Genomic DNA, 60,948 nt, shown 5'->3' on the forward strand with positions numbered 1-60,948 from the left:
TTTTAACAATTTACTCTAAAATCTTATGTGGTTGACCAGGCATGTGTCAAAATTTAACATTAGTCGGGTACCAAAAACCATTATTGAATTAACATATTTTTTACTCTGTAGACGGAGAACGCTCGTCTTTTTCTCTTTGTTTGTTTTCATGCTCCAGGAAGGTCTCTGAACTTGCATCTAGGAATGAATATATATAGATCATATCCGATTAAGAATGTCTCTAGCGCGTGCGCGTCTAAAACAATATATACTAACTGAAATGATAAACAAAACGATTGTATCCAAACTGCACTTAACATACGTAATTAGAATGATGTTGCACATCATAAGGAAGCAAAGAAGACACGAATAGCACATATTTAGGAAAATTGATATGGCCAAAATCTCTGTATCGGTGTAAAAGACGCTCACCATTTTCGAAATTATTTTCAGAGAAAAACAAGTGCATATTATGCGTCAATAAATAAATATTGTAATTATTTTCTCATGCTATATTATACCTACATACCTTTAATATGGCTCTATAAGACACTACGTGATGTAAATATCGAGCGAAGGAACATGGTTTCGAAGGGAAAAAATTACAGACAGATTGCTTGTTTGTTCATTAGATCCTTCCTGGATATTGTTTACCCGAATTCAGCTAGCAAACACAGCTATGTTGACGTATAATGTTATCTATAACAAGATAGAAAACACTTTTTTTTTCTTTTTTTTTTTTTGGCAAATATCTAAAGCGAGACAATTACATTATACGCAGCAAGTTATACTGAGTTGACGTAGGGTGGTAGGTGGGTAACTCGACCGACAAGCTTTATGAGGCGATTCCTTATACAAAATGAAAGAAATAAGTTCTAATAAACATGGGCCGAAAAATGCCTCCTTTCAGATTTATGATCCATTGAAAATTCGAAAAATCATTTAAACTCTCTAACTTAGGAACTATAGGACCTATCCCACCGGTTTAAGGCATTACACAGGAACTAGTATGTTCACCACCATATCCATGTTTTACCATCTTCCGTTATCGGTGAAAGGAACTGTGAAAAGGAAGTTGAAGTATAGGGGTACTCCTTTAAGTACTAATGGTGCGTCCGTTTCGCTGGTACCGGTGAATTCTGAAACATGGATATTTAGATAGAGCTTATACCAGTTCCTGTGTAATTCCTTAAACCGCTTGGGATAGGCACTATAGTTTCTAAGCCAGGATGTTTTGAAACGTGATATTTCGAATTTTCGGTAGTTCATAACTCTGAAAGGAGACGTTTTTCGACCCATGTTTATTAGAACTTTTTTCTTTCATTTCGTATAAGGAACAGCCTCCAAAAGTTTTTCGGTGCAGTTACCTACCACCCTATATATATAGTTTACTGTACTAGGACACTGCATAATGTTTTTCAGATGTCTGGATGTTACATTCCATGCCAATATAACTGAGACAAATAGCCTCCAGTAGTACCAGTAAGTAATTTCGACGAATTAAAACATTATTGCTAAAGATTTAAAAAAAAAAAAAGTCCATCTGTGACGCACATTATCGCTACGTCGAAAATGTACCGAAGTTACAATTATCATACAATTACGTTATCAAAATCCAATCACATGTGCATACTTATGTGAAAAAGACACTCCATTTATTTACAGTGATGTACACCCGTGAGCAATAAATAAATAAATAAATAAAAAGTCGCGTATGCTGAAAATCACGTTTTATTGAAAAACCTAATTTTTTATTCTTTTCTTTATATACTATAAATTTTTTGCACATTTCACCAGCAGGGTAGGTTGTTGGATATTTTCAATATTTTTGTTCAATATTAGCGTAAAATAACTAAATTAGAAGCAAAAAAACTTAAGTATGGGCAAACTTCCTTCCACTGTCAAAGCTATAAAAGGGGCATTCTACAGTGCAATTTTAGTACTCTACGCTGAATATTGAAATTTCAGTCCGAAGAACAAGTTTATCGTGGCATATACAGAGACAAAATATTTATCAACTTTTTTTTGTCATAAAAGTATGACGAATATTACTGTAGTATCCCAATACTTCCATCTTAAAATTGATATACATTTATGGTCGGCTCGGGGTGAGATAATGGCAAGCGGTACTTCCGGTGAAAATGAGTTATTGGGTAGAATGGGTTTAGATCAGTCTAGAGAACAATATGTAGTTTGTAGCAGTTCTGAAATGGGAGATAAAGCTTGTTTGATATATGTCATTGTATTGCATTGCATGAAAATGTTGAACCTTTTTTTTCAGTTCACTCTAAAGTTAAAAAATATCGCTTACCATTACCTTCCCTTAAAATAAACAATGAAAATTATGTAGCGAAATGTGCGAATACTAAACTTATCTTGCTGTCTTTCTACACAAATCAACAAGTAAACCTCACCAGTCAATAAGTAATAGCCAAGTGAATTAAAAATTGGGTAAACGAAGCTGATAAAACCAAATATTGGTGGTTCGAGATCGACTTATGAACTGACGACTTTTCTTAATTGAAATTATGAGTAAGAAAAGAAAATTAAAGGTTGGTAGCAAAATCCAGACAAGTCAATATATATATATATATATATATATATATATATTGAGATAGTGATGTCATCGACAGCGAGAAACACCTGGTCTTACACCAAAAGCACTATTTGGACGAAACACAAGTGCAGTCTGTCTATGCCTGCAGTTGAAATATGGGCGATTCTATGCATGGGCGTCTCTGCCATGTAAAAGTTGAGGGGGATGACTAGGACAAAGAATGATTCTACCAACGCCTAATCAACTCTGAGGGTGATTACAGAGCAGATGAGAGATAGTGAGATTAATGTGTGGAGTGGAGAGGGTCTGAAAGAATTGTGGAAAAATAGTTATAGCATCATAGGTGATACGTTGGTTAAAATTAAGGAGGGTCTGAGCATAGGTTCAGAGTTGAATCCGGCGTTGGCAGAAATTGACATGAATGATTGGGAGAAGCAAGTAAGATTAAGGAGGTGATAAACTATCGTTTTTAAATAGATATATCTATGGTTATGTAGGGATATGGAAGGGGACACGAAGACAACCGAAGAAATTTGTAAAACAGATTGAAGATAAAGAAAGAGGCATAGAACTGGAATTGGAAGTGGAAAATAAAGAGGTATGAGAATAAAGAGAAGGAAGACTGGAAGGAGATGAAGAGGAAAGGAAAATGTGATGAGGGATTGAGAGTTTAGGGAAGAGACGGAGGTCATCAAAAGGATGCTTAAGAAAATTGGAGGTATTTCCACGTACAGAAAACGAAGCAAGAGGTTACTTCATGTAATAAGGAAGAAGCAAAGAAAGAGCGGAAAAGAAGAGAAGGAGCAATGATCGAGAAAGAATCAGTAATATATAAAATACAGTGCGGTGAGTGTGATACATGCTATATTGGGGAAACGAGAAAGATTAAAAGAGTAAAAAAAAAAATAAAAAATAAAAACGCAAAACGACGTTAAGTTGGAGAGAGACAAAAATGCAGTCTTCAAGCACACAAGAGATATTGAATATTCAGTTAATTGGAGTGAAGTGGAAGTGCTGGATCAAGAAGAGACAAAGTAAGTCACAAAATATAAAGATACATGTTTTATTGAAATAGAAGGTAATAGAGTTATGAACTGAAACTAGACTTAAAATTGATGAAGAGTGGAATAAGTTGTTAAGGAGTCTTAAAGATTCATTAAGTTAATTGCAAGGTTTATTTTTGTAAATTTAGATTTATTTATTTATTTATCTATTATATAAAAGAGAACGCACAAATCCTTTGTTAGCTCATCACGCTAATACGGCTGAACCAATTTCTTTCATTTTTGGGGGGTTATTAGGATTTGGACCCTAGATGGTTTTTATCATATCACTTTAATTTTTAATTACCAGTGTCTTGAGATAATTGACCATTCAAGTGTCCATAACGTACAAATCCTTTGTTAGTTCATCATAGGTATAAAAATAAACGTATTTATATGCAACCCGCATGACCGTGTCACTCGGCGGGTTAACATAAATGACAGGCGCTATAATGTTAACATTTACTGCAATTTGAAAGCGAAAAAGTAAAAATTATCTAAGTAACAAAGTTTATTGCGTTCCGGGGTGACCGCAGCGAAGCGGGGTGAACGCTGCTAGTTATTTATATTATATTATTAATATTTGTATTTAAGAAATTAATTGAGAAGCTTATTTTATAAATTAGATTAGGCCTAATTTTTAGAAATGAAATGAAATCTTTAAGTTTCACGTCCCATGGTGGTGCCGGCTAGTTTTTTTTAGAAATGAATGTATATGGTTGGCAACTGGAGAGAAGGGGAATAACGACTTCTATTTCTGTTTTTATTTTTTGGTGTATGGTGTAAGGGGATTGGGTGTTTTAGATTTGAGTAACCAATCAGGAGTCGTGGATTTTTTCCCTGTCTCTTATATATTAATTCTGACACTACCTGTGTATTCATAGTGTCTGATGAAGTCAAAGTGAATAGTTGGCGAAACTGTTACACGTTATTTTTTTAAAAAATAAACGTATTGTTTTGCTCAGCGAGTAGTTTAAATCAGATTTAGGAAGACTAAAGATACGACGTATCATTAGATACGTCTACAAATTCAGCGACGGCGGTACTTAAACGCAGGTATAGACATTTTACATTAATGATCATCAAAATCACATAAATAAACATCTGCTAAACTCCAATTATTAGGAAGCATTTATGCATTATATATTAATTCAGGGATGCAAATAATCAACAAAATTTTACTAGCCCAAGAAAAAAGCTACTAGCCCACATGCCAGAATAGAAATCATTTATTCACCTTTGAAATACGCTATTAAAAACTCGCCCACACCGATGAACACTCGCCCCGAGTGAATCTTCTTCTTCTTGTTGACCTCAACCATAGGTTGGTGGGCAACTTGGAAATTTTAAAACTTTTTTCCCTTGGGAGAACTGTTTTATACTTTAATAAGGCCTCTTCTTCGTAATCGCATCTAGATATTCTATCCTTGTTCTTCCTCTTCCTAGTTTTCCTTCTGCCTTTCCCTCTATCAGCACGGTGATCCAATCGAGATTGCGGAATAAGATGGCCAAACAGGCTGTTTCTTCTTTTTCCTATTATGTTCATGATCTGTAGTCCTTTATTACCTTCCTTTAGTACGTCTTCATTCCTTTTCCTTTCGGTCTACGATATGCGCTGCATTCTGCGCCAACATCACATTTCAAATGCTTCCAGCTTGGTTATTTCAGCTTTTCTCAGTGTCCCGACTCTGATCCGTAAAGCGCCACGCTCCATACCAGAGTCTTAATAAGTCGTTTACAACGTCCAACGACACATTTTCTGATGTCAGTAGTCATCTTTTCCTATTGAATGCTAGTTTAGCCTGCGCTATTCTGGAACTTACGTCTTTTTCACTTCTTCCGTCCGAGGATATTAGACTTCCTAAATAGGCAAACGTCTTAACGTCTTCGATTTTCTCTCCATCTAGCCATACCTTTGGCTCTTCCTGCCCTACTCTTGTGTACTTTATCACTTTGGTTTTCTACTTATTTATCTTCATTTTGCATGTTTTTTCCAGTTGGTCGTTCAAGTTTGAAAGTGTTTCCTCCAAGTCCTTTTCGTTCTCTACTATCAATGCTATGTCATCAGCAAACCTTATCGTGCTGAAACACTGACCATTTACTTTTGCATCTTTCTCGTTTTTATCAAAGAATTATATCATAGCCCCTTCTATATAAACGTTAAACAGGAGAGGTTAAAGTCAAGGGCGCCGATTTCTCTGTAAATTTCGGAGGACCCATTTAGATGCAAACGGCATATATATGAGGAGTTTAAGACATGCAAATTATGCCAAGTATTGTATATTCACAAATACAATGAGGGGACCTACATGAGCTTTGGGGGAGCCTTGTCCTCCCAGGATCGGCGCCCTTGGTGAAAGTCCACATCCTTGCCTCACTCCTTTACTTATTCTTGCTTCCTTCTGATCTCTTTTCTTATAACAGCTGTCTGATTCCTATAAAGTTGGTATATTATTCTTCTGTCTCTGTAATCCACTTTCAGATTCTTCAACGCTCTGAACATGACATTCCAATCTACGTTGTCAAAAGCTTTCTCTATATTTACAAATACTATTACAATTGGTTTGCTCATTCTGATGTGCTGTTTCATGATCAACCGTAGACTTAGTATTGCTTCCCTTGTTCCTCTTTTCCTCCTGAATCCAAACTGATCTTCCGATAGCCGTTCTTCGATTTTCTCTTCTATTCGTTGTGCGATAATTTTGCGCAATATTTTTGATGCATGGGAAAGCAAACTTAACCTTCTGTGTTCTTCGCATTTCCGTGCGCCTTTTCTCTCCGGAATAGGGGCCAATATGCTTTTCTCGAAGTCTTTTGGTATTTTTCCCGAGATGTACATTTCATTAATAAGATTAAATAGTTTCTTCTTTGTTGCTATTCCGAGATTCTTAATCACTTCCGTTCGTATTTGATCTATTTCCGGGGCTTTACATTGTTTCATTTTCTCCAAAGCATTGTGAAATTCTCACTTTAAAATTGATGGTCCTAATTCATTTTCAACGACGTCTTCTTTCTTCTCTGTCTCTTCTTCGTTTACTCTGTCTCCTTTGTAGAGTTCTTCAATGTATTCCTTCCGTCTTCTTGTTATCTGCTCCTCTTCTATTAGCGTTGTCCCGTCCTTGTTTATGACAATGTCTGTATGTTTTTTTCTCTCTCCGAACTGTTTTCTAACCTTTCTATACGCCGTTTCTGTATTGTCTTTGGCTATATTTTTCTCAATTTCTTTGCACAAGTCGTTTATCCAGTTTTCTCTCTTCTTCTTTACTTCTCTGTTGATGTGATTTCTGCACCTTTTGTATTCCTCTTCTTTGTTTGTTATCTTGAACTGTTATCTTTGCTCAATCATTTCCAATATTTCTGCTGTCGTCCAGGATTTATATTGGGTTCTTGCTTCTCTTCCTGTGTGCTCGTCGACTGCTTTTATAATCCCTGCTTTCATGGCTTCTCATTTCGAGTCGATATCTTCACCTGCTAAAGCTACCTTAGACGTCTCTTCGTCTGTCGCATTTGCAAATTCGGTTTTCATGTTTTCATCTCTTTTTAGCTTGATTGTGTTCCATCTTTTGTTTGGTGCTACCACTCTTTTCTTCTTTAGTCGGAGTTCGCTCTTAATCAAAACTAAATTATGGTCTGAGTCAACGTCTGCTCCTGGGTAACTCACTGTTCTTGACTTGATTTCTAAATGCTTATCGGACCAGTATATAGTCTTTTTGGTATCTTTCTTTGTCTACTGGTCTTGTCCATGTGTACCTTCTTCTTAGTGGTTGTTCGAAGACAGTGTTTGTAACAATCAGATTATGGCTTTTGCAGAACTCAACTAATCGTGCACCTCTCGCATTCCTTTCTCCTAGGCCGAAATTCCCAGTTACATTTTCTTCTTTGCCTTCGCCGACTACTGCGTTCCAGTCACCCGTGATGATTAAATTGTCCTGGTCTTGAATTTTCATCAATATTTCCAATATTTTCTCATAGGTTTCTTCTACTTTCTCATCTGTGTAGCTTGATGTAGGCATATATACTTGGATTAAAGTCATATTCTAGGTTGGGTTGCTATCTTCAACATTACTATCCTTTCCTTGTATCTCCAGCTGCCTATAACTTTCTGTCCTGCTGTACCGTTTACAGCTCCTCAGTAAATCATTCTAAAGTCCCCGCTCCACATGTCTCCTCCATCAGACAACCTAACTTGGCTGATTTACAAAATATCTTCATGCGTTCCATTTCTTTCTTCAGGTTCTCCAGTTTTCCACACTGTAACAGCGATCGCACATTCCAGGTTTTATCCTGCAGGGGTTTCGTTTGATGACGACCGAGGAGGCCCTGATTTGTTTCCCTCCACTGCCAGGAACGACCCTCTGTGAAACAGTAGTGTCGTATTCCCTAATATTACATTTTCTTATTTCTCTTTTCATGTTGTTTTCTAGGGACTGAGAAAGATGGTGGTGTCCCAAGTTCTTCCACCTCACAGTAAAACAGCCATAGAGGACATTCTGTCCCTGCCTGTTTTTGTCCACATCTGAGCCTTGCCGATGTCAATCATCTTCAGACTCAGTATGTTAATGGTAGAGCTACTGCCCACTACCATAATATCTCTCTTCGTCTGGCTCCTACTCCTAAAGACTTGTCCGGCATGGAAAGCCCTCAGATAGTGAAGCTATCTCCGACATAGCTCTTGGGATCATTAGAGCACGCAAGCTCTCCCTACCGCCAAGGGGGAGATATTGAGGGAGGGCCCGGGCGAGTAGGCGAGTGGTTATTTGCCTCCCTGTATTAATACTATTAAATATTTATACCTAGAATACTATGTACGACGCTTGTGTTACATAGATTACTTTGGCTGACTCTCTTTATTAAACTAATAAGAACACATATTTTGCATACTTGGCATCAGAAGGATGAAAATCTTTTCACTGCAGCTACAACGTATTGTGACTAAATCGTGAATTTAGATATGCGTTCATTACGATGGATTCAAGGAACTGCGGAAGAATTTATTTACTCTTCCATATTTGATACTAACTGAAATACTCATTCTTCGCATGGGTCAGATAAGGAAAAAATATCGGTCATATCCGATACACTACATTCACATATCCCGGTAAACGCCCCCTGACATCCCCTAGTTCGAAACTTTAAAAAAAAAATCCTCTGGCCCCTGGGCGAAGGGGTTCCATTTGGAAGTCAATACCTGTGGGAGTATCCCGTTTATCTCAGCGACCGCAAAAACTATGGACTTGGCACTAATATCGGTCATTTGGATCATTTTTACATGTTTAGGTATCCCCCTCTCCGGTGACCCCCGGCCCGTAGTCGAATGGGGTGAATTTGGAAGTTAATGCGATCGGAGTTTTACCATTGATCTCAGCGACCGCGAAAACTATGAATTTGACACTAATATCGGTCATTTTCTATTACTTTTACATGTTCAGGTAACCCCCCCCCCTGGTTCGAATTTTAAAAAAACGCTTCGTCTTGGTCTGGGGCCTGGACCAAGGTATCAGTGACTACTTACAACTCTCGGTTCACTCGTCTGGTCCCCAGCCCGCACACAGACATACAAACATACTCTTTATTAGATTATGTACAGCATGAACAAAAACTAAATATGCTCCACTAACAAATAATAAAGATAGTATTTACAAGTAGTCACTTGCTAGAATAACTTCTTAAAATGAATAATAATTGCGAAAATATTAGATATGTTTTATTTCGCTTATTGACTTCCTAAGGTACAATCAATCCCAGTCAAAATTTGTATGTATATATATATATATATATATATATATATATATATATATATATATATATATATATATATATATATATATATATATAAACGATAATCATGCCTGTTGTTCTGTGTGGTTGTGAAACATGATCACTTATTCTGAGGGAAGAACATAGACTGAAAGTATTTGAGAACAGGATCCTGAGAATAATATTCGGACCCAAGAGGAACGAGAATGGGGAATGGCGGAAACTTCATAACGAGGAACTACATAGTTTATACGGTTTACCCAACATTGTTAGGGTCGTCAAGTCTAGGAGGCTTAGGTGGGCAGGTCATGTTGCTAGAATGGAAGAAAGTAGAAACGCTTTCAAAGTCTTGACTGGAAGACCCATAGGAAAACGACCATTAGGAAGACCTAGGCGCAGATGGGAGGATAATGTTAAGATGGATCTCGCAGAGATAGGAATACAAAGTAGAGTGTGGATGCAATTAGCTAAGGATATAAGTCAGTGGAGAGCTTTTGTGAACGCGGCACTGAACCTCCGGGTTCCATAGGCCATAGAGTTATATATATATGCGTGTGTGTGCGTGTGTGTGTGTGTGTGTGTGTGTGTGTGTGTGTGTGTGTGTGTGTGTGTGTGTGTGTGTCTGGCTTGAAAAATCCACTCCCTGCTTGCCAGTGGCGAGCATATTTTAACATTTGGCAAGCTAATTTGTAAGAGAAAATAACACTAGATCGTTAGATTAATAAATAAATATGAATATTCAACACATAATCAGCACACATAATATCTGCAATTTTAAGAATATATGTAAGTAACCCAAATTACCTTTATATTCGACATCTAATTAACATGAATTTCATATGGCTAAATAAAATTACATGAACGGAATTTTCAAAAGAAATAATTTCGCTATGGTCAATACATGACACAGGTTAGCTTCATCATAGCTGATATATAGTGCAAGTCGACTTCGTATAATTAACTTTGTCGAATGTAATACAATTAACAAACTAGAAATAGTTAGGGAAAATATTACTAGGAAACAAAATAAGAACTGTAGCGGAACTCTGGGTCACCTTCCTCCTGCGTAAATCGATATTATGTACGGTAATTATAAGAATTACATATTTTTTCATTCATTTTTTACAAAAGTTATGGCTTTACCATTTCAAAATGTATAACAACAAGCAAATGAACTATTTCATTTGTTAAGAAGACCTTGCAGAATGCTTTTATGTTATGAATCAGAGGATAATAGTTGATTAACGAGTTAAACGTTCTTTTCATCAGCGTTTCTATGTGAGATGTGGATCCACAGCTCAACGTTGGATCCGAAACATATCAGTTCCTACCAAAAATTGAACCCTGGTCTCCCGTACTCCAGAGGATAATAATAGGGGAGTGATTATTTAATACTTTGTTTTCAGCTATGTAATTTTACATTTGCAATTCGCGTAATATTGTTTACTAATCGATTTTGAAAGGAAAGAAGTTGCCAAACGAAATAATTATTCTCAGTCTTCGGATTAAATCAAGACCACGAAAAGAGAAAATTGACCTACTCCAGGACCTGAATATTCGAATACATGATTAACAAGCTACTCTCTCGGACCGCGCTACTATTTCTTATTACTTTAAATTTGTTTTATGTAAAGTGGTTTTATGTTCCACACTAGGTTTTCTGTTTCACAATCAGATACGACTGAGTTTACGGCGAATAATTAGAATATACGTCGCTTGGAATGTAATTACTAACGCATTTTTTGCACAAGTCAATTTACATTTACGTCACAATAATTAGTGTAAAACAGGTTAAATCTGTGAAATTATGGAGTAGCAATGATCATTAATAACAATAAAACAATAATAAAATTAGAATAATAATAATTATCTAACAACAAAATTTTATCAAGAAAATTAACTGAACCATTGACCGCCTCTTCACATAGGTCTCTAAACTTATCTGAAAGCTTTATAATTAGACTAGCCTTTGGCTCCCTGAGTCTACTCGGCCTATGGCCTTGCATTTATCTATCGGCCTTTGCATCAACAGTGAATTTCGTGAACTTGCTCTTCATATTTCCTGAATCTGTCAATCCGGGGGCTTCGCCCCCACACACTGTATTTGCTCAGCCTACGGCTTCGCACCTCTTGAACCCACAATTCTATCGTTTCTTTCCCTGTTCCAACTATATATCTGAAAGATAAAATTTTGTATCCCAAGAAAACACCCATTTAAATAGTGGGAAATTCTTCATTCCCCCCTTTAGACCCCTTAAAAATTAAAAATATTCACTTTTGGCAACTTTCCTGTCGGTTAGTCCTGAAAGGCTACAATAATGCCAAATTTCATCATTCTAATCATGCCGGAAGTGCCTAAACATTTTGGGGTGTAGAAGACGTCCTATATAAATAATATGGGAAAGGTCTTTCAGTTCTCCATAAAACCACTCTATGTTTGGAAATTTTTATATCTGATGATTCACTTAGGTAGTGCTAACGAAAACGTACAAGCATGCCGAATTTCAAGTTTCTATTCCAATTCTAAGTACCTAAAACATGAGATTATAGGTCGAAAAAAAAGGCCCAATTAAATAACATGGGGGAAATTCTTCATCCCCTCTTTATATTCCAAAAAAAATTAAAAATATTCACTTTTGGCAATTTTCCTGTGGGTTTGTCCCGAAAAACTATAATCATGTCAAATTTAACCATTGTAGCTTATATGAAGTGCTCAATAATTCGGGGGTGTAAAAGGTTTTCCATATAAATAACATGGAAAAGATTTTTCAGTTCCCTATAAAACCACTCTAAAGTTGGATTTTATTTTTATTTTTACTGATTTAATTAGGTAGTGCTAACGAAAACGTACAAGCATACCGAATTTCAAGTTTTTATTCCAATTCTAAGTACCTAAAACATGAGATTATAGGTCCAAAAAAAGGCCCATTTAAATAACATGGGAAAATTCTTCATCCCTTCTTTAGGTACTCCAAAAATTAAAAATATTCACTTTTGGAAATTTTCCTGTCGGTTAGTTCCGGAAAGCTACAATCATGTCAAATTTAATCATTGTAGCCCTACAGGAAGTGCTCAATAATTTATGTCAGCTCATGTAGTTTTATGTATAGTTAGGATTAGGATAGCAGTATTTATGCAAACATCAAGTAAGTGATGAGCATAGATAAGTGGTTAACACATTGGATTTCTATCAAGGTGGCCCGGGTTTGAATCCCATATGTCTGAAGTTTTAAACATGATTCAAGTGTAATTTCAATCCAGTATTGCCACAGTCCTAGCTCTGGAGTGGGCTGAAAAATAGCACCAAATTGAAACAAAAAGGGCTGAATTCGTTGTTTTATACCAGTGTAATACATGGCTCTATAACACGAAACTAAAAGAGGTAATGTTCTAGAACACCTCTTCCCCTTCTAAGAGTCCAAATCAAGAAAGTGCTCTTTTTAAAAATATCCAAATAGGTGGACCCGAACAACCGTGGAAGAAGATGAGATTAACTACTGTCGCACGTAAGAGGTGTAACAGAGGCCGCAAATTAAAGAGGAAAATACAATTATAATGTTTGGTATGTATTGTAAGGAAACCAAACGCACCTCTATTTCAAAGTAAGCAATAAACCAAATCGGTATGATGACCATATATGAAAAAAATATATATAAAACGAGGAACTAATTAATCATCTCCGAGTTCGTGTGTAAACAGTACATTACAATAAAATATTAAAATATATTATTGCATCTTATTCTTGCTCATTTCACGACCGAAAAAGCATAATAGACTGTAAGAAGAATATAAGGTAAGTAAACTGACATTTGTAAAAATATGTAAAACCGGTCCAGGGTCCTAGAACCTTCCATGAAAGACACCACAACACATTATTAATAATTTGACAAGTATTTGTTAAATGGTGCCGAATTGGGTAGAATTGTACCAACATTTTCACAAAAGGGGCTGAAAATGACAGTGTGGTACCAGCGGGTCGATTAGTGACAAAAGGGGCTGAATTTGGTACAACTGTACCAAGTGTGGCAATACTGTTTCAATCTATACTCAGTGTGATAAGAAAGATCTGCTGTGAAGCAAGAAAGAGATGTTCGAATGACAAGAATGACGAAGAATGAGAGTAGGTCCACAAATAGAGACAAAAATTTACAAACTTATCTGCTTCAATTGTTGCTGGATTTATATTTTCAGTTAACTTCAACCATTTTTGTAACACATGTATGATGCTTTCTTTTGTCTTCTCACATCCAATATGTAGTTAAATGATACATTTTTACACACACGGAATTATAATATCATTGATAGATAGTACTCATTGGACAACACCTTCAAACAACAGACATAAATCTTGAAATGGAGAAATTTCTTCGTGCATCAACTCCACAGCATAAGTCTGTTTCAGTGCTCCACAAGAGTACCAACTATCGTGTTCTGTTTAAAATATTACGTGTAAGTTTGGTTGCATCTGTCCAGGTATTCGCTATATAAGCAAGCTATAGTAATCGGGGGAGATACCTTTGCCGATGACTAGACATCAGATCTTTATGCAAATGCATATTTTGTTTGCTTATATGCATATCTGTTAAACTTGGTAGGAATTTCTAACAACAATAATACATCTCGAATTTGAAGTTTTATACTGCATATAAATGCATATTTCAAAGGTTAAAGCAGTGGCGGCGATTGGACGTTAAAAGTGGGGGCAAGGCATTATATGTTCCTGTAGCTTTCTTAACTCTACGGGAAGACAAATAACCAATGTGTACTCACGTAACGACAAATATTATATGGCACCATTTTTTCTATGAACCAGTAAACAAAAACTTTACTTTTCCAAATGAAAGTATATACATTACGGAGTCACTTCAAAAAAGTGGAGGGGCAACTGCCCCCTCTTGCCCCCCCCGAATCGCCGCCCCTGGGTTAAAGCATATGTTAATCCTTAAGAGCATATTCAGATATTCTATAAGATGCATATTCTATAAGTTTTCATTTCATAGATATGCTTATGGCATGGAATAAATCCAGTTTCAGTTTGTATTTTCAATGCATTTAAATGCGTATGGAGGAGAATGACTTTTTAATGGCAAGGTGGAAGAACGTTTAATTTATGGAGGACCAATATGTTAACAACCAATCAGCAGAGACTCTTACAATTACCAAGATGTTAAGAGAAATCTGATAATGATAAAGACATTGTAATATCGTGTTAACATCCATTCATGAACAAGAGATGCGATTGGTGCTGTTCAAAGAATGCTTAGCTATAACATAAAGTTCAGCACGAGCTCCAGTCAGGTGCAGGTAAATTCGGACGTTCTGTGGAAAAGAAATTGACGGATGTTATTGCCAGAAACTTCGACTACAAAACAATTAAAGCTATGGGAAAATACCTTCAATTATTGTTTTTCAACTTGCCAGAAAAAACAGATACTAAACTTTGCTTCTCTCTATAAATATTTCCCAGTAACATCTATTGATGTTAATACATTATTTTCTGGCTACAAATGTCACAAACTGACACCAAAATAAATATTTAAAAAATGAATATAAGCATCTTGTGATATACTGTAAGGGTAACTACAGGAGGGACTAAACCTTTCAAAACGAGAACTTTTTTTCTACAGTGCAAACGTGTAGAAAAGTGAGGTTCGTATTATTTCTTGTAAAGTAAACACACTCTAAAACATAAATGTGAAGAAAAAATATCACTGCGTGTATTTTAATCTCATTGTTCTCATATCACTGTGTGTATTTTAACTTCATAATTTGCGTGTGTTTTAAAAAGTTACGAGTATATAAACTGTAAAGTACGCTTTCGATGTTATATTTCACCTAATAATTTTGTCGCAACTTGCTACATGTTTGAAAATGTTCTCTTTTATCGGATTGTTAGTGCATATTAAGTGCATATTTTAACATATTTAACAGCATAGCTGCATGCATATTCCATAAATTTTAAGTGCATAAAAATCCGATGTTTACTAATGACTGTACAGCATGTGTCAAAATTCAAAATTCCTCTGCAACCTACTGAGCATAGAAATTCTTGTAAACTAACACAAGTAAAACATTTTATGAAAAGTAAAACATTAGTTGCGTCATAAGTCTAGAGCAATTCTACATTTTTCTACATAAATTAGTGAATATACGACATATCTAAACAAAACATCTAATGGAGATACTAGAAAAATCAGCACTACATAAATTTTCGAAAGTTTTCTCTCTTACTTTTCTTCAAGTGCGACACTCTTCTGTTTCCATTTCTCTTTTACAACTTTTTTCTTATTTTCCACACCAGACTATAATTCTATCAAATTATATTCTCCGTCATAAATAAATTTGCAGAAAAATCTGGTAGGGAGAGAGTGAAGGAAAAACGTATGAATTTAGAACAGACCTCGGGTATACTTTATTGTAAATCATATGGACCTGGCAGCTCAGAAACACGCTTTTTCGCAGTTCATGTGTTATTTTCAATGTTCATTTGTTTCTATTGATTAAAAAAAATGATACGCTTTTAACATGTGACGGAATATAAGCGAAGTGGAATGACTAGGATATTGCATCCAATTTTTTGAAATTTGTAAGGACCTTATAACAAGGTTAAAAGAGCACGGTAAGTTAACAGAAAATAAGTTTTAGACATAATTTAATTTGGGTAATGTTTCCATTTCGGGAAGACGTGTATTTTAGTCCTGTATAAAAACGTTTAAAATGTACTAAATATCTAACTTACTTACATTTTGTTAGTTTAATGGATGATCCAGGTCAGTTTTAAACACATTTTTCAATATGTACAAGTAAAATTCAGTACGTCTGAAGAGAGCAGGCGCGTCACCGACGGTGAATACGTGTATGTACGAGGGTAGTGAAGACAGATGGTTTTGGCAATTATACGAGTTTCGGTAATAGTATACATAAGAACCCCCTGATCTGCGTTTCTTCTGTTCTATTACCACTTCTACATGAAATACCATAAATTTTCTACGTAGTGCAATAGTAAGAAGTATCCATGTGCACAAGACATGCGATATGCGTTAAATTCCCCCCCCCACACACACACACAGTCATAAAGTACAAGGGCACTACACATGCAGATATAAAGTACAGGTACGTTCTTTTTTATTATCGTATCAGTCGATAAGTAAATAAAAGTCGCTTTGTTACCCTCTTTGTAAGTTCGTACATACTCAATGAATAATCCCTAAAAGTATGAGCGTCCTGCTCCTTCGGGAACTGATGCAACTTCATGTATACTATATCCATACTGTGCGGCAGAAAGGCCCCATGTTAACGATTATTTTGAGTGGTGTGCGCAAACTTGACCTGCATGCCTTTATTATTCCACTTACTTATTTTAAAAGTCGTATCGTACCTGCAAAGATTTTACTCTAGTGCTTTACATTAGCAAACATAAAATACAACGGTATTACTATTTAATTCCGATGCCTGCATATATTTGGGGTAAAGTGCTGTATCGCCGGACTAATTTTAGAAAATTTAAGTTTGTAAGGAAGAGCGAGTGGAAGTTGGGTGTGATGGTGGTTGTTGTAGTGCGTTCTTGATGTAAGCGGCATTGTATATGGGGGCGGATGCGACTATTTGGCTGACACTTATTATGATTTAGTGGCGGGAAAGATAGTGTGGTAATGGTATATGCCAAGGTTGCACATAACGTGTTTAAGTAATAACGAGCCTGTGACCTAATCAATTTAAACTGCTAGGTCACAACGGCGGTGTACCTATTTCTGCGAAGAGCTGTACTCCATGTTTACAAGTTGAGCGTTACTAGTGTGAAATTATGACAAGTGCTAATGAAACTCGGGATATAGTATACAACAAGCTGCATCAGTTCCCGAAGGAGCAGGACGCTTATACTTTTAGGGATTACCCATCCGGAATTACACTATAAAAACTACAGTGTGAAAATCGAATGCCATTTAGTAGTGTCCCCCAAATCCATCGACGGTTCCGGAACCGGTACTATGACTCGGAGTAGTTGTAAACAAGCTCGTTTAAGCGTATACCCACCATCACTGACACGCCTCTCCCAACAGACGCATCCCCTCGCAATTGCTTGGGCCCCTAGCAGTGCTCGGTTAGATAGCATACGTGTTTTTTAGTGGCTACCTAGCAGAAGTTGATTCGTGTTTTATGCACTGTAGTTCCTATACCATACGTCCATCCTGTATTTATACTCATGACAATTGCAAATAACAAGTCGTAGTCATTACTAAGTGAGGCAGAGACACCACCAAATGATTTGAGGGAGAAACTAAAAATTACCCTAAAAGGACAAACGAACCTGTGCTAGGTGCCACTCAAGGTTGGCAAAAACCATGGTTTTTATTGAAAAAAACAAAAAACCAGGTTTTTTTGGGGGGGTTTAAATAATTTACTCTATGTATTTATATTAGATATGGACAGAAATTAGTTTGTTTCGCCTTGGTGTCATTTTGCAACAACAAGGTTATACTGGAAGAGGTCGCATAAGCTTAAAGCGGAATTCAAAACGCTTCTCGGTTTCATCCAAGAAAAATTGTCCATTTGGACACGAAGCCGGAACTAATTGATCACAAATGCGATTGCCGACTCACGAAGGACTCCTGATAAAAATACGTTGTACTGATCTTTACATAAGCCTAGTTGTTAATATAATTGTCAAGAGTCATTTCAGAAGGACAAAAAGATAAACAGTTACACAAGTAAAAACATTATACAATTATATATAAATCGGGAAGCTCCCGCCTTAGCCATTGGGAAAATCCTGTTATTACTTTAAATGTATTTGTATATAAAATTTTAGGGTCAACGTATCATAATCACTACGCTAAAACTGAGCTATTAAATTACAAATTTGGTATGTAGATATAATTCAATAAAATTAAAACAAAATCAAATCCAAGCTGATGTTGGAAGCTGCGTAGGCAGTTGATAAATTTTCCCAATTTCTATAAATATATTTAAACAACCTTGGCTTCTTTATAAAACAACAGGCATTCAGGCAAGTAGAAATATATAATTTGGTTTCATTTCGTATGTTTAGGCTTAACATCCTTATGAAATACCAAGGTTATCACGGAGAAGACTTTCGCTTAAAGGAACATTTCGAATCGCTACTTGGTTTACACTTGAAAGATGGGTTGTGGTTCGACCCAAGAATTGAACACGGGATCCCTTGATTAAAAGATGAAAAGTACATAAACGTAATGAAGATGGTTTCATATGTGGAGACATCACCATGCAGTTCACACGATTTGAAGCATTTTTCGTTCTTTTTTTTTTTTTTTTTTTTGTTTGGTTTAAACCAGATTTTTTTTGAAAAACCAGCTGGCTTAAACCACCTTGGTTTAAACCAGCCAACCGTGATTCCACTAAAAGATACGTACTGTGCAAACATATTCCGTCGGCGGAAAACAATATCTAATACAGTCATCTTTCCTATGCATTCACAAACTCTTAACTATCGTAAAGGACGTCTTAAGTCTACACTAACTTCACTCTAAGACATTAAATACACCTTTATTACTTAATATATTTCTGTCGCTTTCAGAAATTTGATTCTTACAAACATGTTCCTTTCTTTCAGAATATTGAATTTTACCTGTAAATTTTACTAAACATGGTGCATTTAGACAGGCACAAAATTTCCGGTCGCCAGGTCAACACTTGCTATTAGAAATTTGCAGCTGGCGACCAGTGTTCAGTAAGAATGGTTTCTGCCTAAACGCAGAGGACTGTGCAGTTTCTGTTTCGCTATTTTTTTGTTAAGGTATTTTTTAATGTATATGAATTGTCCAGTTCAAAATTGATTCTCCTGAATTTAATTCGTCAAGTTTTGAAATTTTTTACCATGATGTAATCTCTTCCTTTGTCAAACCAAAGGCCGTAGGGGGATCTCATAGTTTGTACGTGAGATAAGTGCTATAGAAGTTTGCATCTCCGCGAAAACCCCACGTTTTTTCTCTGTCTTCGCTTATATACATACCCACTGTCACTGACGCGCCTGTTCTCTACTGTCCCAACCCACTAACTTCACGCTTCCCTAACTTGGTTATATAGTATCCGTGTTTTTGTATGTGGCCTCCTATAACATATTTGTTTGCGTTTTTTCTACAATAATTTTTATGGCATATGTTCAGAAACTATTTATACGCAAATCATAAGAGAATTGTAATTTTTCAACGATTACGTCTCGTCATCCTTTTGAATTTCATTATTGTTAAGTGGGATACGGTATTGTCTTGTCGCTCAACACAAATCGTCAGGAGGATAATAAGAGGAAAATCGATTGAATAATTTGTAATTTTTCGACAATTATTTCGAGTGGTGTGCCTAAACTTCACCTGTACGAGTTTAATTAGCGGTAATATTTTTAGACGTCATTTAGACCAAAGAGGTTTTAGTGGTGCTGGTCAAGTTTTAAGTATCCCACATTTTGCAAAATTTATAGAGAAAATTCAACGCTGCATAGAAAGACATGTTTATAAAGAACAAATTTCTACAAGGGCTGAAATAAATAGTAAGTAATATTACCTTTATTTTATGTTTGCAAGTGTATGGTTACTAGTGTAAAAGATGAAAAAGTGTGTATTAAATATTTGCCGCCGGTGTAGTACTTCTGCCCAGTGTATAAACGTGTATTTTATTTTACAAGCGCAACTTTACTATAAGTGGTATAAGAAATTTTGTCTTTGCGAAAACTCATATTAAAGTAGTTGTAAATGCAACACACAAGCACTTATCTAACCTGCCACTGTACTACCTGCGGCCACTAAACACAGTTTTTTTTTTTTTTTCACTGTAGTTTCTATGTCATATATTTAGACGCTGTATCTATAACAAAATCGTGAAATAATTCTAATTTTTCAACAGTTATTTCTGGTGGCTCCTATGAATATCTATGCTAAGTGGGTATTGACAATAAGACGAAAATTAATGAAAGAATCCTAATTTTTCAGCAATTATTTCGTGTGGTGTACCTAAACTTTGCCTGCCCGGATATGCTATTTGATGCTTTGAACGTACTTTAAGGTTAATCTGACAATCAGAACCCACCAATAGATCGATGTATCTCATCCAGATTGTTTTGGGCTGGTAAACAATGTAAGTTCTTGAACTGCCAATACGATTTTTATAGTTAATTTTTCTCGAGTAAGGTGTGATATAAGGCAATATTCCCTACACTAGCGGTATGTAACAGCCTTTCATATAAAATGAGGGAGTGAAAATTGGTAAGCCGTGGGCATAATTTTGACAACCTTTAAATTCATTTGTTAGTTCGTAATAACATGGATATGTAATGTTTTTTGGCTGAGTTTTCACTGATGGCAGTCATATGAACCTGTTTTCATCGTTATATTGCTAAGTTACTGTGGTGTTTTTACTGTAACTTACCCATAGTTAATCTTGTTTGATTTCTCCCCTTGACTTTTAATTCTTGTTCCAGGATATTTGTTACTTTCATGCTTTGTTTCTTCTGATCCGTGTTGAGATAAATGGAAATTATCTGCACCCGTCCTTTTGCTGTTCTCAATAAAGATCAGCTAGACTTTTAAATATTTTGAGAGTAGATGGATTCGGCAGCTGTTCATGTTTCTCCTTGTGCCTTGTGAATTATGCGAACAGACGACGCCTAGCCGGAAAGTGTAATTGTGTTAAAGGGATGTTAGATTCAGATGCAATAATGCAGGGTTCACATGGACATTGAAAAAAATCAGGGAAGTGCCTCGAAATATGCTAAATCAGAGAGATCTGCTTTGTTTCATAGAAACGATTTTTTTTATATATAGAAAAAGGCTCAGAAAAGAAAATCACCTTTAAAAATAAAAAAAAGTTCGAGGAGGGCCGAAAAGTGTTAAAACTTTCGAGTTTTGAAAGAACAAAAAATTAAATAAAAAAAATTAAAATGCTACAGAAGAAAAGTTACGTTTCTTGGTTATAAATAAACAAAGACATAGGCTGCATTACGATGTTTGTTTGGTTGGTTTATGAGCGTATTCAGAGGGCCGAGATATTAGAATATTATTAGTGTAATTATTGTTTTATATTCCAATATAGGAAGCTTGCCTCATAATAAATATGTATAATAAGAAAGTAAGCTTATACTGTATTTAAGAAATAAAAAAGAGAGCGTTGGATGGCTATGCGAGTGCTGGAGGCAGATTAAAAAAAAAAAAAAAGTAAATGATATTATTCGTGGAATCACGGAACAGGGAAAAGAAATTACTTAATCATTGAAATTTAGGGAAACCCATATCAGGATCTCAGTATAAACTTTGAACTGGTGTTCTTGGCACGTTGCTCTCTTGTCCTGAAAATAAAAACATTTAAAAGTACAGGAATGAAGATTCTATTGTCTTAGTATGAAGCGCACGTTCTATTTTCCATTGTAATTTTAACTGACACTTTGGGTGTGTATTGTCTATGATGTTGACAATTTGATCACCGAAGTTAAGTAATTAAAAGAAATCTATGACCTTAGACGTGTTATTAACCAAAAATAATAAACATCTGTTGAGCAGTCCATGCCTGATGCTATCCCGAACTGCAGATTCCTTTATTATGCTGATCTCGTTTTCATCCGATCGAGTGAGCTTAAATGTATTGGTGGTATTACTGCTTGGTAATCGGCAGATCTCGGGTTGGAGACCTCCCTAGTGGCTATATGGTTAGCGTACGCGTCTTCGGTGCGGAAGACCAGGGTTCGATTTCTGGTTGGAGCTCATGTGATTCGAACTACACGTTAACATGCAGGTCTAGTCTCACATAGAGTTTGGTGCAGAAACTTCAAACCAACCAATTGGGTTCCAAGGCAACTTTCCTAACCGAGTATTTGTTTAACGACAGAAGTTAATTCATGCTAATAATAATTAGTTAAAATTTCCACTTCTTGCATCTTGGTAGAACTAACTTATACTGTTTCGCCAGATTCACCTTTATGGATGGTTTGCAGTCCTTTACTGAAAATAAATTTTTATGATGTGAGACGGTTTTCCAATAAAGAACTGCATCCCACCGATGAAGGTAGATGAGTCTGCCGAAACAGTGTAAGAAAGCACTAACAAAACACAATAAATGGTAAATTTTAATTAATCACCTCCTAACCGAGGTTGATTGTATTTTCTTCTTAACCTTGTATACTAACGCTAAAACGTTAAATGTCCACAGACGCTTACCATATCTCATTGTGAATAGTTCGAATGTAAACTGGTTTTAGTATTTGGAATGCAAATTAGTTCAATCCGTTTGTTTGTGGTCAAAAATGTATTTATTTCAGATCAAAATGAATGAATAGATTAATCAAAGTATTGTACATCGCTGGCTACTACTATTTCACATTTCTCGGGCAATTTTCAAATTCCATCTCGTAAAAATGTCTCGTCTTTTGAGGGGATCCAAGTTAGGAGCCAATTTTCGATTTCTGCGAAAGCAGTGAACCAAAGTCCTGCCAAATCGTGCTGCATCCGTCGGAATAACCGATACTCAGAAGGAGCAATGTCCGGCGAATACGGAAGGTGTGGTAAAATATCCCACTTCAGCGTTTCCAAATATTTTTTTGCGATATGAAACCGATAACTTTGTCATGTCTTTGCTCGTATTCCGGCTGTTTTTCTCGTAATGCACGGCTCAAAGGCATCAATTGTAGCCTATACCAATCGCCAGGTTTTAGCAGCTCATAGCATACAACACCCTTTTGTTCCTACCAGATACACAGTATGATCTTCGAACTATGAATGTTCGGCTTTGGTGTTGATGTTGAGGTCGATGGCAACGATTAACCGGACACAGCGTAGTATTTTTTTTCTATTTGGAATTGTAGAATATCCATTTCTAATCCCTAGTCACAATCCGATGTAAAATTTCCTTTCTTTGTTGCCTTTGAATCAGTTGCTCGCAAGTGAAAAATCGCCTTTCAAAGTGTCTCTGTTTCAGTTCATCAGACACCCAATTGCTTTGCCTGTGAATCATTCCTATGGATTTCAATCACATGGAAACTGCTTGTTGCGTAACTCCCAATGATTTGGCAAGCTTCTCTTGCGTTTGACTCGGATCTTCATTGAATGATGCCTCCAATTCTTTGTCTTCGAATTTTTTTGGCTGTCCAGAGCGAGACTTGAGGCTTGTCTTCAACGCTGAGATTACCATTCTTGAAATGTCGAAACCATTCCCTACGTGATTTATAAGTTGGAGCATTGCCACCATAAACTTCTACAAGCATTCGATGCGCTTCAGCTACACTTTTCTTCCAATTAAAGCAGAAAACTAAAACCTCCCGCAAATGCTGCTTAGTTACCACAAATTGTGACATATTCAATACAGTAAGAAAGAGAGGTCTGTATAAAAAAGCGATATAAACTGAATATTATTAACAGATGTCTAACCTCTCTCAAACCACCGAAATTAGCTGCCACTATGAAACATTCATAACAGCCGGAGCCATCTTTTGAAAACGGACCGAACTAATTTGTACTCCCAATGAATATATTTAAGACTAGATTAATAAATAAATATTTTTCTGATTATGTGATTGAGTGTAGAAAGATACTTTAATTCTCTTTTTAGTCCAAGTATCTACAAGATTCATGAAGTTCTTCCAATTACTTTAATATGGGATAGAGCAATGCAACTCTGCGAGTACTTCTAGCAAGAAAAACTTCCAAAATTTGATTTTTATCGTGTTGGTTCTGTTACAAGTGATGTGGAAAACATCCTCAAAAGAATAACTGCCTTGATTCCATCATTCCAAGTAAGAGTTACTTTTAGTTTCTTTTCTATTTTATTAACACGTTCGTTATCTATGTAATTTAAAGCAAAATATTATTGCTAGCTTTAGAGAAAAAATTAAATTTGAAAACAATATATATATATATATATGAGACATTTAGGTAGTAAGGGTGAACTCAGCAAAGGCTTGTCTCTAAATTGTAGTCTAAACTGTCAAAATAATTATCTATTTATTTTGAAACTGTGTTGTCTAAAGAAAAGAGGAACGACTTCCACAAACTGTACATATAGGCATGAAAACTGACTACCACAGAGCAGTTCGATATTGCTACTCTAATGTAATTTTCGGAAGTTCATATTCCACATATTTTTTGGTTGAGTTCGCTCTTACTACGCGGAACGAATCATATTAGCATGAGATGTTTTCGTGTATATAATGGAGACACTTAAATTAAGCCTATATCTATACTCTTCCTACCACGGATTATCAAAGCCGTTTCTACACAGTTTTAGACCAATAAATTCTGGCTGTCAAATATTTGCAATTTCCAATAATTGAAAGTATTACTTGAATCATTAGTTTTGAAAAGGTCATGAGTCAGGAGAGTAAAGTTATGAGAAAATCGAAAAAATACTGTGTAATTTTTGAAAATCCTGATAAACATGAAATGATCGACCTCTGTTTGAAAAAGTAGTTTTCTTATTATACAGAATGAAGAACTTGTTGTGAGCAATTGTCCTATTGTCAAAAAGGTACTAATGCCGTTTTCAACCTAGATGGTGCATCTACCTTCACAGAAACATAAAATGTACTCAATGCAAAATCGCCATTTTTTTTCGACTTATGACCTTTTCAGAACTACTGATTCAGTTACTTTAAGACATGAACTTATTTGCAACGACGTTTTCTAGCATTGTTGATCTGTGCGCCAGTTTGTACGAAAACGTAAAGGTTCTATGCTTAGTAGTTTTTTTAGATCTGGAGAACGGCAAAATTCATTCAAGGCATTCCATTCCATTCCTCCTTAGGGCATGCATTTCGCAAAATATTGTCTTATCTGGAGCTAGTGCCCTTGTGGAGCAAGAAGATTTATACAAAATTGTCAAGTTTCAAAACCTAATAAGTTTTGTAAATCTGGCGATAGAACATTCTACAGTGAAGAAACCGTCGTGAAGAGGTTTTATCCTGACAACATTTCTTCCCAGGCGACACTACGTCTCGCTTAATTTAGACCAGGCGAGATTCTGTGTCGCGCGATCATTACAACCAGGTTTTGGTTAGGCGAGATTTTGGGTATGGCGATATTTTGGGACGCGAGGTTTTGGCCCGCGAGGTCTTGGGTGGCGAGGTTTTGGCCAGGCGAGGTTTTGGCCCCGCGAGGTTTTGGGCGGCGAGGTTTTAACCAGGCGAGGTTTCGGCCCGGCGAGATTTTGGGCCGCGAGGTTTTGGAAGGCGAGGTTTTGGTCCGCGAGGTTTTGTACCCAAGCCGTTCCCTCTGTCTTTACGGTGTATCTGAATTGCCACAACCAGGTAGTATGGTTGGATATACACACCAACAATTGACCTTCGCCTTATCTCCACTCGCATTCAACTCACGGTGTGAGGTCCAATTGAACACAGACATCCACGAAAAGGGACAGAACTTTCTTGGTTACCTTTATAGTTATGCACAAAAGTATAGCGTTTGGTCCCGGACAGTAGTTCTTGATTTAGCATAATAAAAACTATCTTGAATATAATTTATGGATAATAATAATAATAATAATAATAATAATAATAATAATAATAAGAAGAAGAAGAAGAAGAAGAAGCTAAAATAGTGTTTTTAGTTTTCCAGAAGGAAACCAAAATTTTCCTTTCTTTCAGGCCTCAAAAACACTAGCAGCAACACATTTTTTTGGCTTTGTACATTGTAGCTGCCCCCCCTCAAAAACGACGGACCCCCCTACACAAACCTGCTGGCTACACCCCTGCCCATTTGATACGAGCTGCGATCGAACCAGATACCTCACGCACCAGAGATGAACCTTCTACTACTGAGCCATCACAATCTAAATAAAAATTTGATATAATCAGTGAAAGTTGGATTATTCTTCCTTGTCTAATATTAAAATCCTATTCCTTGTCCAAACATACCTATTTCTTTAGCGTCTTTTCTTTATTCTTTTTCTCAGCAATATAACATTGGTAGTACCCGCCCTTAAAACTTTGCTTTCGATCGATCCATTCTGCAACTGCTTTCCTCAGCTTATATGCGTAAATTCATGCACAATGCATGAACTGCATGACGCGCATAAACTCACATCGTTAGTTTACGCGCGTAAACATACGGTAGTGTATAGCTGAGCTTATGTTGCAGACCGACATTAAACAGGTGTTTGCTTCAGGAATAAAATATAAGAAATGTATTCCAAGTCCAGATTATAACGACCTGCAAGATTTTAACCGCTATGCAAACGAAAATGAAGGAAAAGTGCATTCTGTACTATCTGAAGTGTATTATATTTATCCACTCGACGAATGTTTGACATCTGACCTGTGATCTCATTGTCGAAACATCTTTGGGAATGGAAATCCCATTTTTTCATACTTATTATCAGTGGTGTTTGAGGCTGGCATTTGTTTTTGTTTTGCAAATTCCATGGCCATTTTCTTTTTCTAATAGATCACAGAGTAAGGAAACTTCTTGACCCTACAAGGTAAGAAATTTATATATAGCAAGGTAGAAATTTATATATTTACGTTCATAGAAAAGTCGCGCGAAATATGTATTATTTTAATTGTAGGTTCTTTAAATCTCAACAAACAAGAGTAGCTCTTAATAGTGTTAAATACATGTAACATAATTTTTTCTTAGCTTATTAATTTATATTACGAAACATTTTATTTATTCTTAAAAAAAAAACAAAAAAAAAACGACAGTTTTAGCAAGTTAATTTTACTGAATTCTTCTTGAGATCTTTAAATGTATTTTATGCGAAATTTAATTACTGCACTATGTAATTTTAATGTTTATTTTTAAAAAACTGAAGCAATATTATATTTATATTTTAGAAAATTTGAAAGCAAGGGACACTTAAATAGACCAGAAGGAGAAATATACAGGGTGTCCAATATACAATGCAACCCGGAGTTTGGGATAGAACTTTTGAACCTGAAGTAATACACGAATAATGGTTATACCAAAGTGAAGCTTTGTTCATACATATATTTTTAAAGTAGGAAGCAACGATTGAAGTACACTAGAAACCACACAGTGTTGCCAGATGTAACCAAAGGTGTTTTTTTTTTTTTTTTTTTTTTTTTTTTTTTTTTTTTTTTTTTTTTTTTTTTGCAAAACATGTAAATTGACACATAACTCATATGTTTGGATGTTCTTCGTTAATTTTCAGTTTGTTTAGTTGGAGTAGCTTGGAAAGTATGGAGCAGAAAAAAGAATTTTTCATTTCCACCGATAACTAATCGGATGAGGCCTCTGTAAGGGGTAACTAGGGAAATCGTAGTTTTCATAAATTAACACTCTGAATTGGCAACTTTACTGATGTTTCAGTGCATCAAAAGGTGTGTTAAGGATCTAATTACATTATGCAATTCCTGAAAACAATGAAAAACAAACTTTGAAATTATAATGAAATTTGTTTTTACTTATATGCATCCGGCAACACTGCTATTCATTTCTATGGGGCTATTTAAAGCAAGAGGCATACAAGAACAAATCTCGAACTATTCAAGACCTGGAAACGAACATTCGCGGTGCCATTGAGAACATTAACACTTCTAATCTTCGTCAAGTTGTTGCCAACCTGGTGAAACGTGTTATTTTATGAAAAATACGATTTCCCTAGTAACCCCTTACAGGGGCCTCATCCGATTAGTTATCGGTGGAAATGAAAAAATCTTTTTTCTGCTCCATACTTTCCAAGCTACTCCAACTAAACAAACTGAAAATTAACGACAGAACATCCATACGTATAAGTTAAGATTCAATTAACATATTTTGCAAAAAAAAAAAAATAAAAAAAAAAAAAAAAAAAAATGATTTACACCTTCGGTTACATGTAGCAACACTGTGTGGTTCCTAGTGTACTTCAATCTATGCTTCCTAGTTTAAAAGTATATACATGAACAAGGCTTCATTTTGGTATAACCATTATTCGTGTATCACTTCAGGTTCAAAAGTTCTATCCCAAACTCCGCGTTGCATTGTATATTGGATACCCTGTATATACATACATACATACATACATACATACATACATACATACACACTTCCTTCCTTTAAAGTCTTTTTATTTTATTTTTTATTTATTTATTTATTTTTTTTTTTTCGAAATCTACTCTGAAACGATAGCATTCAGTTTGCCACTACTCGATTTTGGTGTTGTTTGTCACAATATTTTCATACGGATTTATCAGATCATATTACAGTGAAGTTTAGCACATACCTAACGAAACAGCTAAGGGTTACCAGGCATTTATATTCATACTGATTTAATGTGATTAAGTGGTATGTATTCTCGTCTTCCGGACAAATGAGGTATCGTATACTAATTGCTAAAAAAAAAAAAAAAAAAAAAAAAAAAAAAAAAAAAAAAAAAATCCTAAATTTTACGATAGCTTCGTCAATTGACATAATTGTTTAAATAGTAAGGTAGTTAGGGATCTCTTGCCTGTCAGATGTCAATTAACAGATTAATATTTTTTTTCTACAACAAGCAAGACTTTATTTTACATGAATTAAAGACCAAATACAAATTCAATTTATGCTCTTTCGCAGGAGACCAATTCGACAAGCTTGGAGCCTTATATAAATGACAGCGTTTTGGTACAAATGAAAAATACAACGTACGGTATAAATGTTAATTTTCGACCCATGTTGTGTAGATGCTGGTCGATTACTCGACGAGATGCTGGTTGGTTGCTGAGATGATCCTTGGTCCTCTCCCTTACCTTTTTATATTGTATAAATTTCGTCAGTCAGACCCTGAGGTTCTCCATAACAGCCTTGTTTGTTCACTTAATTACTTTTTACGCTACGTGACTGCCGGAGAACCTCATTAGTCCACGATAAGTGTGACTGTTTATTCAAAAATTCTTTTGTAACCTAATTTAAGTACACATACATTTTTTACATATAATTACTAGAAAACAATGCTAGTTATTTCACTAAACTTTTTGATATATTCCTTTTTGCAATATGTTGAGCTAACTTTTTTTTTTCAACTCATGTCATAGTTTCAATACAGTCCCCCACTGATGAGGAACTGTTCCTGAACATCACCGTAGTGTGTGTCACTTCTTTTTTTTTTTCAACTACAGTTGTGTAATGAAACTATGACATGAGTTGAGTTAAAAAAAAGGAGTGACACACACTACGGTGATGTTCAGGAACAGTTCCTCATCAGTGGGGGACTGTAATGGAACTATGACATGAGTTGAGAAAAAAAAAAGCTCAACATATTGCAAAAAGGAATATATCAAAAAAGTTTAGTGAAATAACTAGCATTGTTTTCTAGTAATTATATGTAAAAAATGTATGTGTACTTAAATTAGGTTACAAAAGAATTTTTGAATAAACAGTCACACTTATCGTGGACTAATGAGGTTCTCCGGCAGTCACGCAGCGTAAAAAGTAATTAAGTGAACAAACAAGGCTGTTATGGAGAACCTCAGGGTCTGACTGACGAAATTTATACAATATAAAAAGGTAAGGGAGAGGACCAAGGATCATCTCAGCAACCAACCAGCATCTCGTCGAGTAATCGACCAGCATCTACACAACATGGGTCGAAAATTAACATTTATACCGTAAGTTGTATTTTTCATTTGTACCAACTCGCTGTCATTTATATAAGGCTCCAAGCTTGTCGGATTGGTCTCCTGCGAAAGAGCATAAATTGAATTTATATTTTGGTCTTTAATTCATGTAAAATAAAGTCTTGCTTGTTATAGAAGGAAATTATTAATCTGTTAATTGACATCTGACAGGCGAGAGATTCCAAACTACCTCAATATTTTAACATAATTGTATTTCCTGTTTTAACGCAGTTCGTAAAATTACCTCATTTTATATAATGTAGCTACTATTTTTTCCGTTATGTTATGCGATTTAAAAACTGGCATTTATATACTTAAAGAAATGTAAAGATGAATCGAAAACTAGAACCACATTATGCTTATCATTATCATTATCATTATGCTTATCATATATAACTTCTTGACTCAAAGTGATATTATGATGTAAGTTTCATATTCACAAACATCTTGCCTGACCTTTCATTAACTTGTAATTTTCTTTGATAGGTGTTGTTTTAACAAATTAGAGGCTATAATCAACGCACAATTTCAAAAATTCAGTTTTAATACTCTTAAATTTGACTTAAATTAAGAAATGTTCATATTTACTGTATTGTAACAGGACAATATGCCTTCAAACAGCAAACACATAATTAAAAGTAGAGGCTGCTCCGGAGGGAAGTCACCGTTAAAAAATTAGTTTTCTTTCTTCAAGTGAGAGAGAAAAGATAACCTAATGGACTTACAAGACGTGGGACTCGATTAGAAACACTATTTTACGGGCCCCAGGTTCCAACTAACTTGCATATATATATATATATATATATATATATATATATATATATAAAGGGCTTGGAGTAATATAACTTTAAGCCACATTTATACGTATTGTTCCGAAAAAAAAAAAAAACGAAATTTATCGCTGCACTACAATACAAATTAATGAAGGCAAGAACACCATTTACGATATTTACTGCCATCTAATCTCAATTTTTGCAAATTTGTCAACAGCAACGGGTAGATTTTGTTTTTACAAATGCGGCTTAGCACTATATTGCCCCAAGCCAATTATTTATCTATCTATCTATATATATGTGTGTGTGTGTGTGTGTAGGGTGCAAATTACCGGGAGAGATGAGGGGGAATTTCCCCCTCAATCACATTTTCTTCCCCCCCAAAGAAGTCAGCTGAAGTATATTCACCGGGGATGCTCGCTTCCCCCCCAAACTATGCTCAGTATAACTCCAAATTTCTTCGGAATAATCGATGCAAACTATTCAGTTTTGGTCATTTCTACTTAAACCTGATTGTCCACTATTTTCAACGTTGTTTAGTTGAACTATATTATTATGACTATGGTTGTTACTTGCAACTGTACCTTCGTACCCTTCAGTTCGTCATCGTTCGTGAATTTGAATGTACTAATTGCGTATAACAAAGCCACATATGGATTTATAAATGTTCTTAGCGGTTGGTCAAGAAGAAGTAAACAAATAGCTTCTTCCACCATACTTGGCGAAGTTCGGACATGCCATATTCATCCTCTACATTTGTATCGATTATCATCTTATTTTAATTTTTGTTATAACATGTTATATCATTTTCCAGTGTACTCTTTGTTAGTACATGCTCTTCATTCCCTAGTAGTTTGTGTGTATGCAACTCAAAAGTTGCAATTAATTTGTGATAGCAATTTGTGATAGCATAGCAATTACTGCCTTTACAGCTTACGGAAATGAACTTTTGAAACTGTACTCAAAATCTGAGTACATCATTCGTCGTTATAGGTATTCTCTCGTAAGTATATGTTAACGTACACGCTGGGGATTCGCTCCTAGTGAGCAGACATGGTAGTGAAGGTGATTTTTAGGTGAATAAGCGCATAATTGAAGATTTGTTTCAGCATTTGTTAATACGACTGGTTCTCCGTGTCATTGTCCGTGTCTGTATCATAGGTGTCCAAACTCGCGAGCCCGACGCTCGTGAGCTCGGCACTCACGCTCAACCGGGCTCGGGCTCAATAATTGAGCGCGAGCCTGAGTGAGCGCGAGCCCACTTGAGATTAGTGAGCGCGAGCCCCAGTGAGCGCGAACCCAATCGAGAGAAGTAAGTGCGAGCCCGAGTGAGCGCGAGCCCAGTTGAGGGAAGTGATCGCGAGCGCGAGCCCAATTAAGAGAAATGAGCGCGAGTGCGAATGAGCGCGAGCCCAGTTGGGAGAAGTGATCGCGAGCCCGAGTGAGCGCGAGCCCAGTTGGGAGAAGTGATCGCGAGCTCAAGTGAGCGCGAGCCCAGTTAGGAGAAGTGAGCGCGAGCCCGAGTGAGTGCGAGCCCAGTCCAGAGAGATGAGCGCGAGCCCGAGTGAGTGCGAGCCCAGTTTAGGAGAAGTGAGCGCGAGCGCGAGTGAGCGCGAGCGCGAGTGAGCGCGAGCCCAGTCCAGAGAGATGAGCGCGATCCCGAGTGAGTGCGAGCCCAGTTAGGAGAAGTGAGCGCGAGCCCAGTCCAGAGAGATGAGCGCGAGCCCGAGTGAGTGCGAGCTCAGTTGAGAGAAGTGAGCGCGAGCGCGAGCGAGCCCAATGGAAAATGGCCATCTATGCCTCATACAGAGTTTGGTGACATCGTCCGCTACCCGTGGTGTGTCGGCCTCGCACAGTAACTGTATACCAGGAAAGCGGACGTATAGCGCAGAGCGTTGAAATTTTTCTTGAGTTACAATGAACGTGACCAAAAAAAAAAAAAAAAAAAGAATGTGTCTGCTCGGGCTAGCAGCGACGAGTTTCATTGCATGATTGTCAAATTTAATCGATGAAAATCAACTGCAAAACAAAACTGGATATCTATAAAATTGCTCAGTCATTTTCTTGAGATTGGTCATTAAAACACTTATCCAAAATTACAATGTTCTAAGTACAGTAGTTCCTGAAATAATCATGACCAAATTTTACATGCTTTTAGATAGGGAGAATCTCATCGCGCTCCAAGGGTTAGAGACCACCTTAAAGCAGAAAACTAAAACCTCCCGCAAATGCTGCTTAGTTACCACAAATTGTGACATATTCAATACAGTAAGAAAGAGAGGTCTGTATAAAAAAGCGATATAAACTGAATATTATTAACAGATGTCTAACCTCTCTCAAACCACCGAAATTAGCTGCCACTATGAAACATTCATAACAGCCGGAGCCATCTTTTGAAAACGGACCGAACTAATTTGTACTCCCAATGAATATATTTAAGACTAGATTAATAAATAAATATTTTTCTGATTATGTGATTGAGTGTAGAAAGATACTTTAATTCTCTTTTTAGTCCAAGTATCTACAAGATTCATGAAGTTCTTCCAATTACTTTAATATGGGATAGAGCAATGCAACTCTGCGAGTACTTCTAGCAAGAAAAACTTCCAAAATTTGATTTTTATCGTGTTGGTTCTGTTACAAGTGATGTGGAAAACATCCTCAAAAGAATAACTGCCTTGATTCCATCATTCCAAGTAAGAGTTACTTTTAGTTTCTTTTCTATTTTATTAACACGTTCGTTATCTATGTAATTTAAAGCAAAATATTATTGCTAGCTTTAGAGAAAAAATTAAATTTGAAAACAATATATATATATATATGAGACATTTAGGTAGTAAGGGTGAACTCAGCAAAGGCTTGTCTCTAAATTGTAGTCTAAACTGTCAAAATAATTATCTATTTATTTTGAAACTGTGTTGTCTAAAGAAAAGAGGAACGACTTCCACAAACTGTACATATAGGCATGAAAACTGACTACCACAGAGCAGTTCGATATTACTACTCTAATGTAATTTTCGGAAGTTCATATTCCACATATTTTTTGGTTGAGTTCGCTCTTACTACGCGGAACGAATCATATTAGCATGAGATGTTTTCGTGTATATAATGGAGACACTTAAATTAAGCCTATATCTATACTCTTCCTACCACGGATTATCAAAGCCGTTTCTACACAGTTTTAGACCAATAAATTCTGGCTGTCAAATATTTGCAATTTCCAATAATTGAAAGTATTACTTGAATCATTAGTTTTGAAAAGGTCATGAGTCAGGAGAGTAAAGTTATGAGAAAATCGAAAAAATACTGTGTAATTTTTGAAAATCCTGATAAACATGAAATGATCGACCTCTGTTTGAAAAAGTAGTTTTCTTATTATACAGAATGAAGAACTTGTTGTGAGCAATTGTCCTATTGTCAAAAAGGTACTAATGCCGTTTTCAACCTAGATGGTGCATCTACCTTCACAGAAACATAAAATGTACTCAATGCAAAATCGCCATTTTTTTTTCGACTTATGACCTTTTCAGAACTACTGATTCAGTTACTTTAAGACATGAACTTATTTGCAACGACGTTTTCTAGCATTGTTGATCTGTGCGCCAGTTTACATTAACCTGGAATCGCGAACTTCTCAGGTTATAGTGGGCGCGCATGAACATTGTTGTTACTGTGCTGCGTAGCAAGTCATCGTGTTTTCATAAAAGTCCTTTATACTCCGTCCTACAGTTATAGCCGCATACACGGGAGAGACTATCGTAGCAGCAATTCCCCCAGGAACATATTCAACATAACAATATATATAAATACCGGGTGCTGGAAGAAGTAAAAAGAAAAAAAAAAATGTCTAGTGAACATAGAGCGGAAAATACGTCCTTCCAAAGCTAAAAGCTGCCGAGAATGACGGAAAATGAACTTCAATAGCTCGAGAACTATGGGATGTAAGGGAATCGGGTCAAGGAATTATGTGATAATTAGTATATGCTGCATGTAAATATCTGTTTCATCATCCTGCAATAAAAGCACAGCGAATTGTGTAGAGAAAGTTCGAGTACAGAGCTACATTTTTTAAGTACTAATTAGTGCTGTCCAAATTTGATTCGATACCATGATGCATAGAAACCCTGATTACAGTACGCTGAGACCTTAAGCCATTGTCATTTATTAAGGTAGTTATTATTAAAGGAGTTGTACAGTTTTTAAATTCGGATAATTTGTGTATAGTGATGAAACTATGGTATAAATTTTATTGTACTCACATGTGTCCTCCATGGAATTGCAGTTTTCACAAACAGTGTATTGAGAGTGCCTTTAATTGTTAACTGAAAAAGAACACAACATATTTGGAAAAACACTTTGGAATTGGGTAAACTGTAATTATTTAAGTTCTTCTGACAGTATTTTAGAGGTGTATATGGCAATTTGAGTGCACTTTTCAGCGATTTCTAAAAGTTACTATTGTGAAAGTCGAAATTACAGAAATTTCCCAAATTATTTTACACATTATGAGCTTTTTTTAATGTGTTATGAGGCTTCCGTTCTGAGGATGATTTTTATTATTGAACATAGTTTGAGATATAGTCTTGATTCTTTCGTTTTCTTTCTTTTAAACCCCATAGCAGAACATGCCTCGATCTGCGATGTGATCGCAGACATTTTGCCACGCCTGTGTAGAAATATTGCCAGAGGAAAAAAAAAATATCCTCCAGGAAAGTATAAAAACATGCTTGCTATGTGTAGATGTCTTAAATGCACTGACGACTCCCATAAATATAGTTTTTTATGTCGCGTAAAGCGTTATTTTTAACAATCACAAGTGTTTCTTCTGCAGAAAATTTTTGCAGAATTCCTGCAGAAAATTTTTAACTTACGAAAGCTCATCGCAGAAAGACAAAGAAAGTTCTGCCATCGGGCTTTTAAAGTATCTGTAGGTATTTGTTTTTCTTTCTCTTTCTTTCTTTAATTTCGTAGTTTCCTCATATTAAGTAACCCAAGGTGTCTACGGGCCTGGGGAAACCTTGGAAAAGCCTCTATTTTAACGAGAAACCTTAGTTTCTTTTTCAAAATCACCATTTTCTGTAACAACTATTGGTAAATTTTAAACAAATTGCACGAAGGAAATTAATTTTGAAACAATAGGAATCAGAAAATGTCGTACTTATACATAACAAAAGTAACCTGGGAAGCTAAGATTGATTCTTGTAGTTCAAGGACTTCTGAATTTTACCTTTGGACCAGACCAAGCCTGATTGTACTTTTAAAAAAAAAATTAAAAAAAAAAAAAGAAAAAAAAAATCCGGCATCCGAAATATTTTTATTCCGTAATTTGTACCATTTCTCTTTCTGTGTTACTAGTCATGCCTCCATGCCTCCTTTGTAGCAAATATATATTGGGTCGTATACTCCGATACTTCTTTCCATTTAATTTTTATATAGGCTTTTCATAGTGAGATTATACATGTAAAGTTTTTCATTGAACGGTATACTTGAAAATCCATATGCAATATATATATATATATATATATATATATATATATATATATATATATATATATATATATATAGACTGCTAGCGCTAGCGTATGACATTTCTCGTTTTGAGCACTGCTTATATAGGAAGTGTTGCAAAACCTAGAGGAACGGTAAACTTAAAGAAATGGAAAGAAAGGTAATACCTATCCTCCTAATATATGGTTAATTAACATTGTCGCTGTCTTCTACCACACACTTTTTTTTTTTCTGTTTCACAGCCAACAATTGTTTTTTCGTGGTAAAAGAAGTCTGTAGTATGCGATGCGAAGAAGTCCTTAAGTGCACTTTGCACCGCCCAATCTTTAGGGAAGGTCGTCCTTCCCAAGAATTGGTCGAGCTGCCAGCAAAGGTGATAGTCAGTGGGGGAGATATCTAGGGAATACGGTGGATAAAGATGGGTTTCAGATTGCAACTCATGGAGAGTCTGCATCGTCTTTGGCGCGACAGCATTCTCGTGCAATGTGAGAACATTGTGCCTATTGATCATTGCTAGATGCATTAGGAGAGTTTGTGATGGAGTGAGCATGTCATGGAGTTTATAAGTATAATGATTTGCATTGATTGTTTCATCTCACCTGAGAAAGAGATAATGGATCACTCCCACCGTAGATCTCAATACCAACAAATCATTCTGAAAGTTGAAAAGTGATTTATAAAATTAGGGATGTGCTGTAAGTCTTACCTCGATATTTTGAGTCGACAGACATCGAGACGAAACTAAGCTGCCTCGAAAGTATTGGTCTCGTCTCGAGTATTGACAAAAATTAGTAAAATAATCTTACCCAAAATTCTTGGATACTTAAGATACATGTACGATAGTGGAACAAATGCCCTTGAATGGTCGCAGTCATTGGTGTATGAGAAGTGGGGGAGGGCAAATGATAATGTATATCAAAAGTATTTTAAACAGCAAACAATTTTGAGTTGGGATTCAGTACATTTTATTCTCTTTTCAGTAATTTTAATTGTTCAGGAAAAGTGACCCCGCGTAGCGTAATCGGTAACGCTCTCGTCTTCGGTGCTAGCGTTCCTGGGTTCGATTCCCGGTGGGGACACTCGGTCGAAAAAATGTAAAAGCCTCTTCAGGCCAGCCATCCTGAGTGAGGTTTTCTTCATTCACACCAGGCAGATGCCGGAATGGTACTTAACGTATAGGTCCCAGGCCGCTTCCTTCCCTCCCTTTCTTCATATAGTGTAATCGCCGACTGACGTCATTCGTCATACATGACGGACTAATATGGCCGTAGATGCCGAAAGCTCAGAAATCTTCCTAAATCACTTATCCAGGAAAAGGTATGTTTAATATTTCTTGTTGTTTTACTTCAAACCCCCGTATAAGTGATAGTACCAACTTTCGTTTTGATAAGAGGAAAAGGGATTAAAATCATCAGAATGGAGGGGAGTAGGAGCAGGAATTTCGGAATAGGATAGGGCAAGATCATAAAAAGAGAAGGAACATCAAATTAAACCAGAGAATTGGTTAGAGCTACGGACTAGCTTTTTACATTAAAAATTTGATGTAGATTTTTAACCAATGAAAGTGCTACAAACATTCTCTCTCCTAACTTTTCCTTTACTTTTACACAAACTTCGTAGTTTGAGATACAATTTTAATATTTGCAGTGAAATTATGGATTCAGTGCATTATTTGTTATGTGGGATGATTAAATAACACGACTCAACAGGAAGGAAATAAACTATAGTACTGGTATTGATTGATTAGAATTTAATTGTGTAGCCAATACTGAGGCTATATGAGACATGATCTATTGCTTAAAGTAGGATCTGAATCAGTATTCGGATTTTTATCTCAGACTTGATACTCCCGTTGATGTTTGAATTAGCCACTTAGCTATGAAGTGGTACATGATCTACAATAATTCAGCAGTCAAGAATGTATGTAGTGAGAAAACAAGAAGAGGAAACAACAGCCCACAGGACGATACTACGTATGAATTTTTAATTTCAAACAATTTATTTCGAAACTATAGACTAGATCGAAGATTGAGATAAGCAATAAGCGATACGAGATCGAGACAACTATTTGTCAACTGAAATGAGGCCGAGGCTGGATGAAGTCTCATCTCAATACTTTCCCTATAGCCAACCGTCCTGAATGTTAACCACGATCCAACCATTGTCATATTCTGTGAAGAATACTAAATACTGGAGTGCCAACTGAGAATCGAATCGAACCGTAGGTTCTCAGTCTATCTAAATCTTAGGTTGATTTCTTACAGAATATTACGAAAAATAGAGAAAAACGTGAATTGTAAACAATAGGAAAGTTGATAATTGAGTGATAAAGAAGTTTTAATTTCATTACTTGCTCTCGTAACGTGTATAAAGGTAGTGCTTGAGATAAGAAATAGGAATTTGAAAACCATTAAAAATGGTTAATATGAAAAGCCACTTACATTATGTTCCTTGTGTAGTTGAAGTAACTGTCGTAGGCTCCGCCTCCTATTGACTTTTGTACCTTATAGACCAGTGGTTCTCAAACTTTCCGATAACGCAGATCCTTGTTCATTCGGAAAGTGATATGCGGACCCCCTTGCAATGCTATCTGAAATTTCACATGGTATTAAAATATATACTAATTAGAATTACCATTGACAAAAATAGATCGAGAAAAATAATGCAATAAGTAATTTATTTTAAAGATACATGATTGTTTCTTAATGAAAGAAATTTCAATTGAAAATATAGTAACTTTCAAGACTGAAAATCAATCTTTTTTTCTTTCTTTTTTTAAAAAGGAAATCCACTTGATAAACAATGTTGTCAAATGTAAGGTCACTAATGTGAGGAATGAAATTCTTTGTATTTGTCCATAATTGCATTGAAATCTGGAATAAGTTTTGTCACCATCAATCTTAGGTCCGATTCCACATTAAGACGATTTCGCTTTAAAGTTTTAATACTGCAAAGAGCAGAAAAGGTCTGCTCACGTAAGTAAGTGGTAGAGAAAGGCATCAAATGTTGCAATGCCTTTTTAGACAACTCTTCATACTCACAGCACACACTCAACCGAAAGCCACGAAGTTCATTTTCTTTGAAAACGTTTTTCTATTAAGTATCGCAGGATAGTTGCAATAGCTGTTCTTGTTCTGTGTTAGTTAGATTCATACCTTGCATATCATGGATTTCTACATTAGTGAAAGGCTTTTCAATTCAACCATTACCAGGTTGTGGGACAGGAAAATATTCTTGAAAACTTCCGGCTAATGCTTTCAAGTGTCCTACAAGTTGAGAACAACTATTATAGACAATTAACAAGTTTAGAGCTGCAGTGTAGATTTGAAGTGTGTTGAGTGAACATAGATGGTCCTTTTTATATGAAACTGCAGAATGTAATCCGCATACCTTTCATATTTCCATGCCTGGAAATTCCACGTGTATGTTTGACAGAATAAAATGAGTTTCGGACTTGTCTCAAGAAACCGGATTAGATTTTGGAAACAACCTTGACTTAATTCATTCAGTTCATATAGTTTGTATTTTGTACTCAAGCCAGCTTTGAATTGTTTACATAAATTTAAATATTTATAATTTCTGGGTTTTTAAATTTGGTGTACTGCAATATATATAATTAAACCATGTCAATACGCATTTTATCATGTAGGCACAAGACCGATGTTTGGTGATTCATTTTCAGTTTTTAACATCATGCTCATATCATGTAGGCATTGCATCAGTGGAAGGTAAATTCTACTTGCATATGAAAGTGAAATACAGTATTGCAAAGTATTTCTTCAGACAACTTTCTTTATATGTATATATATATATATATATATATATATATATATATATATATATATATATATATATATATATATATATATAAACTCCGACCAAATACTTGCAACTGTTTTTGAGTAGGTGGTAAAAAAAAAAAAAGCACTGTCCGAACTTTCCATGTAATAATAGTGTAAAACTGATTAATCATCTAGCGGTTCGGGTTCGATTTCCAGTTTCGAACACTTGGTCGTAAAAGTTTTAAAGCTTTTTCAGGTCACCGATCCTGAGTGAGATTTTCCTGGATTCCTCATTCACACCAGACATGTCGGGATTATACCTAACGTAATGGACACAGACCACTTTCTTCCTTCCCCAGTTCCCCGGGTATTGTGATCGCCAAAGGACGTCATCCGAAAACCCTGAAATCTAATTCCTAATCCTGATTAGTAATCTAGTTTATTACTCTCAAATGTCGAACTGAATGTAGACAAGTTACAAAATCATTACTTTACTAATGCATAAAAGTAAATTTGATTTCTTTTCAAATATACCATTTATACCCATATACCATTGCAGACTATCGCAAACAGTCTTTGTTTCCTTATGGATAGTTATTGTTACATTTTCTATAATGTGTGATTGCAAATTCACACATTATCAAGACTCATGTTGCGTTAAAGCTTTCTTTGTTTAGCTCATTCATTATAAATTTGAAGCTAATTTCTCAGGTATGCATAGTTTCTGAAGACCAATTTTATTAAGAGTTCTTAGGAATCCTACGAGATAAAATCGACTGGACAGTTTATGTGAAAATTCACTTTATGTTATTTAACCAGATTAAGTTTATACCAATAACTACTTGTACAAAGATTGATTCATTTATATTGAGCCGAATTTGAATGTCCCACTTACCTAGGAAATGTCATGTTTCCACTGCCCAATCTGCAAGCCATCTCTATTTAGTATTGCCCGGCATTTGAGTTTGCATTGCAGGAGAGTGTGCTGAAGCTGTACCGTGGGTATTTCATCCACTTCTCCTTACAGGCTTTCCATAGGCCGTAGACTGTGCGGATTCGACAATGGGACAGGCGCCGCTTGAAGAGTCCGAAGGCATAATAGTCAATTGGGCTGACATCTGGAATCTTAACACGGATGTCAGGGAAAGGAATTGCCGAAATTCCAGTTTCTTGTTCCATACAGCGATAGAATTCCAGCATTTTTTTTCCCTTCGTCGTGTGGCTGGATGCTTTTGTCTTAGTGCTGTTCAACCTGGTTCACGTCTTGTCCTTACAGTGCTGGGATTTCATGCTGGTACATTTCAGTTAGAACATGAGTCTGGTAGTACGCAGCGTTGATTTTGACGCATCGCTCCATTTTTCGGAGACGTAGTTTGCTGCTGCACGAGAAACAGGGTACAGACATAAACCCTTTTAGGAAATTCTCTGCACACTGGCGCAAGAACGTACTTCGGCTCTCGGCGCAAGAACGTACTTCGACCCTCGGCGCAAGAACGTACTTCGTCAACAGGTGTGTGTGTAATGGTACGAACTTTACCACAGTCTGTGAGGTAAATCCACGCCTTATCAAGGATAACAACAAACTTCCACCGATCACCCACGAGATGACTTTCATACAGCCTTCTACCTTCTTTTTGTGCTCACCCACATGACACGGTTTCAGGGCGTGCACACTGATCTTGCAAAAGACCGTGACGCGTAAATACCTGTAAATGATGCAGTCGATTGCCGGCTTTTGATGTGCATTATTTGCTGGCCATCGCACGCTGTATAGAGGAATTTTCGGAGATCGCCATACGCCGAACCACACGCACTAACGGCGGGATCCTCTTCACTGGAAACTGGTTTCTTCTAGCTTCTCGCGTCGGTGTGGTAGGCCCAGGATTCTGTACCGCATATTTTCATATAATACGACTCACAGTCATTACTCGAAAATTACGTACTTGACACTTTCTAAATTTATGATGCGTGACACCGTGAACTTAGCGTCGGAAGTGGCCACAATGAACCTCGTCCAGAATCTGTTCAATTTCGGAAGCATCAGACTATGCTCGATCTCACTGTTCTACTGCTTGACTAACGGGATACACAGCGATGAGTTGCGCATACGCGGTACAGCTGCACATTGATTTCAGCGTAATGTAAATGAACTAACCTCTGTGTATTAAATTATCTTATTTTCAAATAGTACAGTGCACATGGAACAATGTTGTGTATCATCATTCTAAATGAGCTTGAAGCTAAAAGGATTAAAATAATAGAATATGTGCACGATATTGATGGCGAAATAATACGTTTGAAGAAGTGGAAGAATTACATAGTATTATTGATTTTTTTTCCTAAAGATATGTCGTTAAGAGTCTTCACTACAGCGAAATTAAACTACTGCTAATTTTAAAGTTTTTCTGTAATATCTTTAAAACAAATACAAGTATTAGAAAAGCAGAAACGTAGTGAAGTAAACAATACGATGTTGCATATGATACCTTTATCACAATTCACCTATATGCTTTTGGTATGCCGCTATTTACAAAACCCGCAAAAGACGCTTAATCTATCTACAGTTGCAAATCGAAAGCAGATAGAGGAGTTGTGATAACGGTATCATATGTAAAATCGTATTGTCTAGTTCACTACGTGCTTTTCGAATATTTTTATTTGTTTTGAAGATATTACAGAAAAACTAAAAATTAGCGGTAGTTTAATTTCGCTGTGTCAATTGTATATACATACATCCACCCTTTTTCAGTGAGTGTCTCACTGTGACCTTTTCCTTTCATATTTGACGAAACTTTCATTATGTGAATAAAGCCATTATTCTAGTTGATTAACGAAAAATATATTACTTATGTGTAATTTCTGTCATGTTTTCTTGATCTTCCTTTTCCATGAACATGGGGAAAGTCTGCACCTAATTACATATCAGGGAACATCTCAAAAAAATGTTCTAGAAAACAGGAAAAATCGGGGAACATTTTCCCGTGATTTTTGTAGCCACCCTGCAGGGAATAAAAAGCTGAAGTTTCTTAGCAATAGTGCGATAATGGATGAACTCGTCATAAAGTTAAGGATATATTTGTTATTTGTATACCGTACTTCATTAGTGCGATTCAACGCAATAAATTTTCTATCCCGTTCATTTTAGTGTTGATGATGATTCGATTGCAATAGTTTTTGGTAACGGAAAATGTGATTTCATTTAATACTGGAGAGTAAATCACTGTTTGTGATTAGCCAGTTGCTAAGAAATTACGTGTATTATCCAGGGTGTCTGCTGATACTGGAAATACTGGAAATATACTGAAATTTTTATCCACATACTAGAAAAATCATGAAGCTAGTAATTTGTCAACAATACTTTTTTGTAATTGTTTTAATATTCTTAGAAACAATTTTGTATCCACTGAGATTGTAAATTTTTCCAAAGCAAGAGTTATATATATTTTGTAATTAGACGTTTAAAACAATGGGTGCAGTGGAGGGTTGTGAGGAGATTTGGGAGGCCCTTTAAAAAATATTTTAAAAAATCACTGTATTTCAAAAATCTAGGGTAACTAAATATATTAAAAATAAAATATTATTTGATAGTTTAACTTTAAAAAAATCATTGTATTAGGTACAGGGATTTTGCTGATAGTTAAACCATTGTATTAGGTACAGTAATTTTGCTGATATGTATACTGATTATACTGAAAATATACTGGAATTTTGAAAATGAAACTCAGTAGACACCCTGTTATCGAAATTAATTTTAAGACTTTATTTTTTTAAAAATAAATGTGACTTTGTAAGTGTGAATATTATAAATCTAACTACAATTTTTCTCTTTCAGAACAGTATCTAAACGAAACTTCGTAAAGCATATATACATTGTAAGATAAAGGATGGCAAATATAGTCGTTAACAAGGACTGTCTCGTGTTAACATCTGAATCAACTGCATCACTCTACACATTCCAGACATGCAATCTGCACCAAATCCATATGCAGCCGCCCCCATCACAGGATTCTGCAAAAGATGGAAAGAATTTAGTTGCAAAAGGTGATAATGAGCTTCCTGTAATTTTAACAGTAAACATTTCTCCCTGTGGTTCTCTGCTGGCTCTAAGTGATACGACCAAACAGTTGACAGTATGGCAGATCGGTACATGGAATTGTAAAAATAAGTGGTATTTAGCGAAACGTGCTAGTAAAATAAAATTTACACCTAGTGGAAAGGCTCTTTTAGTTGCAGATAAATCAGGAGATCTTTACCAGTTTTTGCTCGATAAAGACAATGAAAAGGGGAAGCTTCTGTTGGGACATTTGTCCATGTTATTGGATATTGTTATCACCCCAGACGAGAAGTATGTAATTTCGTGTGACCGTGATGAAAAGATACGAGTTTCTAAATATCCTAATGCCTATCATATTGTTTCGTACTGTTTAGGACATAAAGAATTTGTTACGTGCATTGATTTAGTCCCTCATTGTCATTCGGTTCTTGTATCAAGTTCAGGAGATGGTACGATTAGGTTATGGAATTTTCTATCAGGGGAACAAGTCCAGCTGATTGATTGTAAAAGTAGTGTACAAGATATTACAAAGGAAACTTGCGTTAAAGATTCTTCGCGTGTGGAATGTATTTCAGATGAAGATAGCATTGCTTATGACGACTGTGCTGTCAGAGAGTTCACAATGGGACAATATAACAAAAATACGTCAATTTTGTGTGCCTGTGTTCATAAATTAAATGGTTGTTTAGTATACAAGATAACGGAAAATAGCAGTGTGATTTTGCTTCAAATGTTAGAATTATCTTCCGAACCATGTTCTATTGTGTATAGTGTGCATAGTATTTTGTGGGCTTTAAGTACTGCAAGCAAAGAGGCGCTAACTTTATTCAAACTTGATGAACATGAAAAAATGCGTGTTTTAACCTTTGATATTGAACATAGTGACATAAGTGCTGTGGTTTCTTTAGTGAATAAGGACTGGCGATGTTCAGAGAATGTACGTAGTCAGAGTACTATTTGTTCACTATACAAAAGAAAGTATGATTCTTGTGATGTAAGTGAAGAAAAACAAGTTAAGATCTTAAAGGAAAAATAAATGAATTATGAAGGAATATGACATGTATATTTTAGCCAGATTATTGTGTTGTTAAGGAAAGCTGGCGTCTGACAGCTGTGCGTGCTGTAAACAAAACAAAGGGAATGACTGTTCACCACTCACTGCAATACTCTTTCACACTGTATTTAGGCTTCTAAGGTTCCGGGTTCGATTCCCGGTGGTACAGTCGGTCGAAAAAGTTTAAAAGCTTTTTCAAGCCAGTCATCCTGAGTGGGGGTTTTCCTCATTCACACCAGGCAAATGCCGGGATTTTACCTAACATACAGGTCCAAGCCGCTTCCTTCCTTTCCCAATTCTTTCTTCCTTCCCTTTCCTAAATAGTGTGATCGCCGGGGGACGTCATTCCTCATGCGTGACAGAATGGCCATAGATGCCGAAAGCCCAGAAATTAATTCCTAATCCTTTTCTAGGCTACCAGGACATTGACTTCGCTGTTGTCAGTAGATGAATGTTGAATCTTACGTCATATGTACAAAGTGCCAGTATTTCTTTTATTTGGAAATCATACATTACAAATGAACCTGTGATGTTATTACAATAATAGAATTTTGCCCTGTCAAGCATGCTGAATTCTTTTGGTAGAGCTTATACTGTCTTTATAGTTGCGAGTCTTTGGCAACAGTTTCTCCAGCGCATCGCATCTTCTGTTGAAGTTTTGCTCAGCTTTCCTTAACTACATAGTAAGAGATAGAAATATTTCAGAAAGAATTGCACCAGACAAGGATTAACTTTTAAGATGAAGCTGAATTATTGAAAGTACTAATCCAATGTTCTCGGGATTGCTGCCAGAGTGAATGTTGCTGTGCTGAGCTTTCGTTACCATACAGCGGCAACATCTTCAGAGCTATGTGTTGGAGTGTGCTGGTCGTACAATTTATATTGTGGTCTTTAGGAATTGCTGTGTTTCTATTGGTTGTTTTTCTTGGCCAATGGCGTGCTCTGATTTTGCTGGTGGAAACTGCTCTCTGATTGGCTGTTGGTTCTCTTCGTACTGAGAAGCTGGATCCAGATGTCAGGTAAATGATAACCTTCGTCTCTGTTGATGGATGGCTTGTATGAACGGATGAATAGAGATTCATGTATTTTCCTGTCCCAGAACTGTTTACTTTTCTTTAGTACTTCAATTTGGTCCCACATGGCTGTATGATTATTGTATGCAGTGTTCGGCTATTGCAGATTTTTCAGGTTGTTTAAGTCTGGTGTGTCGCTGGTGTTCTTTCATTCTGTATTCAATGTTCCTTCCCGTTTCACCTATGTAAGTGGCGTTACATTCACAGGTGATCCTATAGATGCCTGGTGTCTTTAATCCCAATGGGTCTTTTGCAGTTGGTAGTAAACTCCTGATCTTCGGTGGAGGGCAGTGTACAGTCTTGATGTTGAATTTCTTCAATAGTCTTGCTAGTTGGTTGGAGGTTTTTCCCATATATGGAATAACTGCAATATTTTCCTTGTCTGCCGTGTTGTCCTCTTTTGTGGTGCAATTTCTGCTACTGTATTTTCTCATGGCTGTCTTGATCTGTTTCGACGAATATCCGTTGAATTTGAATACCGTTTCCAGGTGAGACAGTTCTGTGCTTATATTATCTGGATCTGCTATTTGGTGTGCTCTGTGTATTAGAGTATTTAACACCCCCATCTTCTGTGCAGGATGATGAAAACTGGTCGCATCGAGGTAGAGATCAGTGTGCGTGGTTTCCTGTAGATTGCATGGCCTAGACTTCCATCTGGTTTCTTGTATACGAGTACGTCCAGGAACGGGAGTCTTCCTTCTGTTTCTGTTTCATAGTGAACTGGATGTTGCGGTGTATAGAATTCAGATGCTGCAGGAATTCGTCGAGTTTCTGTCTGCCATGGGGCCATATGACGAGTGTGTCGTCTACATATCTGTAGAATACTTTAGGTTTGTATGTTGCTGTTTCTAGCGCCTTGTGTTCAAAATACTCCATATAGAAGTTCGCTATTACTGGAGAGAGAGGAGAGCCCATTGCCACACCATCGCTTTGTTCAAAGAAATTGTCTTGGTAACTGAAGTAGGTAGACGTTAGGGTGTGTCTGAAGAGATGTACTATATCCTTGCTGAAGTGCGATTCCAGGAGTTTAATAGAATCTTCTAGTGGTACCCTCGTAAAGAGAGGAACCACATCAAAGCTGACGAGTATGTCATCTGTGTTTGTCTTGACGCTGTGTACTAGTTTTACTAAATGGCTGGAGTTTCTGATATGGTGTGTACACTCTCCTGTTAGTGGCTGTAGCAGTCCAGTTAATTTCTTGGCCAGGTTGTACGTGGGGCCTCTTATGGTGTTGACTATGGGTCGTAATGTAACTTCTCTCTTGTGTATCTTCGGAAGGCCATAAATCCTTGGTGGTATTGAACCGGAAGGTTTAAGCCTCTTCTTTTCTTCTTCATTCAGACTGGAACTTTGTATTAATCTGGAGGTTTTCTTTTCGATGGCCTTGGTTGGATCTCTGTCAATTTTCCTATATGCTGGATCTTCCAGTAGGCATGTCAATTTGGAGTGGTAGTCTTCTCTGTTGAGAATGACGGTCGCATTCCCCTTGTTTGCTGGTAATATTATGATGCTGTCATCTGCTCGTAGGTCATTGAGGGCTTTCCTTTCTTCTCTGGATAGGTTGTATTTCGGCTTCTGCTGCTTGGCCCTCACAAGGACCGTAACGGCGTGTGTGCGTATGTGGTCTACTGCTTCTTGGTCTAAGTGTTTTATTGCTTGTTCAATAGCGCTTACAGTTTCCATGATGGGAATCTGTTTTGGTGTTGGAGCGAATTTTAGGCCTTTGCGTAGAAGACTTGTAGCTGCTTCACTTAGTCTTTTGCTGCAGAGATTCACCACTGCTTTTTCTCTGCTCGGATGAGATGGTTCAGGGTTTTGTCTTCGGTTAAGCTTTTCGAATTTCTTCTTAAGATGAACTGTGTGTAATTCATGCTGCCTGCTACCATAAGTATACGTGATGGAATGTACCCATTCCCAGTCCCAGGAGTGGAGCACTGTTGGTAGATACAGAAGTAGATCCTTCAATTCCCTGTCGTGCTGGTCTAGTCTTCTGTGAAGTTCCTGTATCTGTTCCCTGACTAGAGCGTGGCTGGCCCTGATAAGCTTTGATGTGGTTTCTCTCTTTACGAGGGTACCACTAGAAGATTCTATTAAACTCCTGGAATCGCACTTCAGCAAGGATATAGTACATCTCTTCAGACACACCCTAACGTCTACCTACTTCAGTTACCAAGACAATTTCTTTGAACAAAGCGATGGTGTGGCAATGGGCTCTCCTCTCTCTCCAGTAATAGCGAACTTCTATATGGAGTATTTTGAACACAAGGCGCTAGAAACAGCAACATACAAACCTAAAGTATTCTACAGATATGTAGACGACACACTCGTCATATGGCCCCATGGCAGACAGAAACTCGACGAATTCCTGCAGCATCTGAATTCTATACACCGCAACATCCAGTTCACTATGAAACAGAAACAGAAGGAAGACTCCCGTTCCTGGACGTACTCGTATACAAGAAACCAGACGGAAGTCTAGGCCATTCAATCTACAGGAAACCCACGCACACTGATCTCTACCTCGATGCGACCAGTTTTCATCATCCTGCACAGAAGATGGGGGTGTTAAATACTCTAATACACAGAGCACACCAAATAGCAGATCCAGATAATATAAGCACAGAACTGTCTCACCTGGAAACGGTATTCAAATTCAACGGATATTCGTCGAAACAGATCAAGACAGCCATGAGAAAATACAGTAGCAGAAATTGCACCACAAAAGAGGACAACACGGCAGACAAGGAAAATATTGCAGTTATTCCATATATGGGAAAAACCTCCAACCAACTAGCAAGACTATTGAAGAAATTCAACATCAAGACTGTACACTGCCCTCCACCGAAGATCAGGAGTTTACTACCAACTGCAAAAGACCCATTGGGATTAAAGACACCAGGCATCTATAGGATCACCTGTGAATGTAACGCCACTTACATAGGTGAAACGAGAAGGAACATTGAATACAGAATGAAAGAACACCAGCGACACACCAGACTTAAACAACCTGAAAAATCTGCAATAGCCGAACACTGCATACAATACAATCATACAGCCATGTGGGACCAAATTGAAGTACTAAAGAAAAGCAAACAGTTCTGGGACAGGAAAATACATGAATCTCTATTCATCCGTTCATACAAGCCATCCATCAACAGAGACGAAGGTTATCATCTACCTGACATCTGGATCCAGCTTCTCAGTACGAAGAGAACCAACAGCCAATCAGAGAGCAGTTTCCACCAGCAAAATCAGAGCACGCCATTGGCCAAGAAAAACAACCAATAGAAACACAGCAATTCCTAAAGACCACAATATAAATTGTACGACCAGCACACTCCAACACATAGCTCTGAAGATGTTGCCGCTGTATGGTAACGAAAGCTCAGCACAGCAACATTCACTCTGGCAGCAATCCCGAGAACATTGGATTAATAGTAGACGCCAGCAAAGCTTCAAGATCATATTGAAAGTACTGTATGCGTAAAAAGTGTGTGAGACACCATTAGAAAAAGACACAAAACAATCTGGGAGTTAACAGTGTTTTCCTTCACATACTACATAAATACATAAAAAGTTCTTCCAGCAAAATTAAAAACTGTCAATTATAATTGGTAACAAATAGTGTGATTTTTAGCGGCACAAAAGTTTATTTATTTATTTTTTTTTTTTTTCATTTTCTCGAAAACTACACATGAGACAGGGTTCCCACTCGTCCTGAAAATCCTGGAAAACCTGGAAATGTCCTTGAATTGATTTTGATCTGGAAACATCCTGGAAATGTCCTTGAAATTTACAGAAACACTGAATATAAGATTTTTCATAATTATAATGAAAATTTTAATTGATTGCTATTTTTGTTTGCTATTCCTGTTTTTGTGCTAAATAATGATGTGTCATGATCCTGCATGGGTAGGTGGGCTTTCTTTTTCCCAACAGGGTGGTTGGCTGGGAGAACTTCTCTCTTCTTCTTCTTCTTCTTCTTCCATCCACTAGTCTGTCAACCCATTCTTGGATGCTGTCTTCACTAGCACTATCCTCCAGAAACTGTGCTTTGTACCAGTATCAATCCTCTATAGATTGCTGTATGATAACATTTCCCATAAAGATATTACTTCAATCAACATCACGAAAGAAATGTTGCATCATGCCTTCCATGCAAGACAGCGCTATATGGCAGAGCTGGAGAAAATAAGGTCTGTGAAAAGAAAGACAAGTGCAGAGCAAGAGAAAGAGATGGTAAAAATGTACAGCAGCTATAAAGAAAGAAAAGGAAATTGATGGAAACAAGTGAAGCTTTGGAGACTGTAGCAAATCAACTTGCACATGAAGCAGAGCAGAAATCTTGTTTTACTTTATTAACAAAGTCAAATGGTATCCATAGAGCAGCTTCGCGAAGGAAGAAGGAGATTATGTCTGTAAATGAGGAAATCACACAACTCCATACTTAGTTGAAAAATTTGTAATACAATTTCTTTTTTCTCCTAATTACATCTGTTACACTGTCACGCAATGAAGATGCTATGTACGAAAAATAGTTTTTTATTGTTTCTAAATTTGTTCGGTTCACAATTAAAATGTCATGTAGAAAGAATGAAAATACATGTGCTGGATGTGGGTGGCTATAAAGAGAGTTGGGAATCCACAATAAAAGCACCACATTACGTTCTGCTTTGTGTTAATTATTGTGTATTAATACTGTACGTGCATTAATATCACTGCATAAGCTACTGTACTTTAATTCATTGTTGTGAGTTTTGAACCTCCAGTTACACTCCTCTTACACCTTACTGTGTCGAAGTCCTGGAAAATTGGTGATTTGTCGTGGATTTTTTTTTTGGGGGGGGGGGGGAGAGTGGGAACCCTGATGAGAATTTCCCTTAAGCATGCTATGTTTTTTTAAGCTTAATGTGATCTATCAACTGATACAAGGTATGATCAAAAAATACGGTAAATATAGTTGCACAATGCCGTCTATCGATGTTTTATCCATTTCAACTAGTAAGCCAAGTAGCCTAAACTTTTGGTACAGTCAGTGTCGATTTTAAAGGAGTTGTGACATGTTAGTTGGCTTGTAGAGGCAGAAGAGTGAGACCTCGTTAAGAGTATCTCTAGCGCACTAATACTAAGTTTTGTTCTAAGCTGCAAAAAAGTGCTAAAGAAGCTCACGAAATGTCAGATCAGTGTATGGCGATAAAGCAGTGGCATTGAAGACTGTTTACAAGTGGTATGAGCGATTCAAAAGCGGCAAGGAGTTGGTTGAAAACGAGCAACGATCGGGACGTCCTTCGACGTCAGAAACAGATGAAAACGTGCAAAAAGTGGCACAAATGATTTGTTCAAACAGACGAATGACTATTCGAGAGCTTTCCGAAAAACTAAACATCTCGTATGAGTCCGCGAAAAGCATTTTAACCGCCGATTAAATGGACAAATGGCTGCCTTGTTCCACGAAAATGCGCCGTGCCACACTTTGCTCTTGATCCGCGGATTTTTGGCCCAAAAAATATTCCTGACCACATTCGCTGTGCTCTCCAGATGCGACTTCTGGCTCTTTCCAAACTTTAAAACCATGCTTAAAGGAAATATTTTGACACCATTCCTGATATTGAGAGCGCCACGACACAGCAACTGAACGCCCTTTCAATAGAAGCCTTCCAGAAATGCTTCCAGCCATGGATTCAATGTTGGGATAAGTGCATTGCTAGCCAAGGACACTACTTTGAAGGAGATTAAATCAAAGTTTCATGTAAGCTTAATTACTTTATTTCTAATAAAAGTACTGACCGTATTTTTTGATCAGACCTCGTATATATTATGCTTGTGCAGTATTTTAAATGGATAGAAATTAAAATTTAAGAGATAATAGTACTTTTGGGTTATGTCTCGTTAATCATAATATGTCTCGTTGACATCATGCTAGTGTCATAACAAAGAGTTTAATGAGGGTATATTTTTGATTTGTTTTGTTTAGCGCCCCTTTCAGCAGATAGGCTATATGAGACGTGGATCTACAATTTAACGTGGAATCTGAACCCGGGTCCCCATGCTAAAGGCGCGTACGCCAACTGCTTAGCCACGAGGGAGCTCAGGATATGTTTTAATATCAGTTTTGCCTCAAGTAGGACGGATCTCTTGCAGTGTTAATCTTTAGGTTTACAAATTAAATGGTTACTCTTCATTGTCTCAAATGAAATTAAATGAAATTTCTAGTTTAATCCCACGATTAAACACGGAGGCTAAAGGAAACTGTGATGATGAGAATGAATGAAATAGTGGAATGAAGAAACTGGAGAACCCCAAGAAAACTCACGCACACAGTGCTTGTCTACCACAAAACCTACTTGGCACAAGCTAGGATAAAACCAAGGATCCCACGCACCAGAGATAAGCACGTACCGCTGAATCACCGCGGCCCCTTTATATTTTTGAGACCTCCGCATGCTCTTTTACGCTCACGTATATAATTTCGTTCAGCTCAACAAGTTTTATCGATTGATGTGTTAAGTGCTAACAATGTTGTGGAACTGTTATTGATGTCAATAGAACTTTTTTTTACAAAAATTGAACAACGGAGACATTGATATTAAACATTTCTCAGCTGGTGACATAATTAATCCATTCTTTATAACTACTTTTCTTCAAATTTCACAAGAAATTTGGTTAAAATTTAATACAAAATTGCTCAAAAAAATCAAGAATTTTGTTTGTAGTTCAATGTTTAATTCAAGAATTTTTAAGTAAACAATGTATGTCTATGATAAATGAAGGAAATAAACGATTACTCTTTAGGTGTAATTCAGTTATATGAAATAAGTGAATAAAGTTCATGAAGACCGAGAGTAGTTGATTGAAAGGGATTTAGCGTCTTTTTTCAATATCGAGGCTATAGGAGACTTATCATGGGATCCGAACCACATGAGCTCGCACCAGAGTGAACCAATAATGAAACCCGGTTCTCCGACTTACCATGCTGATGTGTTAACCACTACGCTACGCAGTCCACATCTTGAACACCGTACATTCTGTCATTCTTGTACTCAGCTATTCAGAAAGTGTAGCTTGGTTAACGCATCGGTATGGTAAGCCAGAGATCCCGGTTCGATTGTCGGTCCAATTCTGCATTTTTTCCCACTAGAGAACTCTAGACGGTTTCGATGTGCTACTCACGTCACCAGCGAAAATCTACCGACTATGGTTGTACGACCATTGTTGAAAATTCTAATAATTTGCACACATGTTGGTACATGCTTCTTAACCACAATGGTATGATTAAAACTATGGGATTCCATTCCGTATGTCAACGGCGACCATATTTTCAACATTTCGTGTACCAAATCAAATAGAAATAGAATGTGCACAAAACGCAATAACTCAGAAGTGAAAAGTGTAACGGAAATGAACCAAATACCATTGGAAAGGCAATGAAGTTAACTTTAATGCAATGCTAAAAATATTTTACTACCTCGATTTCCAAATTCCACAAGTAATTCCTCAAAATTATGGATAACATAAACCAAATTACCATTTTAAAACCCTGAGATGGAGTTTCGTCAAGAGTACTTTTCTATTTGTCTCCACGTAATATACAACAGTATGAAGTATGAAATCGTAGAAATGAATAACTATTATTCTATGGGCATGAAATATAGCAACATACAGAATTTTGTCAATCTCTCAAGAGGGAAGTGCAGAAACCCTGAAACGTGAACTATACGACCATGAGTTCATGTTGTATTTATAATTTGAAACTGGAATTTTAGAGTTTATTACAGTTTACAGGTACAAACTGCAACGTTAGAAAGTTACATATAAAATCATTTCAAGGTATTGCACAGTGACATGTATTTTAAGCAACATATAACACGTAATAAGTAAAATAAAACGTTACAAACAAGTCTTGACAAACACATGTGATTAGTCAGATAACGTGCACGTCATTGCGAGTCACATGCAACTACACTGCATGCACTTGGAGTTGTAAATACAGTTAGCTGAGCTTAATCAATTTTTTTATGATGTGCTACAAAAAAAGAAAGAAAAAAGAAACATCTAGGTAAGCAACGTCGTATGGCGAAGAAAATTTTTCGTATATTTGGACAATTTATTAAATTCATTCTGATAGTACAGCTTTTAAGGAACCTCGATATATATATATATATATATATATATATATATATATATATATATATATATATATATATATATATCACTAAAGTACTTTCGTACATATTGTACTTTTTTTTTTAACAGTACAATATAATATTTTAAAGTTGCGTGATTTTATTATACTACTGAAGTTACATAACGTTTACCTCTATTTAAACAATGCACAAACTCTTTCTTTTCCGAGTTTACAGATCTCATTCTTTTCTGTTGAAAAAAAAAAAAAGTTTTCATGTACTTACACAATAATAAGTGCAATTTCCAAAGGAAAAAGTATGTTTCCTTGAATTGGGTTGGTTTCTTCTTGTTCAGTACTTAATTCTTTGAGGAGGAGACAAAAAGTGAGCTGAAAGACCAATTCGAGTATATATTTACTTGCATTTTGTATTTCCCTACTTTCTGTATATATATAGGGTGTTTCAATGCAACACCGACATTGTTCGGGAGGAGATTACTGACACCAAGATAAGAAAAAGTAGAGACCAACCTCGGTGCACAAATGCTTCCTTTCGGAGTTATAAGCTGCCGAAAACTTGAACTTTAAAGCTCCATAGCTCCAATACTATTGGGATCTGCCGTAATCGGGTCAAGACTTCACTCAGGAACTAATATGTGCGCTACCCAAAAGTACATGTTTCAGAATCCTTAGATAATTACGCAAAAATTTTTATAGAGGGAGTTTGGCTACAGGCATATAATTTGAAGTACTCACCAACTACCTCTATAAAAATTTTACAGAACTACCACATGATTCTGAAACTTGGATATTTTGATACGACACATACTAGTTCCTAAGTGAAATCTTGACCCGACTATGGTAGGTCCCATACATAGTTTTGGAGCTATGGACGTTTAAAGTTCATTTTTTCATATTTTTGGCAGCCTATAACTCCGAAAGGAGGCATTTGTGCACCCAGGTTGGTCTATACTTTTTGTCTTATCTTGGTGTCACGAATCACCTCCCAAACGTTGTCGGTGTTGTTTTGAAACACCCTGTATAACGCTATAGGAAATTTCCACTCATTCTCTTTCGAGCAATACTTGCATTTTCCTGACCACCTATCTTTGTGGCTTTTATTCTTTTCTTCTCTTCCATTTTTTCGACTGCCTGTTTTTCTAGTTTCTATTCTTTACCCCTTCCAAGTGTTTTGTTAAAAATTTCGGGACGAGCTAAAGCCTCATCAGTTCCCCTGTGCGTACGCCATTGATACCAAGCAGTTTGAATACGGCTGCTCTTGAAATTAGCTTGTAGCCACACCTCAGTATGGCTCTATTCTCTGAAATGAAAAGTTGTGTGTTGAAATTTGTGTCAGACAATGTTTTCAAGAAAACTAACAATAACACAAAGGAAAAGTAAATCTAGTTCAATTTGAATTAAATGTAGCTAACAAACAGCTTCTATTGTTAAGAATACGAAGAAGAGAGATCCAAACTGTACGTATCACGAAAATGTTTCTCGTCTTTTTTTTTTTTTTTTTTCTCCAAGTGTGTTGCGATCGTTTTCGATACCACAAAGAACGAAAGAAAGGGAAGGCTGTATGGTAAACTGCATTTGATCGTCTGAAAAGGAAGAAAAATCAACCAGTACAACTTATCCCAGATAGGTCACTTTGTCCAACATGTAAAAAACTTAATTTCCTGCTGTTTCACAGCTTTTTTCGAGAATATTTTTTTTTTTTTAATTTTTAGTTTTTGAAACTATGCAATATAGCATATGCTAACCTAACCAAATGTGCAAATTTAATAAAGAATTTGTATATTACTAAATACACTAGTCCCATTTAACTTAATTCGATGGGACCAATGCTAGTAGTAAATATGTGTATGTTGAAGCGCAATTACACTTTGATCAATATTATTTAGCGCAGTACAGTAAGTAGCACGTATAGCATATATGACAGCGCAAGAGCATTTAGAGAAGGAGTTTTAGCTAATTAGAATTTTATAGCTGCTAACTATAAATAACATACTATATTTAACTATAACTAAATTACATCTATTTCTCCTCTATTTCATAATGATTGTTTCTTTATATTGTTCTTTTGTAAGACTACTTGCTTGTTCTGTTAAACTCTTCAACATAAACTTAAATGAATCTAAAAATCTTAAATGAATTCCATTCTTTTTACCAATCTTCACATATATAGATCATGTTATTTATATTTCTTCAATATTGAAATGAATTTTATCTAATTTGTGTCATAAGCAAGTTCTGTATTAAACAGATTGAGTGTCATAACCACTCAAATAGTGAATAAATACTGGAATAAAATTAGGATTTCGATTACAATAGAATTTCCATAAAATTAGGATTAGTTTAAATTACAATAACTTTGAGCTACACCTTTAAATTTTCCAGTTGAATTGATCATGATCTCATACTTTTGCCTTATTCATATTTATTTTATGCAAACATTTTCGTAAATCATTTTTCCATTCTTCTAACTTATCTTTATCCTTGGAGAATTTTACTTTCTTTTCCAATATATTTGTTTCTCAACTGCTGATGGTAAATCATTACTTTTTCACATATATTGCAAGTATTGGAGCTGTTATACATTTTTGCTTCTTTAGTAAGCGGATCCATTTCAACTTTTTAATCATATATCTTCTTTATTTCTATTGGTTCTTTTCGTAGCATTCTAACAATACTTTCGCAGCATCTACACCAATATAATTAACATAGCTTTTATAATCTCCATTTGAATATTTAATACAATAACAGAAATTTACAGGAAGATGTTTCTGATATTTTGTAGCTTTAGAACAATTATGCTGTATGTTCATTTTACATAACAAACATTCAAAATCTGCAATTATTGAAAATGGGACTCTTAATGATCTGTTATAGTTTCGAAATTCTATTTGATTGTCATATGGTTTTGGAAGTTCTATTCTAACAGCCTCATGCTCTTTACAATATTTTCATGTTTTTGTAATGGCTTCTCATTTCTAAAATGTCTTGTTTAGATCTATCACAAAAGTATAATTTATCTGTATGGCTTTGACTTCTTATTAACACTGGAGTAGTCGTGTGGAGGACACTAATCCTCCAGACGATTTGTTTTTTCACCATTTCAGTCAATTCTGTTATTACAATTAATTATTTTTTATTATTGTAATAGATCCTATTAATATTTAATTTAAAAGTAGTTAAATAATCCATTGACATGGAATTCATGCACAATAAACGTTAACTATATAAAAATTACAGTAAAATATATTAAATTTTAAATGGAAGACTATTGTTCTCCACATGACTAATGCCGTTCCAGTGGGCTACGCGATCGCTGCAGTTTTAATCTTGATAAATCCTTTATCCAACAAAAACCATTTTTTTATTTCATCTTTTACATGTAAGAAATTAACATTTTCCTGCTTGGCTTTTGTGATCTCAAGTGGATAAATATTAAATTTCTCATCATAGCTATACACATTAATGGAAATATTCTTTTTCCAAACTTTGTCTTTTAATTGTACAATTCGCGGCAAAAAAACCTGCAACATGAGCATATAAGTTTATTGTGAAATGACGAAGCCTTTTGCTCCAAAATAAGTGTGCACGGGAGGAGGCCGAGGTTTATCCTGGCATGATTCGTTCCACTTAGACGTTATGTTCATTCCCTGTGCTGTTAGGCGTAGTTTCACAATAAACTTACATCCTCATGTTGCAGGGTTTTTTTGCCGCGGATTGTACAAGGAATACAATACCATCACAATATTTCTTTTCTAAGTTAGAAACTATCTTTTTATGCTGAGGAGCCTTTTAAGGATCTTTTTGTACAGGTTTTTGAATAGAAAACAAACAATAGAAAACAAAAACGCTTATTATCCTTATTTTGAACGATAATCACCCCTTTTTCTCTTTAATTCGTTTGAGAAGGTCAATGTAAGAAGCAGCTCTTAATGGCACATATTTGTTTCATCTGATTTCTAGGTATTTAATTTGTTTTCATAAAGACCTGTAGTCGTATCATATGACAGTGTGTGTTCCATGAGAGATATAATGTAGTAGAAAAAAGATCAGAAGAAAATCTTGAAAGCGAGATATTATCACAGTAAACACACAATAAAAATTTACAAACAATAAAGACTGAAGACAGAACAGCGACACTACTAATGAAAGCAATTGGCACGATAAAACAATTAAGTGAACTTCAGACCCAGTTTTCATTGTGTCTCAGTTGATGAGAATTAAGTTAAATAATTCTACTAATAACATACATCCTTAATTTTCTGTAATTAGCCGTTTTTTAGCAGGTTACAAATTTACAAAGAAATTGAGACTTTTGCGTTTTCTTATTTCTTTTATTCTTCCGAGGGCGTTAAAGGAAGGTAAGTGGTAACATAAATAACATAAATGTTGTGAATGTTAAGAGAAACATATTTAGGTGCGTGAAGTCCTTTAAATTTGGCATTACTTGTTTAGAAACAAGCAAATTTGTATATATATATATATATATATATATATATATATATATATATATATATATATATATATATATATATATATATATATATAGGCCGGATCCAGGATTCTCTGAGGGGGGTGAACCAATAACTACCAGTACATTTGAATTAAATTTGAGTTTTTAAAAAGCTTTTAGGCATCTGTGATGTGAATGAGGAATTCCTTTCGAAATGCTAAATGCTCTCGGTGAATTCTTTTCCTTCAACCTTTAGAAAATTGACTTAAACTATTGATTTTGCAAAACTCACTGCTAGCTTCTCACTTTAGGTATTGGATATTTACAACGAATGGGGGTGCACGTGCACCTTTTCACCCCCCTAAATCCGGCCCTATATATATATATATATATATATATATTGCTCCCCATAATCAGTGATCGAAGTGAGACCGGTTAGTGTGATCGGTATGCGGTGGTATGCCATACCACCTCTGGTTTTTCAGTGATCAAGACATACCGTCACTGGAGAGTGGATGCTTTAATACATCAATTTTTATACACAGTAACTGACGAATAGCTTTGCACGTAAAAAGATTTTATTATTTGTGCAGAAATAATTTCTAAGTTGAGAACACCGACATATTTGTTATTTTCTTCCTACCTTTTGTGTTTCGAATGAGGTGTCTTCAAAGTTGTTCATTTAGTTTATATTTTGATGTACCATGTTGAATTGTTTCTTTCTTATATGTGTGCGTGTCTTCTTGCCTTAATGCATATAAAGGTCTTGTTTTGAACATGGGTGGATTTAAGGGTTGTTTGCTGTGAGGGACGGATCTTTTGGGAGTTTGGAATACCCCTCAATCAAGTGAGGGGTCTGGGAATTTTCCCGCAGGAAAGTGTTAATATAAAAACTCGGTTTTTGAGCATTTTCGTGAATATTTCTCTATAATACGTCATAAGGGGATTTTTTTTTCAGAAAGTTGTTGGTGGGGAATGAAAGTCTCTCCCTGGTCCTTCCCTCCATAACTAAAGAGAAACTCTCCGATGGTTTTCAGTCTGTATGTGAATAGAAATGCAATCTTTTAGGCAACATACCCTCACTGTATTTCAACATTTAGATAGCCAGTATGTCGAGTCAAAATCGTAATAAAACTTACCGCCTTTGCTTTTTTTCCACTTCGAACACTGCCCATAATATATATGCTTTCATTTCCCCTGTATATATCATGGGGAGCACGAAAGCATGTTGGAGCTCACTCCTCACCTGCAAGTAAACAGGTGCCCACATGGCCTGAACTGCCATATAAAAAAAAAAAAAAAAAAAAAAGTTGACAAAAATCATTGCCTCCCATTCTTCGTATCTTCGAAACTACAGGTCCTTACAATAGTCGTATGCTTGGACCTCCATACTAATATAAACATATACTTTACGAAAACATACTTTGTGATTAAATGTTCGAATCAGTTCTTATGAGTTCTCACCAGTGAGTATCATTTGAAACAGAGTCAATGTTTAGTAAGAAATAAAGTATTATTGGTAGTGAAAGATTATGCATAAATGAACATTGCAGCAGTGCATGTTTACTTTTCAGTGTACAAATTCTAATGTTAACCTAGAAGTTATGTCTTCAAATTTCCGTAATTATCGAAAGCTATTTCAATCTTTCTCCCTGTACGTCATATTACAACATTACTGGGAATACTTGAATTTCATCTAACGAGACAATAACAAAATAAAATATTGAGCGGGAAAATAGCACTCGTTCTCAATACCAATTAAACGATATGAAGCTAATGATTCGATTTTTTTTCGGGTTAGTAAATAGATTTAATATAGGCTATGAACTAGAACTAGATATATAAACAGCCTGTGTCTTATGCAGAGTCGTTCTGACGCGTGATTAGTGACATATTAAAGAGTTCGAGTAACATGTTTCCTGCAGTAGTCAGGCCTTTAGTATAACGCTAATCATACGACTACATAAGACTCCGGAGTCAAGGGCGCCGATCCTGGGGGGCCCAGGCCCCCTATTATATTTATGAATATACAATATTTGGCATAATTTGAATGCAATTTGTCTTAAAATCCTCATGTATATACCTTCTGCATCTGAATGGGCCCCCACAAATTTACAGAGAAATCGGCACCCTTGTCCGGAGTCAATCTTAAATTGAACGAGACTTTTTCCCATGGCACTGTCAGGGTCAAAGGCACAGATTATAACTCAAGCAACAGAACTGCTGA

General features: G+C 36.1%; 2 protein-coding genes across 6 annotated transcripts; one reads left to right on the forward strand and one right to left on the reverse strand.

Moving 5' to 3' along the window:
- The first annotated feature begins 15,698 nt into the window (after window positions 1–15,698).
- On the forward strand, window positions 15,699–45,049 carry wuho (tRNA (guanine-N(7)-)-methyltransferase non-catalytic subunit wuho). 5 transcript variants are annotated; one of them, XM_081751107.1, is made up of 5 exons: window positions 15,707–15,955; window positions 20,301–20,445; window positions 23,905–24,088; window positions 33,170–33,353; window positions 43,780–45,049. In XM_081751107.1, the coding sequence occupies exon 5, from the start codon at window positions 43,832–43,834 to the stop codon at window positions 45,035–45,037; it is 1,206 nt and encodes a 401-aa protein (XP_081607233.1). In that variant the 5' UTR covers window positions 15,707–15,955; window positions 20,301–20,445; window positions 23,905–24,088; window positions 33,170–33,353; window positions 43,780–43,831; the 3' UTR covers window positions 45,038–45,049. The 5 variants fall into 5 exon arrangements, with proteins under 5 accessions (XP_081607234.1, XP_081607236.1, XP_081607235.1 ...); XM_081751108.1 differs by lacking the exon at window positions 20,301–20,445 and having other exon boundaries at window positions 15,699–15,955; window positions 43,785–45,049; XM_081751106.1 differs by lacking the exon at window positions 20,301–20,445.
- Window positions 45,050–45,614: 565 nt separating this feature from the next.
- Window positions 45,615–60,006, reverse strand: LOC145681830 (uncharacterized). Its single transcript, XM_081753439.1, has 3 exons — window positions 59,968–60,006; window positions 47,125–48,189; window positions 45,615–45,731 (listed from the first exon to the last, which is right to left on the reverse strand). Exons 1-3 carry the CDS (start codon window positions 60,004–60,006, stop codon window positions 45,615–45,617), a joined length of 1,221 nt encoding a protein of 406 aa, XP_081609565.1.
- Between the last annotated feature and the right edge of the window lie 942 nt (window positions 60,007–60,948).

This window comes from Thermobia domestica, chromosome 3, assembly GCF_964235325.1.
Source record: "Thermobia domestica chromosome 3, izTheDome1.hap1.1, whole genome shotgun sequence".
NCBI classification, from domain to species: Eukaryota; Metazoa; Arthropoda; class Insecta; order Zygentoma; family Lepismatidae; genus Thermobia; species Thermobia domestica.

Coding starts and splice junctions, on each gene's coding strand:
- wuho (XM_081751108.1), top strand. CDS start 43,832: ATGGCAAATATAGTCGTTAACAAGGACTGTCTCGTGTTAACATCTGAA.
- LOC145681830 (XM_081753439.1), bottom strand. CDS start 60,006: ATGGCAGTTCAGGCCATGTGGGCACCTGTTTACTTGCAG. Junction 48,190..59,967: donor GGGCACCTGTTTACTTGCAG/GTGAGGAGTGAG, acceptor ACCCTCGTAAAG/AGAGAAACCACATCAAAGCT. Junction 45,732..47,124: donor CGCACTTCAGCAAGGATATA/GTACATCTCTTC, acceptor CTTACTATGTAG/TTAAGGAAAGCTGAGCAAAA.